The sequence below is a fragment of the Lactuca saligna genome, chromosome 4, assembly GCF_052625555.1.
Source record: "Lactuca saligna cultivar CGN05327 chromosome 4, ASM5262555v1, whole genome shotgun sequence".
In the NCBI taxonomy this organism is placed as follows: Eukaryota; Viridiplantae; Streptophyta; class Magnoliopsida; order Asterales; family Asteraceae; genus Lactuca; species Lactuca saligna.
The window spans coordinates 85324433-85396521 of record NC_136420.1 but is presented as its reverse complement, the minus strand read 5'-3'; the positions used below and the strand labels follow the sequence as shown (position 1 = coordinate 85396521).

The 72089-nt window shown below is 37.3% G+C and overlaps 3 protein-coding genes and 1 long non-coding RNA gene across 4 annotated transcripts; all 4 read right to left on the bottom strand.

The window, feature by feature from the left end:
• Window positions 1-36562: 36562 nt before the first annotated feature.
• LOC145042285 (E3 ubiquitin-protein ligase RMA1H1-like) lies at window positions 36563-38307 on the bottom strand. The gene is made up of 2 exons (XM_078990688.1): window positions 38178-38307; window positions 36563-37351 (listed from the first exon to the last, which is right to left on the bottom strand). Exon 2 carries the CDS (start codon window positions 37325-37327, stop codon window positions 36662-36664), a length of 666 nt encoding a protein of 221 aa, XP_078846814.1. The 5' UTR covers window positions 37328-37351; window positions 38178-38307; the 3' UTR covers window positions 36563-36661.
• A 14106-nt stretch (window positions 38308-52413) lies between these two features.
• On the bottom strand, window positions 52414-53538 carry LOC145038654 (E3 ubiquitin-protein ligase RMA1H1-like). Its single transcript, XM_078986941.1, has 2 exons — window positions 53444-53538; window positions 52414-53060 (listed from the first exon to the last, which is right to left on the bottom strand). Exon 2 carries the CDS (start codon window positions 53038-53040, stop codon window positions 52432-52434), a length of 609 nt encoding a protein of 202 aa, XP_078843067.1. The 5' UTR covers window positions 53041-53060; window positions 53444-53538; the 3' UTR covers window positions 52414-52431.
• A 7083-nt stretch (window positions 53539-60621) lies between these two features.
• LOC145039845 (uncharacterized) lies at window positions 60622-62024 on the bottom strand. The gene is made up of 5 exons (XM_078987849.1): window positions 61871-62024; window positions 61767-61823; window positions 61580-61635; window positions 61032-61501; window positions 60622-60967 (listed from the first exon to the last, which is right to left on the bottom strand). Exons 1-5 carry the CDS (start codon window positions 62022-62024, stop codon window positions 60622-60624), a joined length of 1083 nt encoding a protein of 360 aa, XP_078843975.1.
• A 3761-nt stretch (window positions 62025-65785) lies between these two features.
• LOC145038653 (uncharacterized) lies at window positions 65786-67058 on the bottom strand. Its single transcript, XR_013679484.1, has 2 exons — window positions 66968-67058; window positions 65786-66666 (listed from the first exon to the last, which is right to left on the bottom strand). It is a non-coding gene; the product is annotated as an uncharacterized LOC145038653 (long non-coding RNA).
• Between the last annotated feature and the right edge of the window lie 5031 nt (window positions 67059-72089).

Sequence of the window (72089 nt, the reverse complement as noted above, 5' to 3'; positions counted from 1 at the left end):
GCTAAATATCGCTCTAACGTAAATTCACTTTTTACGTCCTTCAACATCGTATCGGTTTTGTCGCGAAACTTTGATAGGTCATAACTTCTTCGTTATAACTCGGATTTCAACGTTCTTTATATGTACAGAATCCTTGTAACATATACTACAACTAAGATTATTCCTTCAAAATAATCTTCCATCAAAAAGTCATTTTTGACGCTTATTGTCCTTAAATTGACTAGCCCTAATCTACGAGCGTTACATCTTCCTTAGGGTAAAATGACAATTTTACCCTAACCCAACTTGGTCCAACTAAGGCTCATAATCATAATATAAAAAAGGCCCAACACTAGATGGGCTTCCTAAACCCACTAGTGGCCCACTAATGGCCAAATTTGCTAAATTAGGCCCAATCCCTCAAATAGGCCTTACCCTAAGCCCAAAGCATGACCCATATTAACTGACTCCTGATGGCCCACTAAGGTCCAAAGACCCAAAATCCACTACCTGGCCCAAGCTGAGGCCCCAAACTCGACCAGCCCAATGTGATGAGTATGCTCGACATACTCCTATGTACGCCAAGCGTAGAAGCTAAATGGTGTGTACGCTTAGTGTAATCCCCTGTTAAGTTACTTTCTCATGAAGTGCTTAATACCCAAATCTATAAGCTATAATCACAGATCCAAGTCCTCATTAATGTCTTAATCCATAAAGTCGACTACTTGGTGGCTTGCAACCCACCAAAAGAGCCTAAACTTGAAATGCAACAACATACTTCTATGGAAATGGCTAGATATCATGCAGGAACCCATTAAGACATTTAAGATGGAGACTTTACTGTTTATGGGACCCTTTTTTCTCTAAGGGTGGCAACCCTAAGCTCACAAACGAGATTTCATCACAAAGGTCCATTCTTGGGACCAAAATGACTCCAAAACCAAACTACAATAGATCTAAGCACTCTTAAGTAAATTTATGAAATTTATACCTCCAAAGAGTTCCAAATGATGATGCTAGTCCAGATCTATAAGCTCCAACTTCCCAAGTTATTCCTTGCAAATTTCCTATTTTCTTCTTCCAAGCTTACACCACCAAAATGAGCTTCTTGAAGTCAAAATCACCCAAGGATGGAGAGATGAGGCATTCTACAGTTTCTTTAAGGTTGGGGGACAAATAAGGAGGTTAGGGTTTGATCCATTATGTTCTTTATAAAGTGGCTCACCCTAAAAGTTAGGGTTTCTGGACACTGGACCTACGCTGGGCGTACGGCAAAAACACCCGCGACCTTGTGACCTTATACGCTAGGCGTAACCCAGCCTTACCCTGGGCGTACTCTTGCACTGGCTGTTGGAATAGTGTCTAAGCCCATAACTATATTTGGTATGTACTTGACCCGGTTGTGCATGGTCCTTTTGGGTTGCCTTCACCAAAGCAACTTGACAAGGTAATTTAAGGAGAAAGAGAGAACATTATGGTTTACTAATATATCATAAGAATACTATATTAAAGGAGAAATCATATTTATTTAATTAGTATTTGTCATAAATTAATTAGGAATTAATTTGGTGACTAAAAGAGATTAATTAAATAAAGGGGTATAAACTATCAAATATATGATAGTTGAGTTTCGGGAAAAGGAAACCTAATGGACTTAAGGGGGAACGAAATTATGATGGGGATCCATCATATTTTCGTCCAAGGCCTTATTCCAGAAAGGTTCCTTGGACTGCTTGGTGGTTAAGTTGTCCATTAAGGTTTAGACTGAAACCCTAGCAGCCTGCAAGTATAAATAATACCCCTAGGCTATGAAAATTGGCTACACCTGATTCCAAGAGAACCCTAGGGCTGATTTTAGTATATCTCAACCTCTCTTATATTGCCTTCTTGCTTGTGGGGTTTGTGAACCATTAAAGGAGTTACAATTGTGACTCTAAGCTCAAGATCAAGAAGACTACAAGGATTTCAAGCTATTTGATAGAGGTAAACACATAGATATGTTCTTATGATGTTAATTTCGAAATATATATGATAGATATATTGATTTCAAGTCTTGGATTCAAAGCATGTACAATAGAGAAACCTAGATCCAAGCATTAGGGTTTGTACGAGCACATAGGGTTGTTCTTCTGCATAAAACCCATCAGTGGTATTAGAGCCATGATTGGTTTTAATTGTATGTGATGCTTTAACTGTTTTCTTGCTGAAAATCGTTTTTGTTGCATCTGCCCGACTCAACTTGGCTAGTCCAGAGCTGACTCGACGAGTTTGTGCGTCAGATAGAGGATATTTTGGTATTTAGTTGTTGTTTTGTCATGGGATTAATGCCTAAATTGTTTTTTGAAGATAAAATCCGAATTTTATTATATTTTTATGATTATCCCTGCCAAAACAATAGATAATTTCAAATCTTTTGAATATTAGTTGTTTATATGATAAATATGGATTATTTAAAGTTATTTGGTAATTATCTCATGACTAAAATAACATTAGGTCAAATATAGATAATTATGAAATTACTTGTTTAATTTAAATTATTTGTTATTTGATCCCTCGTGTTTTTGAAAAAGTTCAAAACTTTCCCTCAAGTTTTGAAATTTAAATTTTGTGATTAAAAGTTTAATTTTGAATAATTTAAATTTCAAACCCTTAGAGTTTTACAAGTTTAAAATTCAACCCTATATTATTATATTATATTATCACAAGCTTAATATATATATATATATATATATATATATATATATATATATATATATATATATATATATATATATGATTAAAATGCTAGTCTTAATGTTAGTAGACCTCATTTAGGAAGCCGGTCTATAAGGTGGGTATAAGGTTGCTGCCTATAAAATGACGCTTAATGGGTGTACACTCACACCCACCGCTTGCTTGACTGGTGGAAGGGTCGTTAGCCGAATGGGTAGAATAGGGCATTCCTCTCCTCATTAAAATTATAATGTAAGATACAAAGTAAATGCAATGTTTTTTACAAATTCCCAATCTTAGTTACTTTAGGTCAGAATGTGAAAATGTTGCTATTCCATGGAATTACCCTTTGTACCCTTGTCAAACGTTAGTGGAGCGTGCATGGTCAACCGTCACACTAATTTGGGATTAACATTGGTGGTAAAGGGTGACTCGATGTTTGTCATAGATCAATGGAGCGTGTGTGGTTTACCGGCACATTGATTAGGTGATAGAGACATTGAGTGCACCATGTTGATTCGCGTGGTTATTCATAACTTGTTTGCGATCCTCGATATCCCAGTCGCAAATTTGAAGTGCATATCGAGATTTAAACATGCCATTGAAAATTTCAATGAATCTCAAAGATCTAGGAGTTTTCAAATACTTTTAAAACTTAATCTCCTTTTCGTTTTTCATGGTGAGAATTAGTGAATCGTCATTCACTTACCTTCAAATTATTTACTTTTAGAGTACAACATCCCTTTCTAAGTTGTAAATAATGTTGTTGGGTCCTATCCCTAATTTCTCATTTGGGTGTTTAATTAGGGACTCATGTGACAACCATCAAATTTCGGTCAAGTCAAAGTCAACTAAAGTCAGCAAGTCAAACCGTTTGACTCAATTTCCCCGTGAGTACTAAAATTTACACTATGAAACTTCTACATAACTCTCTATTCTAATGAGAAATCATAAAGCAAAAAGTGCGAACACCTATACCTCCTTAACCTAAAAACTGTGGTACGTGGCGAGCCAAACCGATAAAACAATGTTGCATACTCATCGGGAGTGTGTAAGATCCTTAAACAAGGCTTAACAGGGTTTACGAACCATGCATTGCGATGCCGGACACTCACAATTGTCACACATGGAACCTCTCCCAATCGTTTTCACTCTATCTCTCTCTATGTCAAATCTCTCCCAAATCTCTCCAAGTATGTGAAATCTCTCTCAAATATCTCTCTGTATTAGAAATCTCTCCAAGAATGTCAAATCTCTCCCAAATCCCTCTAAGCATGTGAAATCTCTCTCAAATATCTCTCTGTATGAGAAATCTCTCCAAGAATGTCAAATCTCTCCCAAATCTCTCCAAGTATGTGAAATCTCTCTCAAATATCTCTCTGTATGAGAAATCTCTCCAAGAATGTCAAATCTCTCCCAAATCTCTCCAAGTATGTGAAACCTCTCTCAAATATCTCTTTGTATGAGAAATCTCTCCAAGAATGTCAAATCTCTCCCAAATCTCTCGAAGTATGAGAAATCTCTCCCAAATCTCCCTCAAATAGTTCCCGTAACTTTTTAGAATCATTCGGGTCATTCCGGCCCTTAACCGGGTCAAAAACGGCTTAAAACGGGGTAAAAACGAGAAAACGGGACCTTAGGAACCGAAACCCTTCTTAAGGAGCCGAAGCTCCTTAAGGCCGAGACCTAGGACCGAGAGCACAGGACCGAACAGAGCCTCTGTTGGCCGAAACCGGAGGACCGAATCACTATAGCAGAGACCGAGCCTCGGTCTCTGTCGCTTCTCACTCTCTGTTCGCTTCTCACTCTCTGTCGCTTCCCTTCTCTCGCTCGGTCTCTGCCTCTCTCTGTTCCCTTGTCTCGCTCGGTCTCTGCCCCTCTCTGTTCCCTTCTCTCGCTCTGTCTCGCGCCTCTCTGTCCCTTCCCACCTCTCGGTTCCCTCTCTCTCCTTTCTTCCCTCTCGGTTTCCACCCTCCCCCTCTCGGTTCCTCTCCTTTCTCTTCTCTCCTCTCGGTTTCTGGCTCCCTCCTCTCGGTTTCAGCATCAGAAGGCCGAACCTCGGCCAGAATCCGGAAAATTGTCACTTTTAGCCCATTTTTGATATTTTTAACATTTTAAGCCCGTTTTTCGTGATTTTAAAGCGGGATTTTCTCCAGAAATTATATTTTAACATAATAAACCCTAAATATTCATAATTTAAACATATTTTGATGAAAATCATTATTTAAATAATAAAAATCAAATGGGAGAATTATTAAAGGTGGAGTGTTGACTTTGCCTTATCCAATGTCACAAGCAACCACCCCACACCCACTCTTTGACTAACCACACCTCCCCACCTTACCTAGGTAACTTCAATGTCCCTCACACCCAATTTACACTCATTCCCACGTTTTTGAGATGGAACAAACATCCTCTCTCCTCATTTCTCTCATTTTCTCCCATTTCACTAAGTATCAAACACCACTTTTCTCTCAAACCTTTTCTCCACCAAACTCGAGATTCAAGGCTGATTATCAAGTGTTCTTCCATTCTTAGTAAGTATAATTCATCCTCCTTATGATTATCTCACTTATTTCCACTCAAATCATGGATATCTTACACAAACTCCATCATATTAGCGTTAGAGCTTCGAATCTTCAAGTGATTCTTCAAGTGTTCTTGGGTTGAACACTTCTCTTCTTCAACACTTATCTACTGAAATCACTCAAGGAGAGTTCATACCCCTACATTTTCATGTTTTCTCAAGTTTTCAGGGGGGGGGGGGGGGAATACAAGTTAAAACACTAAGAACATAACTAAATTTTTCTAACAGCCTTCATCAGAAAAGTTCAACTCCATTCACGGACTGTTTTGGGCATCTTAAACATTTTTGTTTTCAAAACTGTACAAGGTGAAAATAGTTCCAGTTTTTAGCTTTAAAATGACTACTTGCACATCTCCATACGATTTTTCTACAATTTATGGTGATTTTTACAAAACTGCCTATCATTTCAAACAGCAATCCGGACCAGTCAGTGATTATGGACTTTTTCACCCAAGTTGGAGGTCATTAAAAATTGTGATAAAAATTATGAGTAAACTAGACACATTTTGTGAACTCTCAGAATTTACGGATCTAGTTTTCGACTTCGTATGAGTTTTCTATGATTTTTCCAACAACAGGGCAGAATGGCTAATGTTAGCCAACAGCATGTAAATATCATAACACTTTGTATTATGTTGAGCAAAGTGTATACTCATAAGTTCTAATATTTGAATGTGTTTCCTTGTTAGTTTATCATTATGAACTGAAACTAAGTCATTCATATTAAATATTATTCATTCATTTTAGAACACGTATTATTTAACTATAAAAAGTATAGTTTGATAAATTCACAACACTAATACATTTCCATAAAAGAATTCATACATATTACATACATTTTAGATAAACTATAATAGGTATAGTTTATGATACATCACTCAATGCACTCGTACAAAAAGGGTACATTCATACAGGAAAGATTTATATTCACACACATTTCACGTAAACTTGTTAACCTATATTGTGAGACTCTCTCTCTCTCTCCCCGTACATCCGAGTGCGGGATATAATTCCTGGTAGTTATAATCAGAATCTCCTTGAGGGAGAACGTGATACTTGTATATAGATCTATATGGTCAGTCTTGGGAGTGGCATAGCCTGATCAACTATGCTGGTCCGAGGAGTGATTAGCACACGCCCAAGAATAGTTGTGATATGGCAACAAGTCTAAAAACTTACCAACACTACCACAATGAGAACATTAGAACAGAACATGAGTTTAAAATACTATAGGAGTATTTTGTAATATCATAACTTATATGAAAACTAAATAGATCCTTAATAATAGGTCTATAGTCCCTAAGTGGATACTTAAGGTTATATATAACTTAGAAATTATAGACTTAGAATTTGTGGTCATTACTTTACTTCCTTTTCCTTGTTTGGATGTGGACCTAGAGTGGGATCACTTATTCAAAGGTCTATCGTATCTTGTTATATGTAATTAGTATGCACAATGTCATTATAGAAGTAACTAATAAGGATTACCCCCTATAAGTAATTGAGGATAGGGTTAGACGCATAGTACTTATCTCCTCCACTTCTATTCTCGCGAATACGGCATAGCAAAATCCTACTTACCGGACGACCCTTACCTTCCTAATCCGAACTCGAGGAATGGTGAATGATTAAGAGAAGAATCATAAGCGGGACCGGAGGTAATCAATCCTCAATGCATAGCAAGGGTTCCGTGAACCGTTTCGACTATATCGAACCTGTACCCCTTTGGACAATCGTAATCGAGGGTTGAATGTCGACAACAATGAAAACAACCACCATGTGGAGACCCACGAGGGTGCTATGACCTCAACCACGGGGGACTGACGGACAGAGCCCTCCCGGCAAAGACCCGACGGATCGCGATCATCGGGGATTAAAACAAGAAGACTACAATCTGAGTTCAGAAAACTGCGCACTACTATAGACCCCACCATCTCATGTACCGGTGACTCAGAGTTATACTACTATTCCTGAGACCAACTCTCTTTTTAGGACCTTATCGCCACTCGTGAAGAGGAAAGAGAGTAACAGGGTAGGACACACATCATTCAAAGAAAGGATGATTGTAGCCAAGCATTGATTGATAAAGCTACAAAATTGCATCGACCTTGCCTCAGGCATCACAAGGGATGGATCATCGTAAGTAGAGTTCATGCCGCTCACCAGACCTGGTAAATTAGCTTCATAAGTGTGCGTTGGTGCTACTCTATTGTAAGTAAAATCACGACACTACAAACTAAATGGTCATACTAATCAAGAAATCTATCTACTATCAGAGCCCGCCCATGCTCAAATGTGAAGTAGACCTGCATCGAGGTCAAAATTTTCACTGAAACCATGATTTCTAGAGTCATATTAACAAGATGGGTTTAGGATGTACCTAACAGACTTGAAGGACTATCTAGCCTTAATTATATAACTAAGCATACATCAATAGGTCCTGATAAGGACCTAGCTTGGGTCAAGTATAAGGTTTCACTTGGATACAGAATTACTAAAATACATGAGTTTATTATACAAAGAATCTCGTTATAAATTGTTTTCAGAACACCCTAAACAACCGAACATTGATACAAATCGATATGAGATAAACTTAGTTAGAAAACTCGCGACATATAGCCATCCTAGAAACTCATTATCGTCTCACCTTTAAGCATTTGTTGAGAAGTTTCCTCTTCATAGACCTATGGGTGCGATCATACCAGCACTAATGCACCGGATCCCCTCAAAATTCCTCAGCCAAGATTGTTCGGACAAACATGATTCTAAGAGGAGTAAGATTTAACGTCCGTATGAAACCCACTCCTACCTACTGCCATAACTCCATCTCGGGAGCGTTAGTAGAAACACTAAGGATAGTACAATAATGTGCAAAAATTTATATGCGTAAATATAAATTGTAAGGATGCACTTAAGACAATCATTTCCACTAACGAAGTCGTTTTTCGTCATGAAACAGAGCTATGTCTTCACCAAGAGGCAACAAACCAACTAGCAAGGCGCCAACACTTCAGATAGACGCTGCTACATTTCAAGCTGCAGTCACGGCAGCCGTGGTAGCCGTCATGGTGCATTTCAATACTAACAACATCAACAAGGGTGGAAGCGATACTTACAATACAAATTGTGGTAACAATCAGGGACACCAATGGGTACCTACCAGCAAAAATTCCTCTGGCCACGAACCTTCGAACAAGAAGAGAAAGTTTTGGGACATGAAAAAGCACCACCAATCTAAGGGATACACTAAAAGACAACAACCTAGGGCCGCCCCTACCATTACAATAGCAGTCATGACAGATGCCTCGACACTAGCCTCGGGGTCTGCCACCCAAATGCCTGCCAGACCATATGAGGGATCACTCCCAAAGTGCAACAAATGTGGCTTTCATCACCATGGGGATTACCGGGTGATGCACTATAAAAACTGCAACAGGAAAGGGCATACCGTTCGTTTCTGTAGGGCCTCGGCCCATCACCTCCCTTCAATTAACTGCACCAAGGTAGGCCCAGTATGCTACCTATGCGGTGAAACGGGACACTTCAAGAGAGAATGTCCAACTCAGAAGAACGACGAAGGAACAGGAGGAATGTGATGAACACACCAACAGGAGCAGCAAGGGAACCATGTTAGGACTTTTGTAATGTTCCCAATGACAATACGTTTAAGTACTATATGTTTGTAATAAATTTAGTACGCTTACTAAAGTAACCTTCCTTCTAAAAAGTAGCTGAAATATTTTCTCTCTCATACAAATCAAACCAAAGACATTCATATGTGACCTTAGGAGCATTACCTGTAAGTTGTAATGACCTTGTCCATACATCGGGGTTAATTTAAAATCAAAATACTTAAGTCTTGAAATAGATAATTCCATCCTGACTCCGATTCCATGTCTAGTATTAGGGGTTGAGTGGGGTCACCCACTCGACAAATTTCACGATGTCAATTTACATACGACAATCATATATCGCTCGATTGTAAGGAGACCTGTCAGGAGTCATGATATCAAGTATCATTACTGGCTATCGAAAACACACCCACTACCAGTGCTAGACACTGTGGTAGGAATCATCTACAATAATCATAACATCAAACAAAACGAAACACACAGAAAAGAAATACAGGACACTCTATCAATCTAGTGATCTCTTCCTTCGAATACAACTTATCTCATGTTATCTAAAAAGATAGTGTTGTCATATTCCAATTTTGACTGATATTGCCCTCGTCTTCCTGATTAAACGACTATAAAAGGGGCCTTTCGCCTAACCCCTGAATATCGAAACTATCGTCTCTCATAAACACCCAGCACGGACCTTTGGGTCGTCTCTCGCTGTGGAACTCCAAAACACGCACCAGAGGAGTGTCATACTTCCCGAAGCCTTATCACATGTATATACAGGAGACCTTCGGGAATGTCGCGCATGTAGCAGACAAGGTTCAAGCATAGAAGCTTGGGACAGATAGGGTACGAGTCCTGCCATGAGCTTCGGGCTAAGGTTGCCCAGAAGGACGAGTAAATTCCCTACCATTCAAAAAGTCATAGTCGTGTGGACCAAACCCACATACTTCCTACCGAGCTACAAGAGCTGTCAGGTCAAACCTGTCGAACTACTCAACAATGAAATTGAAGAACCAAGTTTCTCACCCTGAAAAGCTCTCATCTTATTCTTCAAATTAGAAAGACAAATTGCTCACAATTCCATCGATTTCAGAGGCCCCGACAACATCTCTAATAGAAACCTTTACTATCTGCCTCGCATTGACGAATAGGCCGGCCAACCTCAAGAGACGAGGTACCCTTCAGGAATTGGACCTGAGATCTGAATATCACCAGTCACGAGTATTGAAGAAGGATATCTGAGAACAATCCTCCAATTTCGATGAGAACGCTGAAAGTTCGTAGTGATAACCCTCAGATAGGACCAAACCACTCGTTGGAGTCATGAACGTAATAAATAGGATGTACCCATCTTACTAGGATCAGTTCATCATCGTCATTACAAATGACTTACTTATCTACCCTCGTAGTAAGAAGGAAACCAATGAGAGCAGCTACAACAAACCACGGAAGAAATACGATCGGAGAAGTATTACCCGAAGTTCTCTAGATACGAGCTTTGGGAATTGAGGAGTTCAATTCGCAAGACACATCGTTACCCAGGGTGGAAATTCGTAAGGACCCTTTCAATTGATCAAAATCGTTGAGAAACAGTCAGCACCGAAGGCGTTAGCAGAAATACGCCAAGATTCGGGGTCTCACTGACCTACCATCTTAATTCCTTCGAAACTTCTCGAAAAATACGAACCCCCCTCCCAACTTTGACCCTAAGGGGAGCAAACCTTGACAGGAAGAGAAACAAGAAGAAGAAACCTTTAGAACTCCGGTATAACCGACCAAATTCCTCTAGAAACACTCACTCTGGGAAGGCTTAGTACGCTTCGGAAAGCATGGAAAGCCAATACCCCAAATAATTGTATCTTTCGAGATTCTTGTCAGAATCAGCCCTGTAACTCGCTCCTTCAATCTACTCCTGCGAGTTTGGTAAAGTACACTCTACCCAACACGTCCCAAATTTACAAGAAGTATCTATCCGACGAGACTCTTGCAACTCCCCTCGACGAGATCGAGTTCCACAAGAGCCTCACCTTCTTAGAAGAACCATGGTGACCATGGAACGAGGTCAAGCGGATGAAACAACGCTACTTCCCATTAGTGAAAGTTCGCTGGAATATTAACCACGGACCTAGAGTCACATGGGAGCGCGTGAGTCAGTCGATTAAGAAGTATCCTCACTTCTCGGCTTGATTATTCATGCCTACTCCTTTCCTAAATTCAAATTTCGGGACGAAATTCCCTCTAACGGGGGGATGATGTGACAACCGTCAAATTTCGGTCAAGTCAAAGTCAACTAAAGTCAGCAAGTCAAACCGTTTGACTCAATTTCCCCGTGAGTACTAAAATTTACACTATGAAACTTCTACATAACTCTCTATTCTAATGAGAAATCATAAAGCAAAAAGTGCGAACACCTATACCTCCTTAACCTAAAAACTGTGGTACGTGGCGAGCCAAACCGATAAAACAATGTTGCATACTCATCGGGAGTGTGTAAGATCCTTAAACAAGGCTTAACAGGGTTTACGAACCATGCATTGCGATGCCGGACACTCACAATTGTCACACATGGAACCTCTCCCAATCGTTTTCACTCTATCTCTCTCTATGTCAAATCTCTCCCAAATCTCTCCAAGTATGTGAAATCTCTCTCAAATATCTCTCTGTATTAGAAATCTCTCCAAGAATGTCAAATCTCTCCCAAATCCCTCTAAGCATGTGAAATCTCTCTCAAATATCTCTCTGTATGAGAAATCTCTCCAAGAATGTCAAATCTCTCCCAAATCTCTCCAAGTATGTGAAATCTCTCTCAAATATCTCTCTGTATGAGAAATCTCTCCAAGAATGTCAAATCTCTCCCAAATCTCTCCAAGTATGTGAAACCTCTCTCAAATATCTCTTTGTATGAGAAATCTCTCCAAGAATGTCAAATCTCTCCCAAATCTCTCGAAGTATGAGAAATCTCTCCCAAATCTCCCTCAAATAGTTCCCGTAACTTTTTAGAATCATTCGGGTCATTCCGGCCCTTAACCGGGTCAAAAACGGCTTAAAACGGGGTAAAAACGAGAAAACGGGACCTTAGGAACCGAAACCCTTCTTAAGGAGCCGAAGCTCCTTAAGGCCGAGACCTAGGACCGAGAGCACAGGACCGAACAGAGCCTCTGTTGGCCGAAACCGGAGGACCGAATCACTATAGCAGAGACCGAGCCTCGGTCTCTGTCGCTTCTCACTCTCTGTTCGCTTCTCACTCTCTGTCGCTTCCCTTCTCTCGCTCGGTCTCTGCCTCTCTCTGTTCCCTTGTCTCGCTCGGTCTCTGCCCCTCTCTGTTCCCTTCTCTCGCTCTGTCTCGCGCCTCTCTGTCCCTTCCCACCTCTCGGTTCCCTCTCTCTCCTTTCTTCCCTCTCGGTTTCCACCCTCCCCCTCTCGGTTCCTCTCCTTTCTCTTCTCTCCTCTCGGTTTCTGGCTCCCTCCTCTCGGTTTCAGCATCAGAAGGCCGAACCTCGGCCAGAATCCGGAAAATTGTCACTTTTAGCCCATTTTTGATATTTTTAACATTTTAAGCCCGTTTTTCGTGATTTTAAAGCGGGATTTTCTCCAGAAATTATATTTTAACATAATAAACCCTAAATATTCATAATTTAAACATATTTTGATGAAAATCATTATTTAAATAATAAAAATCAAATGGGAGAATTATTAAAGGTGGAGTGTTGACTTTGCCTTATCCAATGTCACAAGCAACCACCCCACACCCACTCTTTGACTAACCACACCTCCCCACCTTACCTAGGTAACTTCAATGTCCCTCACACCCAATTTACACTCATTCCCACGTTTTTGAGATGGAACAAACATCCTCTCTCCTCATTTCTCTCATTTTCTCCCATTTCACTAAGTATCAAACACCACTTTTCTCTCAAACCTTTTCTCCACCAAACTCGAGATTCAAGGCTGATTATCAAGTGTTCTTCCATTCTTAGTAAGTATAATTCATCCTCCTTATGATTATCTCACTTATTTCCACTCAAATCATGGATATCTTACACAAACTCCATCATATTAGCGTTAGAGCTTCGAATCTTCAAGTGATTCTTCAAGTGTTCTTGGGTTGAACACTTCTCTTCTTCAACACTTATCTACTGAAATCACTCAAGGAGAGTTCATACCCCTACATTTTCATGTTTTCTCAAGTTTTCAGGGGGGGGGGGGGGGGGAATACAAGTTAAAACACTAAGAACATAACTAAATTTTTCTAACAGCCTTCATCAGAAAAGTTCAACTCCATTCACGGACTGTTTTGGGCATCTTAAACATTTTTGTTTTCAAAACTGTACAAGGTGAAAATAGTTCCAGTTTTTAGCTTTAAAATGACTACTTGCACATCTCCATACGATTTTTCTACAATTTATGGTGATTTTTACAAAACTGCCTATCATTTCAAACAGCAATCCGGACCAGTCAGTGATTATGGACTTTTTCACCCAAGTTGGAGGTCATTAAAAATTGTGATAAAAATTATGAGTAAACTAGACACATTTTGTGAACTCTCAGAATTTACGGATCTAGTTTTCGACTTCGTATGAGTTTTCTATGATTTTTCCAACAACAGGGCAGAATGGCTAATGTTAGCCAACAGCATGTAAATATCATAACACTTTGTATTATGTTGAGCAAAGTGTATACTCATAAGTTCTAATATTTGAATGTGTTTCCTTGTTAGTTTATCATTATGAACTGAAACTAAGTCATTCATATTAAATATTATTCATTCATTTTAGAACACGTATTATTTAACTATAAAAAGTATAGTTTGATAAATTCACAACACTAATACATTTCCATAAAAGAATTCATACATATTACATACATTTTAGATAAACTATAATAGGTATAGTTTATGATACATCACTCAATGCACTCGTACAAAAAGGGTACATTCATACAGGAAAGATTTATATTCACACACATTTCACGTAAACTTGTTAACCTATATTGTGAGACTCTCTCTCTCTCTCCCCGTACATCCGAGTGCGGGATATAATTCCTGGTAGTTATAATCAGAATCTCCTTGAGGGAGAACGTGATACTTGTATATAGATCTATATTGGGATTGACACCCCACACCTTGCTGCTAGCTACAGTTGGACCTACAGGTCTACGGGTGATAAATGTCATTTTATTTTTCGCGACACTGAGAACGTCGTGGCAGGTTCACATAGTCATGGTATGATTATAGCGACTCACATAGGGATATAACATTCCATAAGTTTACGGGATTTTATTTTTAAAACCTAAATGAGTTTTATGTCGATTTAAAATCACCTTTTTATCTCTATGAGTACAGGTATTACTGTACACTTTTGGTTTTGGTAGTTACGACTACACATCGTTTGAAACCACATTTATACTTTTAAGTATGGTCAATACTTGTTATTACTCGGTCCTCTAATTTAGGACTACATATATATAATGTATTAACAAACATGAGAACATACAGAAATTTCATTTAGTTCAAACGTGTCCATGTCCATTTAAATACATAACATTTTCTATTAATAAGAAAGATTACTTATACATTTTGGTCTTCAGTCATAAGACTACCTCACACAGATTTTAAAGAAAATATCGGATTTCCTGGATACATATTCTAACGCTTTTACAAGGAAAACGATTTACTTTTCTAACGAAATCTCTTATGAACTCACCAACCTTTGTGTTGACACGTTTCAAAACTACTTGTATTCTCAGGAATTCAGTGAAAACAAGAAATCAACAACGTTTTGAGGATGGGACGATAAATCGTCAAACAGTTCATTTTGTATTATAATGTAATTGATGTGAATCATGTAAACATGTGCTTTGATGTAACGTTTTCAATTATATTTGTGTTGGTTGTATTTACTTTGAGCACTATTATACTCATTGTTGTGATACTCTACATGAAGTCCTCCACCCCCGGACGTTTCCACCATCCTTGGTTTGGGGGTGTGACAACTCATTTCTAATCAAACGTTGTTCCTCTCTTTTTCAGATGTCTGCGAACAACAACAACGCTTCTGGGTTATTCTTGTTGATGAACCTATGTCAAAAGGTGACATTTGATGGGTTAAATTTCAACGAGTGGATGAGGTATATTCGCATGATCACACGCTATGAGGACAAAGAATATGTCCTCAATGAAAAGCTTGAGAAGATCATCCCAAATGTTGCTTCTCCTGAAGAGTTGGCCGCCTTTGAGGCCCACGAGCATGATGGTACGAAAGTTCATTGCATCATGCTGGCCACCATGAACCTCGAACTCCAAAATTCCTATGAGGACATGTATCCGTATGAAATGCATCAGGATTTGTTGGACCGGTACCACCAAAGCGCGAGGCAAGAGCGCTATGAGATCATTACTAACATGATCACCGCTAAGATGGGGTATGGAGAATCCCTAACCTCTCATTTACAGAAAATGCAGAGGTATGTTGATCGTCTTCTCAAACTTAATGTTAAGTTTGATGAGGATTTAGTATCGACATAATTCTCCACTCCTTGCCCTCCTGTTAGAACCAGTTCAGAATGACCTACCACATGAACAAGGAAGAGGTCTCCTTGAGCAAGCTACAAGGATTGCTGAGGACTGCTGAAAGCAACCTCAAAGACAAATCTGTTGCACCATCCCCTGCTGTGGCTGCTCCCGTGTTGGCAATTGGTCAAGGAAAGGGAAAGAAGAGAAAGGCTCCATGTAAGGGCCACCATAAGGGTAAGACCCAAGATGGTTCCTCCTCTAGTGGAACCAAAGTTGGTTCGGTCAAACCCTCTTCCGACCCCAAAGAAGCAGAGTGCTATTACTACCACAAGAAGGGCCACTGAAAACGAAGCTGCCCTCAGTATCTGCAAGACATAAAGGATGGGAAGATTAAGCCCACCTTCACATGTATGTATTCTATTAAATCTAATAACTCATTATTTGCTACTTCATGGGTTCTTGATACAGGGTGTGGTTATCACATTTGTTCTGATTTGTAGGGCCTAAGAAGAAGTAGGAAGATGGAACATGGGAAAATAAACTTGATTATGGGAAACAGAAGATCGTCGCCTGTGACCAGAGTCAAAGTTTATTCTTTAGTGCTGAGTAATGGGTTAGGGTTAGATTTAGAAATATGTTGTTATTCGCTAGATATGGCAAGAAACATTATTTCATTTCATGGATTGTTTAGACAAGGTTTCAGATATTCTTTTGATAATAGTAATGGTTCTATTAATGTTTATTTGAATGTTGTCTTTTATTTCAATGCATTACCTTGTAATGGGATTTATGAATCTTTGATAGTTGTTGATAATTTAGGAAATGATGTATTGAATATTGATTCGTCTACTAGTCTAGACAAAGCATGCTTGTGGCATTGTCGCCTTGGCCATATCAACAAGAAACGCATAGCCCAACTCCAAAAGGATGGAGTGCTGGAGTCATTCGACCTTAGGGACGATGACACGTGTGAATCTTGTTTACTTGGGAAGATGACCAAGTCACCCTTTACTGGCACTTGTGAAATGGGTGAGGGTCCATTGGATCTCATACACACCGATGTGTGTGGGCCCTTTAGATCCACCACAAGGGATGCTTGCCGCTTCTACGTGACTTTTACGGATGATTATAGCAAATATGGATATATCTACTTGATCAAGCAAAAGTCGAAAACCTTTGAAAAGTTCAAAGAGTTTAAGAATGAAGTGGAGAATCAGCTGGGCAGGAAAATCAAGATGCTTCAGTCAGACCGAGGTGGAGAGTACCTAAGTCTTGAGTTTCACGACTATCTAAAACAATGCGGAATTGTTTCTCAATTGATGCCTCCGAGAACACCACAATTGAATGGTGTGGCTGAGAGACCTAATCGAACCTTGTTGGACATGGTTCGTTCTATGATGAGTCGGACTTCGTTACCAATATATTTCTGGGGGTATGCCTTAAAGACTGCCGCCCACATCCTTTACTTAGTTCCCACCAAGAAGGTTACCAAGACTCCTCGCGAGATGTGGACAGGGAAAGCTCCCTCGTTAGCACATATTAAGGTTTAGGGTTGCGAGGCTTTCGTAAGACGAGAGACTCACGACAAGCTCGAACCTCATAGTGAGAAGTGTTGTTTCATCGGCTATCCATAAAAGTCTTTTGGCTATCTTTTCTATAGACCGAATGACAATGTTGTCTTCATTCTTAGAAGATGAGTTTTCCGAGAAAGGGAATTGATAAGCCAAGAAGACAGTGGGAGGAAAATTGATCTTGAAGAGATTCAAGAACAAAGCGATGAAGGAACCTCTAACACTGGCGCTCAACCCGAGGAGAAAACTCCTGTTGAAACGGTTGACGAGTCCTTACCTCTTTGACGTTCAAATAGGGTTAGTGTCAACCCCAGTTTTATGGTTTTCATATTACTACTGAAGGGGATATGTTTATTAGTGATGAAACACTAATGAATTTAGACGAACCTAGCAGCTACAAAGAAGCCATGGCAGGCCCGGAGTCTGCTAAATGGAAAGAGGCGATGGACAGTGAGATTCAGTCCATGTACGACAACCAAGTTTGGAACTTAATTGATAATGTACCGACTCGTAAGACAGTCGGGTGCAAGTGGATCTTCAAGAAGAAGACGGAAATGGATGAGAATGTGCACAATTATAAAGCGTGATTGGTTGCGAAGGGCTTTACTCAAACTTCCAGAGTTGACTATGATGAGACCTTCTCACCAGTTGCGAAGATAAAGTCTATTAGGGTAATGCTGGAAATAGCTGCATTTCATGATTATGAAATATGGCCGATGGACGTGAAAACCGCTTTCCTTAATGGGAAGTTGGTTGAGGATGTGTATATGAATCAGCCAAAGGGTTTTGTCGATGCAAAGCGTCCAAATAAAGTGTGTAAGCTTGAGAAATCCATTTATGGGTTGAAACAAGCATCTCGCAGATGGAATCTTTGTTTTGACGAGAAAGTTAAAGGGTTTGGCCTTTTGCGAAGCAAAGATGAATCTTGTGTATATTTCAAAGCCAGTGGGAGTATAGTGGGCTTCCTCGTATTGTATGTTGATAACATACTACTCATAGGAAATGATGTCCCAACCTTGCAGGAGGTCAAGTCTGGGCTTGGGAAATGTTTCGCTATGAAGGATCTCGGAGAGGCTGCTTATATTCTTGGGATAAGGATAGTAAGAAACAGGGAAAAGAGATTGATAGGACTCAGTCAGGATACATACTTGGATAAGGTACTAAAGCGTTTTAGTATGAAAAATTCCAAGAAAGGGGAGTTGCCAATCTAAAGCAATACAAAGTTGAGTAAGACTCAAAGCCCGAGTATAGAGGCAAAGATAGCTGATATGAGCCGAGTACCTTATGCTTCCGTAGTAGGCTCTATCATGTACGCTATGACTTGTACTCACCCTGATGTAGCTTTTGATTTGAGCATGGTCAGTATATATCAAGGGAATCCTGGTAGTGCTCATTGGATTAAGAATATTCTTAAGTACCTACGAAGGACCAAGGAATGGTTCTTAGTCCTCAGTGGGAGTGATGACTTAAGGGTACAAGGGTATAGTGATGCTAGTTTTCAGACGGATCGGGATAGTTACCGATCACATTCAGGCTGGATTTTTACCCTAAATGGAGGAACAGTGACTTGGAAAAGTTCCAAGCAGGAGACTGTAGCTGATTCGAAGTGTGAATCAGAGTACATTGCAGCAAGTGAAGCGTCAAAAGAGGCTATATGGTTGAAGAAATTCATTGGAGACCTTGGAGTTATGCCATCCATAAAGGAGCCGATGGAAATTTTCTGTGATAATGAAGGAGCGGTTGCCTTAACCAAGGAACCAAGAGATCATCGTAGATCTCGACATATTGACAGAAAATACCATTTTATCAGACATCAGGTAGAAGAGGGACTCCTCGTTGTGAAGAGGGTATCATCAGAAGAAAACCCAGCGAATCCCCTTACAAAGGGACTGAGTAGGGTCAAACATTTGCAGCACGCTAGGAGCATTGGGCTGAAGGATGATATAAGTTTGGATTAGATAGATAAGAAACGTGTAATAGATATTTTGTACTTGGCATTTTGATGAATAAATAAAGTTGTGTTATTTATGAGTAAAGATACTATCTTGCGTTGGTTATTTATCTATTGTTTCTATTTTGCATGTTTTGACTTCCTGAATAATGAGATTATTCAAGCGGTCCACAATCATTCATATTTTGGAAGTAGGTATGAATGAAGATTGTCATGAATTGTTTGTAGAGTGTCTAAAAGGTTTTGGGCATAGCAAAGGTCTGCTGCAAAGTTCATGAGTGCTTATGAATTTGATTTGAGCATTGGAATAAACCCGCGTTTGCTGGTATCACTTCATGGTGCTTTACTTAAAGTGATCGCAAAGCGATAATATTATATAGTATTAAAACTTAGAGATATGGTTGTTGTTTGCTGGTTGGTGTAACGCCCGTAGATCCGGGCTAGTCAATTTAGAGACGATAGACGTCAAAAATGAATTTTTGACGAAAGATTATTTAGAATGAATAATCTTAACTAAGTTATAGTATATGTTACAAGGTTTCCGTGCATATAAAGAGTGCCGAATTCCGAGTTATAACGAAGAAATTATGACCTGTCGAAGTTTCGCGACGGAACCGTCACGACGCTGAATGACGTAAAAAGTGAATTTACGTTAGAGCGATATTTAGCCTTATCAATCTAAATGAATGTCGTAGAATACATTAAACCATGAGCGTGCATAAAAAGAACGCCCAAATCTGACTTCGTATGAGGAAGTTATAATTTTTCGAAGTTTCGACTTAGCGGTATGCAGCCCGAATGCTCGATTTGAGACCGAGCGGTTTTTAGTCGAAACAATCTAAATGAGAATCGAAGGTCTCGTTAATAGGAGTAAAACGATAAAAAGATAGGCGAAAACGGACGTCGGATAAAGAAGTTATGACTTTATAACGGAGTTTTCCTGTCCCGGCCTACTAAAAATAAATAATAAAAATAAAGTCAAAATTAGCCGATGGAGTCTAAACGAAAGTTGTAGAGCGTAGTCTCACCTACGCGGGGATATAAAGAACGTTGAAAACGGAGCTCGTATGAGGAAGATATGAATTTTTGAAATTTATTAAATAATTAAAGTATTTAAATTAAAAAAAAAATTCGGATATTATCCAAAGGGGGGGAGTCACCGGGCTTATCCACATTACGCCCAGCGTAATGTAGATTTACGCCCAGCGTAAATTAGCTTCCAGCCCCCTATAAACGGGTGTCGAGGGCAATCGACTTCTTTGCTCATTTCTTCCCGTTTTCTCGCGTTTTTGCATCGTTTTTCGTGCAAGAAATATCCCGAAGCCCCGGTATCATTACCGAGCCCCGAAGCAAGTCCCGAGGCCCCGAAGATCCCGAGAAGTGTGATTCCCGAGCCGAAGCTCTGCCCGCGAGGAGCCCGGTTTTTGTGAAGATTTTCCAGATCTACCGAAGAATACTACTTCTACAAGTCGTAGTGCTGTCGGATCATCTTCTAATCAAGTGAGTATGTGGTTACTTTCTTCTAACACATAATTATTAAGTATTTAATATAAAATACGTGTTATGTGTATATTTTGTTGTTATATGCGTGAATGTATATTCAATTTCTTCTATCTCATAGATCTGATTTATTATCTATGAAATACGTGTTATGTGGGTGTGCCTCAACTGTTATGTGGAATAGGTATTGAATGAGAATGGTATACAGATTTTAAACTATGTATAAAAATATATTTTTTTATCTACTAATATGTTGGGTAGAACATGGGTAGATAGTTGATGTGTGATAAACAGATGAGAGGCCCCGATGTTGTTGTTGTTGATCTAGTTATTCAGCGAAGTATGGATTAGACCAAGAGGTTAGTTTTAGATTCGAGAGTATAGATCAGGTAAAGAGATAAAAACTTGTTATTAGTCCGAAAGTATGGATTAAGACTAAGTTAATTGTCCCTAGTTCGGGAGTATGGATTGGGCACAATTATTGATCCGGGAGTATGGATCAGATCAGGATTAGGGTATAGTTAATTGTCCTTATTCCGGGAGTATGGATTGGGTACAATTATTGATCCGGGAGTATGGATCAGATCAGGATGTTAGCTTTAGATCCGTGAGAATGGATCAGGGGAAAAGGTTAGTTTTAGATCCGTGAGTATGGATCATGTGAAAAGGTTAGTTTTAGATCCGTGAGTATGGATCGGGTGAAGATAATAGTTTTAGATCCGTGAGTAGGGATCGGGTAAAGAGGAAAATTTTAGATACGAGAGTTTAGATTGTGTCGTTGTGAGGATCGATGGGGGTGGGATAAGAGTTGATTTTATATGGTGAAATTGTACAAGTTTGAATGTTCTATATTTATAAATATATGATATAACATTATGGGATGAAAACCCTATATGTTCACCAGGCTTCCAAGCCTGACCCACTCAGTTTTCTTTGTATCACAAGTATTAATACGAAGACATATTTCACAGAGAGATTTAAAGGAGATATAAATCAATTGTGTAATTAAATGTAAGTTCTGTTTATGCTTATATGTCTGTATCAGAACATGACATCCCGAGGTTTTATTATTAAATGAAAATACATTCTCTTCGAGAAATGTTTTGAAAAGTTATTATCATATCTTGTTTTGGTAACAAATTCCGCAACTGTTTTCTTTAAAAGAGTACTATGATTTTAAAAACAAGCATAAACAAATCGGTCTTTTCTGGCCGTGAAAATGGGGATGTCACAGTTGGTTATGAATTGATGATGTGTAAACGCATTAGTAACTTGATGTTATAAAACACATTATTGTGCATGATTCAATTAGTAAATAATAGATGCATATGAGTCAAAGTTGATCTGTTCCTTTTATTCTATGAGAATAAAGGATCTGATATCTTGGCCACTTGCTGATTTGGTTTGACTTATGTGCCAGGCCCGGCCATAATGAAGTTGATGTGTTCAATTAAATTCTATGTTGAACAAATCATAGATCAAGAAACAAGTGCTAGACAATAAGTATTGCCAACATGATATCTAGAACAGAGGATTATACGATCCCTTATCTGAAGGACAAGTTGTAGGTCAGAGTTGACATCAAAGTATAAGAGCTATGATTGTTAATCGGATTCTGAAGTCATATAGATATAGTTACTAGACTTATCCAAGTGGGAGACTGTTGGAATAGTGACTAAGTCTGTAACTATACTTGGTATCTACTTGACCCGGTTGTGCATGGTCCTTTTGGATTGCCTTCACCAAAGCAATTTGACAAGGTAATTTAAGGAGAAAGAGAGAACATTATGGTTTATTAATATATTATAAGAATAATATATTAAAAGGGAAATCATATTTATTTAATTAGTATTTGTCATAAATTAATTAGCAATTAATTTGGTGACTAAAAGAGATTAATTAAATAAAGGGGTATAAACTGTCAAATATATGATAGTTGAGTTTTGGGCTAAGGAAACCTAATGGACTTAAGGGGGAACAAAATGGGGATCCATCATATTTTCGTCCAAGGCCTTATTCCAGAAAGGTTCCTTGGACTGCTTAGTGGTTAAGCTGTCCATTAGGGTTTAGACTGAAACCCTAGCAGCCTGCAAGTATAAATAAGACCCCTAGGCTATGAAAATCGGCTACACCTGATTCCAAGAGAACCCTAGGGCCGATTTTAGCATCTTTCAACCTCTCTCATATTGCCTTATTGCTTGTGGGGTTTGTGAACCATTAGAGGAGTTACATTTGTGACTCTAAGCTCAAGATCAAGAAGACTACAAGGATTTCAAGCTATTTGATAGAGGTAAACACTTAGATCTGTTCTTATGATGTTAATTTCGAAATATATATGATAGATCTAGGATTTCAAGTCTTGGCTTCAAAGCATGTACAATAGAGAAACCTAGATCCACGCATTAGGGTTTGTATGAGCACTTAAGGTTGTTCTTATGCATAAAACCCATCACTGGCCACCTTGCAGGCATGGTCCCTTCTTCCCATCTTTCTCCTTTAAGGACCAATGTTGCCAATAACTTCAAAGTGCTATAACTGCTTCGTTCTATGTCCGTTTCCGATGAACTTTATATCCACGAAAAGGTGGCAAGAAGCCCTACGCTTCTATCAACATACCCTGACCCCAAAACTTTCGAATAAAAACTTCAAGACCCATAAAAACCAAAATGCCCCTTGCCTAGGCCTCTACAATCCATAAACAAACATTTTCATAATCGGGTGTTACAAGTTTCTTGTGAGTAACTTTATGGGTTACAAGATGATTGACTCCAGGCCTGTTATAGAACAACTCCATGAAATGTTAAGGATTATGGAACAGTTTGCACAACACAATCTAAAAATGGATGAAGCCATTTATGTGGCTATGATCATTGACAAACTGCCCCCTTCCTGGAAGGATTTTAAACACAATCTGAAACATAACATAGAGGAATTGACTTTGCCTCAACTTGGAAGCCATTTACGGATTAAAGAGTCCTTAACGAATCAAGAGCTTGATAATAATCCCAAAGGAAAGAACCAAGTTGATTCCTCTTCTGTGAACATGGTGGATGGAGAAGGATCAAAGAATCAAAAGAAGTCTAATGGAAAAAGGAAGTTTAAAGGAAAGGATGACAAGTCTTCCAACAAGAAGGCTAAAGTGGTGTGTTGGAATTGTAACAAACCGGGTCACTTCAAGAAAGATTGTCGCCTTCGCAAAGTGAAGAAGGATGGTGTTGGATCAAGTGGATCCAAGGATCCAGAAAAGCAACAAGGTCATATTTCTGTTTCCATGCAGAATTCTAAATATGTTAAGAATTATATTTATGTGATTTCTGAAGCATTTTATGTATGTGCATGATGATAATGTTGCATGGTGGGTTGATTCGGGAGCAACAAGTCATGTTTTCAAAGATCTATATTGGTTCAAGGACTTTCAACCAATTGATGATGGATATGTGGTGAAGATGGGAAATGTTGCAACTGAACCAATCAACGGGCTAGGATCTGTTTTACTTACCTTTACTTCTGGGAATTTTTAGTGTTTGAACAATGTTTTCTATGTTCCACAGATTCGTAAGAGTATTGTGTCTAAAATTGTATTAAATAATTGTGGTTACAAATAAGTATTAGAAAGTGACAGGTATATCTTGCCAAGACATGGTTTTTTATGGGATTTGGATATGTATGTAATGGAATGATTAGGCTAAATATTAATTATCCTATTATTGATAATTCTATTTGCATGACTTCTATTAGTACTAGCGATAATTTTAATAAATATGAATTATGGCATGCTAGACTAGGACACATTCATTATAAGAGATTAAAAGACATGTCTAAAATGAGTTTAATTCCTGCTTTTGATATGCAAAATAATGGAAAATGTAAAACATGCATGCTAACTAAAATCACTAGACAACCTTTCAAAGATGTTATTAGGGAAAACAAGGTGTTGGATCTTATACATAGTGATTTATGTGATTTCCATGAAACACCTTCCCTTGGAAACAAAAAGTATGGTGTTACTTTTATTGATGATGCATCTAGATATTGTTATGTCTATTTGCTACATTCTAAGGATGAAGCACTTGATAAATTAAAAATTTATAAACAACAAGTTGAGCTTCATAAAAATGAATTAGTAAAAGTCTTGTGTACTGATAGAGGTGGTGAGTATTATGATCCAGTTTATTTTGAATCAACTGGAATAATACATCAAACCACAACTTATACACCACAACAAAATGATGTAGCTGAAATGAAGAATAGGATTTTTAAAGAAATGGTTAATTCCATTTTGTCCTATTCTGGATTAAGTGAAGGGTTTTGGGGTAAGGCAATGTTAACTGCATGTTACATTTTGATAGAACTCCAAATAAAAGGAGTAAGAATACTCCTTATGAACTTTGGTGTAAAAAGGTACCAGATTTGAGTTATGTCAAAGTTTAGGGTTGTAGAGCAGTTGTAAGGCTCACTGAATCCAAAAGGAAAACATTAGGTGAGAGAGGTGTAGATTGTATCTTTATTGGATATGTTGAGCATTCCAAAGCATATAGATTCTATGTTATAGAATCTAATGACTCTGTGTATTTAAACACTGTGATAGATTCAAGAGATGTTATCTTTGATGAAGAAAGATTTACATCTATACCTAGACTAAAGGACATGATTCAACAATCTTTTGGCAAGAACGCAACTTAAGCTGAAGATGCTTCTGGTGGTACAAGTTCTGTGTCTGGACTTAGAAAGAATGCTAGAGATAGAAAAGCTAAATCTTTTGGATCTGATTTTCAACTATATTTAGTTGAAAGAACAAGAAATGAGACTATGTCTCAACATCAATAGTGTTTTAATATTGAGGAGGATCCAAAGACTTTCAATGAAGCTCTGGCTTCTAGGGATGTTCATTTATGGAAAGAGGCAATTCAGGATAAGATTGATTCTATCATGCATAACAATACTTGGGTATTGTCCGATTTACCTCCTGGTCGCAAGACATTATGCTGTAAATGGATCCTCATAATAAAAATGAAGGTGGATGGAACAATTGATAAGTATAAATCCAAATTGGTTATCCAAGGCTTTAGACAAAAGGAAGAAATTGATTTCTTTGATACTTATGCTCATGTTGCTAGAATTTCTAGTATTAGGTTATTATTAACTCTTGCAGCTATACATAATCTTGTGATTCACCAAATGGATGTGAAAACTACATTTTTGAATGGTGACTTGGATGAGGAAATATACATGAAACAACCTGAAGGGTTTGTGATGCCTGGAAATGAACACAAAGTGTGCAAGTTAAAGAAATCATTATATGGTTTGAAACAAAATGGCATCAAAAGTTTGATGATGTTGTCTTGTCTAATGGTTTTGCATTAAACCAAGCTAAAAAGTGTGTGTATACAGCAAATTTGATACGTCTAGTAAAGGAGTCATGATTTGTTTATGTGTGGATGATATGTTGATTTTTGGTACTTATTTAGAAGAAGTTAATAAAACCACGAAATTCTTATCATCTAGTTTTGAAATGAAAGACCTGGGGGAGGCTGAGGTAATTCTTGGTATAAGAATTAAACAAGGAAACAATGTGATTTCAATTCTCAATCTCATCACATTGGGAAGATATTGAAAAAGTTAACCTTTTAGAATTGTTCTCCTATTAGCACTCCTATAAATCCTAGTCTCAAGCTTCTACCAAATAAAGGATCTCTAGTGTCTCAACTTGAATATTCTAGGGCTATTGGTTGTCTATGTATGCCATGATTAGTACTAGGCCTGATATAACATATGTTGTGGGAAGGCTTAGTAGATATACTAGTAATCCTAGTTCACATCATTAGCAAGCTGTGAGTAAAGTATTCAAGTACTTGAAAGGGACCATGAATTATGGTTTAACTTATAGTGGATATCCTTATGTTTTGGAAGGTTATTCAGATGCTAGCTAGATTAAAAACTTAGAGGATCACTCCTCTACAAGTGGTTGGGTGTTTCTTCTTGGAGGAGACGCCATTTCTTGGGAATATAAGAAACAAACTTGTATTACTAACTCAACCATGGAGTATGAGTTTTTTGCATTGCCTGCTGTTGGTAAAGAAGCTGAGTAGTTAAAGAATTTGATTTATAAAATTCCATTATGGCCCAAACCGATATCTATCATTTCTATTAGATGTGATAGTTCTGCAACCTTGGCTAAGGCTTATAGTCAAGTGTATAGTAGAAATACTATACATTTAGGTGTTCGACATAACATGATTCATGAGCTCATCATGATTGGTGTGATATTTGTCGAGTTTGTAAGAACTCAGTTGAATTTAGCTGATTATCTAACCAAAGGGTTAGCAAGAGATCTTGTGCACAAGGCGGCTGTATGGATGGGTTTAAATTCCAATTAAAATCTTTTATATTGAGATACCCAATTCCCATCTAATGCAATATTAAATGTTGAATTCAATGTGGAAAGCTTGATATTTGAAGATTGGAACACATTTTTATGATCATCCCAAGGTATGTGTTCAGTACTGCAAGTTAAGGCGGTTGAAAATTTATTTCTAAATAGTTCTTTGAAAAATTGCATTTGCAAATGCAAGAATAAAAGAACTACCTATATAAGCATGAAGTTTAGCTGCTTCAAGAAAGTTAGGACTTGGCTTTGATATGTTTATTGAAGGATGGGACACAAGCTAGTAAAATATAGTGCTAAGTTAGAAATTATGAGAATGTAAACTAGTGTATGTATTATCTTCATATATTCACTTTGAATAGAAAGGGTTCAATCCTTAGTGACACCCTGATATTCGAATATTTAGATTGATTAATATACTAATGTGAAATTCAATCGCCACGACATTTCATTTATGCATCAGTTTATTGTTGTTTATGTTTTGCTTTAAGTTTAATCAGGATTACACTTAAATGGGGGAGGTTTGTTGGTGATTTTATATCATGAATATTATTTAAGTGTAATAGGATTCAATTTGTTGACCAAAAGTGATCTTGTTGAATATTGAACAAGTTAGGATGGTGTAGGAGTGCACACTAGTTCAAGTTTTTCAAGATTTAAAGTACATTGTTATTTAGGGGCGAAACCCCTAAACGAACAGGGGTCTGGGGGCAGCACCCTTGGGAGCGGGGTCCTAGGGGCGGAAACCCCTGGCGGGGTCCAAGGGTCAGAGCCCCTGGCTGGGACTATGTTGCTATATTAAAAAATGCATCAAAAATCCAATTTTAGAATGTTGACCCTTTTTTCCTTGAGGTTCGTTTAATGACATGCTTGGTAGTTTTTTATGATAGTTTGTAACTATCTAGTGATAGTTTTCAGACATGAATCATATAGCCATTTTTTATCAATTTTCTGGTACATCTTGAAGACCATTTTCAGATACATTCTCTGCTTTCGTATCTCTGAATTTCATCCAATTGAGTGTTCGATCTGTACCATCAAAATACTTCAATTTGATAGTGAATCACGACTTTAAGAGAATCCAAACAATCTGTTCATCCACTATTTCTAACAATTATGTAAGTTAAATGGTTTATGTGTATGATCCACAAACAATTACGATTTTTTTTCAAGTGAATTGATCCTCCACTAAGAAATGTATACTACAAAAGAGACATTTTTTTTATGAAATGCATGAGTTAAAGAATAAGAAGCTTATGTAAAAGGAATTGGTGAAAATGAAAACAATAATGGCGTTTTTGCATATGTTCTACCTTTAAGTAAAAAACTCTAACAACCTTAAGTTTGAGAAAACATACCTAATGACTATGGTTCTCCCAAATCGATCATTTGCACATTTGTGACTACCTAACTATACTTTATTCATGTAAGTTTGTAAAAACACGATAACCGACTTAATTGTAACAGCCCGGAATTTCAGGTATTTCTTTAAAATTATTTTTGGGGCATATTTAGGAGGGGACTCGGCGAGTTGGTGCCTGACTCGCCGAGTAGGACCACGGTCTTGGTCACAGATTCGCGACTGGACTCGACGAGTCCATTAGGGACTCGGCGAGTCGACGCTGTTCAGCTGAAACCCTAGCCGTTTTGATTCTGGATCGTATATAATGCCTTTAGGGCCGTCATGTCTCGTCTTTTGGCCGATTGAAGATAACCAAAAAGTCTGTGGGCGTCTGGAACAAGGGTGAAGGCTAGTGGAAGCTTGAAGAGGTTGTTAGGCAAGGAGAGGCAAGGTGGTGATCAAAGGAGGATCAAGGGGTCGAGCTCTGAAGGTTGGGGACACAGGGAACACGTTTTCCAGGTAATCCTCGGATCATTTCTGTAGTTTTGGTGTTGTACACGAATCTAGGGTTTAGGAAACCCATTTAAGGATTTGATAGATTATAGTGTTGTTATAAGTGTTTAAATCCCAGTAATAGAATGTGTAAAGGTCCAGGAAGCCCCATATTTATATATTACGGAATCATGCGAATTACAGGAGGCAGTTGTTTGACTGCATGGCGAGGACTCGCCGAGTCCAATGATCAGACTCGGCGAGTAGATTGAAGATTCACTAGGACTCGCCGAGTTGTTCTTCGGACTCGGCGAGTAGCTTGAAGACTTACTGGGACTCGTCGAGTCGTTCTTTAGACTCGGCGAGTGGAGTCGGGGTGTCTAGACTCGCCGAGTTGCCTTTGCACTCGACGAGTCCGGTCAAGTTGACCGTTGACCTGTATGTAATTTAGTAGGGTCAGTTGTCTTGTTTGATAAGATCATTAATAAAGGTATGTGGTATTATAGGGAGCCTGCAGATTAGCGGATCGAGTGCGAGTGGCTCGAAGGGTTTATAGCTTGCATACTACGAGGTGAGTCTTCTCACTATACTTCACCCGGAAGGGTTTGACTGCGTGACCGGAAGGTCGTATGTGTTATTTTTATGCTATGTCTAGAGAGGTAGATGCTTTATATGTGATGTATGCTTATACGGGCCGGAAGGCGAGACCTTATGTGATAGAAAGAACGGTATGATGTATGACTTATGTGTTATGTGTGATATGTTATATGTGTTATGTTTTATACTATTATGGGCCGGAAGGCAAAATACTATGGGCCGGAAGGCGATATGTTATGGGCCGGAAGGCGATTATGTTACGGGCCGGAAGGCAATGTTATGTGGACCGAAAGGTCCGGGCCGGAAGGCGTATGTGGGGAAGTTGTATACTGGGGAACTCACTAAGCATTTATGCTTACTAGTTGTGTTATGTTTTTCAGGTACTAGTGATGACCGTGGGAAGGCGCCGGCGTGACACGTACACACTGCCATTGTTGAAGATCTTGAGGATTCGTTATTCATATTTTTGCAATAAACTTGGAATAAACTCTTTTGTCGAATAATGATGTTTTATTTTAAATGAAAAATTTAATTGAAAATTTGAGTTGTTTCAATTGGTATCAGAGCCTTGGTTTGAGGGATTCGGGTGTACTTTCGGGTGCAACTGAACTCAGACCGGGGATTTGAGGAAAAACCTTTTAAAAATAATAAGGACACAACATTTCATAAATGGTAAGGCGGTAAAACAAGAATGGAGCAGTGTGTACGATCAGCCAGCGCCTGAACGGTAAAGATCCCCAGAATACCTCACAATGTTATGTTATGCACTGAATTATGAATTGTTATGCATGCTAGAAGACTAGGTATACATGATAGGACTAGTATTGCCTGTTTTGTGATGCCTTAGTCTAGAGAGATTGTTTATATGAGATATTTGGTAGCGTGCAAGTAGATAGTGCATACTAGAGGTAGAGTACTCATTATTCGGGATTTGGGGAGGAAGATTTGGGACGAATACTGATGCGGTGTGGTCGGTAGTATTGGGCCCGTACTACCGAAGACACTGGATCGGTGGAAGACCCAAGTAAGAATCCTTGGAAATCGGAGACTGAGTAGGGCGTGTATCGAGTACAATTGTACTTGGTGGAGTCTCTGATGATTTTATGTTGTATTTCAGAAACATCATGGTCATCACACGCAATGGGGCGAGTTCGAGCGGTGCGAGTGACGAGGAGATTCGTCAGATTATTCAGGAAGAGGTAGCTGTGGCGGTCCGGGCTGAGATCCCGGAGATGTTTGGGTCTATTAAGACCACCCTGATGGAGGAGTTTGAGGAGCGGTACGCCGCACTTACTGAAGCTGCAGTCGCTGCCGCTACCGCAGCTGTGGCTGCTGCTAGGCCGCAAGGGGGTGATTCGTTGTTATTCAGGGAATTCAGCAACACGAAACCCCCTGAGTTCGATGGGACGCAGGATCCGATTGCGGCTATGAGGTGGATCGCCGACATTGAGGGGTGTTTCTATACTTGCTCATGCCCGGAGCACTTGAGGGTACGGTTCGCCTTGAACCAGCTCCGTCTGGGAGCAAAGGATTGGTGGAAGTTCGTGACGGCGAACTTCACCCAGGCGGAGATTTCAGCGGTAACATGGGAGAGGTTTACGGAGATGTTCAGGGACGAGTACGTTCCCCCGGTGGAGAGGGAGCGATTGATTCAGGAGTTCTTGACCCTTAAGCAGGGTACTGATTCCGTGGCGGTGATCACGCGGAAGTTTCATGAGAGGGCAATGTTCTGCCCCGAGCTGGTATCTACGGAGCAGTCACGGATGAGCCGGTATTTGGGCGTTTTAAAGAGGGAGATCCGGGAGTTTGTGTCAAACTCCACCTATCGTACTTTCACTGAGCTTCAGGCGAACGCCAGGAAGCGCGAGATCGAGTTGGAGACTCAGGCGAGGGAGGATGCTGAGTCTCGGCAGGTGGATCGGCGGCCGGCTCAGTCTCAGCCGGCAGCCAAGCGAACTAAGTTCGCTGATTCGAGGATGGGAGGTCCGAAGGGTCGCACCTGCGCGAAGTGCGGCAAGAGTCACAAGGGGGTGTGTCGAGCTAGTGGTTGCTACAAGTGTGGCAAGGAGGGACATATTGCCAGGGATTGCCCTAAGGGGTTTATGGTTTGCTTTCACTGCAACCAGACAGGCCATCGGAAGGCCGAGTGTCCGCAGCTTCGTCAGGGAGCTACACCTACTACCAGGACTACTGAGACCCGACCGGCGAAGGTCGAGGCCCCGAGGGCTCGCGGAAGAGCCTTTCAGCTGACTGCGGAGGAGGTCCGCGCTGCACCCGACGTTGTGGCAGGTATGTTATCATTCACGTATTTACTTAAAGGTCGAAATGTTATGCTTATGTTAATGTATGTGTAGGTACTTTCCTTGTGAACTCTATGCCTGCTCTAGTGTTATTTGATTCGGGTGCGAGTAGATCGTTTGTATCGTTAGCCTTTAGTCAGCATATCAGCACTAGTCGTGAGCCGTTAAGTCGACCTTTGAGTGTTTCTATTGCGGCCGAGAGGGTGGCTTGTGCTACGGAGGTTCTTCGGGGATGTGTGCTAGAGATCTTCGGGATCGCGTTCCCGATTGACCTAGTTCCTATTGCGATGGGGGACGTCTGTGTCATCGTAGGCATGGACTGGTTGAGCCGATTCAGCGCTGTCATCGACTGCGAGCGTCAGCTGGTGACTATACGAGACCCTAGTGGGGGAGTTCTTACGGTATACGGCGAGGGTACCCGTTCGGGATCAGCTTTTTGTTCGGCCGCTAGGGCAAGGCAATGTATACAGTAGGGATGTAACGATTTTGTGGCGTATGTGACGGATACGCGGGAGACTGCCGAGAGGCCGAAGACAGTGGAGGAGGTGCCAGTGGTGCGCGAGTTTTCAGATGTTTTTCCCGAGGATTTGCCGGGAGTACCTCCTGCGAGGCAAGTAGAGTTTGGTATCGATCTAGTTCCGGGGGCTGCGCCTATTGCGAAGGTGCCTTACCGTCTTGCACCTCCAGAGATGCAAGAGTTGTCCTCGCAACTTCAGGAATTGTTGGGGAAGGGATTTATTCGGCCGAGTAGCTCGCCGTGGGGAGCACCGATTCTGTTCGTCAAGAAGAAGGATGGTTCACACCGGATGTGTATCGATTACCGGGAGCTGAACAAGGTGACGGTCAAGAACCGCTATCCGTTACCGAGGATCGATGATCTATTCGATCAGTTGCAAGGGGCATCTTGGTTTTCCAAGATTGATTTGAGATCAGGGTACCATCAGGTAAGAGTGCGGGATGAGGACGTCCAGAAGACAGCATTTAGGACGCGGTATGGGCATTACGAGTTCGTGGTGATGCCTTTTGGTCTCACCAACGCTCCAACAGTGTTCATGGACCTCATGAACAGGGTGTGCAGGCCGATGCTGGATCGGTCTGTGATTGTATTTATCGACGATATTATGGTGTATTCGCGGTCTAGAGAGCAGCATGAGGGGCATTTGAGGGAGGTTCTTGAGGTACTGAGGTCGGAGAAGCTTTATGCAAAATTCTCCAAATGTGACTTCTGGTTACGGGAGGTCCAATTTCTGGGGCACGTTGTAAATCAGGTAGGGATATTGGTTGATCCGGCCAAGGTGGAAGCAGTGATGAGTTGGGGGGCACCGAAGTCACCTTCTGAGATCAGGAGTTTCCTTGGGTTGGCGGGGTACTATCGGAGGTTCATTAGGGACTTCTCCAAGATCGCGGTGCCGCTCACCAGATTGACCCGGAAGGGTGTTACATTTTCATGGGGACCCGAGCAGCAGACTTCCTTCGAGACACTTCGTCAGAGACTGTGCGAAGCCCCAGTATTAGCTCTCCCGGAAGGGATGGAGGACTTTGTCGTATATTGCGACGCATCGATTTCGGGGCTGGGTGCAGTGTTGATGCAGAGGGGCCATGTGATAGCCTATGCATCGAGGCAGCTGAAGCCTCACGAGGCGAGGTATCCCACGCATGACTTAGAGTTGGGGGCGGTAGTGTTCGCCCTCAAAATTTGGCGTCACTACCTGTACGGGGTTCGTTGTACCATATACACGGACCATAAGAGTTTAAAGTATTTGATGGATCAACCTAACCTAAATATGCGTCAGAGGAGATGGTTAGATGTGGTTAAGGATTATGACTGTGAGATCCTGTACCACCCAGGCAAGGCTAATGTGGTAGCCGACGCATTGAGTCGTAGGACGGAGAGCACTCCATTGCGGGACGTATGTTTGAGATTGACGGTGATGACTCCGATATTAGATGCTATTCGTGGGGCACAGGCCGAGGTTGTGAAATCTGGGATGCAGAAACAGGAGCGGGTCGTCGGGTTGATTTCAGAGTTCGTTATGGATGGACGGAGACTTCTGACGTTTCAAGGTCGGATCTGGGTACCATTCGTGGGCGGTACGCGTGTTACTTTGATGGAAGAGGCACACAGATCGAAATTCTCGATCCATCCCGGTGCTACGAAAATGTATTTGGATTTGAGAAAGGAGTATTGGCGGCCTTGCATGAAGAGAGACGTCGCCTGGTTCGTTGAGAGGTGTTTGACCTGCCGTAGGGTTAAGGCCGAACACCAGAGACCGCACGGTAAGTTGCAACCCTTGGAGATTCCTGAGTGGAAGTAGGAACAGATCATGATGGATTTCATCACCAAATTGCCGAGAACTGCCAGGGGAGTCGATGCGATTTGGGTGATTGTGGATAGGCTAACAAAGAGTGCACACTTCCTTGCCATTAGCGAAAGTTCGTCAGCAGAGAAGTTGGCAGAGTTATACGTGAGAGAGATAGTATCTCGGCATGGAGTGCCGACCTCGATTGTTTCGGACCGCGATGTACGTTTCACTTCCAGGTTCTGGAAGAAATTCCATGAGGAGTTGGGTACTAAACTGCATTTTAGTACCGCATACCATCCCCAGACCGACGGTCAGAGCGAGCGGACGATTCAGACATTGGAAGACATGCTTAGAGCGTGTGTGCTAGACTTCGGGGGTAGCTGGGATGCGCATCTGCCGTTGGCTGAGTTTTCCTACAACAACAGCCATCATTCGAGCATTGGTATGCCACCTTTTGAGTTGTTGTATGGTAGGAGGTGTCGGACTCCCATTTGCTGGGGAGAAGTGGGACAGAGAGTGATGGGCAGTACAGAGATCGTACTTCAGACGACCGAACAGATTCAACAGGTGAGGCAGAGGTTATTGACCGCCCAGAGCCGACAGAAGAGTTATGCGGACAGGCGCCGGTCCGAGCTCGAATTCCAGGTTGGCGACTTCGTTCTCCTAAAGGTTTCTCCTTGGAAAGGAGTGATTCGGTTCAGAAAGAGGGGCAAATTGGGGCCTCGGTTCATAGGTCCATTTCGGGTAATTGCAAGGGTAGGTCGGGTAGCTTATCGGTTGGAGTTGCCAGCGGAGCTGAGTCAGATTCACAATACCTTTCACGTATCACAGTTGAGGAAGTGTATAGCCGATGAAGCGGCAGTGGTTCCGTTAGAGGATATTCAGGTGGATGCAAGCCTGAATTACGCCGAGAGACCAGTAGCTATCAGGGATCGGAAGATCAAGGTTCTACGGAACAAGGAGATACCTCTGGTGTTGGTTCAGTGGCAACATCGGAAGGGATCGGATATGACTTGGGAGCCGGAGAGTGAAATGCGGGAGCAACATCCGGAGTTATTCACAGAGTGAGACTTCGAGGGCGAAGTCTAGTTCTAGTGGGGGAGAGTTGTAACAGCCCGGAATTTCAGGTATTTCTTTAAAATTATTTTTGGGGCATATTTAGGAGGGGACTCGGCGAGTTGGTGCCTGACTCGCCGAGTAGGACCACGGTCTTGGTCACAGATTCGCGACTGGACTCGACGAGTCCATTAGGGACTCGGCGAGTCGACGCTGTTCAGCTGAAACCCTAGCCGTTTTGATTCTGGATCGTATATAATGCCTTTAGGGCCGTCATGTCTCGTCTTTTGGCCGATTGAAGATAACCAAAAAGTCTGTGGGCGTCTGGAACAAGGGTGAAGGCTAGTGGAAGCTTGAAGAGGTTGTTAGGCAAGGAGAGGCAAGGTGGTGATCAAAGGAGGATCAAGGGGTCGAGCTCTGAAGGTTGGGGACACAGGGAACACGTTTTCCAGGTAATCCTCGGATCATTTCTGTAGTTTTGGTGTTGTACACGAATCTAGGGTTTAGGAAACCCATTTAAGGATTTGATAGATTATAGTGTTGTTATAAGTGTTTAAATCCCAGTAATAGAATGTGTAAAGGTCCAGGAAGCCCCATATTTATATATTACGGAATCATGCGAATTACAGGAGGCAGTTGTTTGACTGCATGGCGAGGACTCGCCGAGTCCAATGATCAGACTCGGCGAGTAGATTGAAGATTCACTAGGACTCGCCGAGTTGTTCTTCGGACTCGGCGAGTAGCTTGAAGACTTACTGGGACTCGTCGAGTCGTTCTTTAGACTCGGCGAGTGGAGTCGGGGTGTCTAGACTCGCCGAGTTGCCTTTGCACTCGACGAGTCCGGTCAAGTTGACCGTTGACCTGTATGTAATTTAGTAGGGTCAGTTGTCTTGTTTGATAAGATCATTAATAAAGGTATGTGGTATTATAGGGAGCCTGCAGATTAGCGAATCGAGTGCGAGTGGCTCGAAGGGTTTATAGCTTGCATACTACGAGGTGAGTCTTCTCACTATACTTCACCCGGAAGGGTTTGACTGCGTGACCGGAAGGTCGTATGTGTTATTTTTATGCTATGTCTAGAGAGGTAGATGCTTTATATGTGATGTATGCTTATACGGGCCGGAAGGCGAGACCTTATGTGATAGAAAGAACGGTATGATGTATGACTTATGTGTTATGTGTGATATGTTATATGTGTTATGTTTTATACTATTATGGGCCGGAAGGCAAAATACTATGGGCCGGAAGGCGATATGTTATGGGCCGGAAGGCGATTATGTTACGGGCCGGAAGGCAATGTTATGTGGACCGAAAGGTCCGGGCCGGAAGGCGTATGTGGGGAAGTTGTATACTGGGGAACTCACTAAGCATTTATGCTTACTAGTTGTGTTATGTTTTTCAGGTACTAGTGATGACCGTGGGAAGGCGCCGGCGTGACACGTACACACTGCCATTGTTGAAGATCTTGAGGATTCGTTATTCATATTTTTGCAATAAACTTGGAATAAACTCTTTTGTCGAATAATGATGTTTTATTTTAAATGAAAAATTTAATTGAAAATTTGAGTTGTTTCATTAATCCTATTAAAAATTTGCATAATTTTGTCACAAATTTGGGAGAACGATGGTCACAAATGTGCAAATGACCTATAATTGAGAATCACATATATGGTATTAAGGTGTATATCGTGAATGAGCACATAACAAAATTTTAACTTTCTAGATACAATATTTCATGTAATGAAATAATCAAAATAAGAGAAGACACAACATTACACAACATAACAAGAAAAAACAAATTCGGCCAAGCGACCTCTCATCTCGAGCTATTTGCCTTCTTGCCCGTCTTGTACTAAGCCCGGCTAAACCATACGAATCTCCATACCCAAACAAAAGATCTCTCGAATTCCCAAAACCCCCATCGTACACAATTTCCCCAAACATTCCGGATATCGGGCCTGTTGGTAAAGTTACATCGGGTGCTTCTTGTTGAAAGCCATGAAAATTATGTTGTTGACATGGCATGACATGGACCCCACAACTAGGCATAGAAGGCCTACGTGGGATCTGGACTATGTTTTCTTGAGAATTAGGTTTTGCGGTTGAGGTAGGGACGTATAATGGAATTAAGGTTTTTTCAGATATTTCAGTTTTACATATGGGGCATAATGGATTTACTTTGTGTGAAAGATCAATCCATTTGTAGATACATGGCCAACAATAGAGATGTACACAAAGTGTGACCACCGGATCTTGAACCGTGTCTAAACAAATATTACAATCGAAATGATCTGACAATGCATTTTGTGATTTATCGGTGGAATTAGATGAGTGATTCCATTTCTCAAGAGAGAATTCGTCATTGTTTTTGTTAATGTTGTCTTGAAGCACGGTTTCATGGAGATACGATGCCATGGATATAAGGTTACGTTGAGGTGCCTGAAATAGATATAAAGATAACTTAGATTTATAATTTCTAGTCCTACTTGTTTCTTATCATCTTATACAATATAGGGTTTAAAGATCAAATATAACTTGATGTGTTTTCAGCAAGAAAAACTATTTGAACTTGTAAAATATAACTTGGGAAAAAGCATCCGATAAAAAGTAGGGTTTAAAAATCAAATTTTATCTCGGATTCTGAAGCCTCAAAAGATAGCTTTTGCTTTGTATACATGATAGAAACTTGCATAAAGGGGGAACTCATGCTTGGCCCACATATTTTATCTCCCACTTTTGTGGTCAAACTTCTATCAAGTTATAATGAGTTTGTCTTATTACTTTTAGATGTTTAAAGAATGTGTTCAAACAGATAAGGACTTGATCTCGAAGAAATAATTGGTTTAGGAGGATCATCAAAGGTAAACAACAGACAAATGGTGATTCTATATTATATGATTACGTGAATTTAAATAAATCCAAAAGCACTCTTTAAAATTAGTGAGAAAATCTTCAAAGCGGTGAAGAAGAGAAACTCTAGATAAAAACATCAACAGACAATATCTCCTTTGTTTCTTCAGTGGACCGAAGTAAAAAAAATCAGAAACAAAATACTAAAACAGAAATAATACAAGTATTTATACATACTTTTCTAAGAATTTCCAAGACTACAAGTGATTATTGTAACTCGGAAAATAGGAGTCAAAAACAGAAATGCAGCAGCGATATATATTTCAACTTCATTTCAATTCCAATCTCTAATATATATATATATAACATGCATGCCTATATATTTGAATTGCTATGAGCTGAATCCAATACGTACCGAAAACTGGAGATCTGAGGGTCGTCTTTTAGATTGTAAACCTCTGAGAGATTCGAAGTGGCCGAGTGAAGCGGTGGAATGGCAGCTCCGTTGGAAGAGAGAGATGGAGATAGAGATAGAGAGAAGACTTTGGTTAATTAGTTATATATATAGACTTAGACAATGAACACTATGTACGCGTATTTTAATAAGTATGTTATTTTATCCCAAAAAAAATAAATGAAAACTAAAAAAATTAAGTCCACCAAAAACAGTATTTTATTTATTACATTATTTAAAAATCAATTCAACTGTACCTCTATTATTTGATTTATATAATCAATCAATCAAGGACTTTTATAAACGATATGTTTTAGTTATTTTAATATTTAGGGGTATTTAGAAGTGTTTTTTGAACTCTAACAATGTTTTTAGATAAAAATGTTTATTTGGTTATAGTGGTGGTAAAAAGTGTTTGAATAAACTTTTATATATATATATATATATATATATATATATATATATATATATATATATATATATATATATATATATATATATATATATATATATATATATATTTCTCCATAAAATGAATATAATAATAAATAGTTTGTTTTTTACCATTAAAACATTTGTTATGATTTTTTTGTTACATAAATTAAAATAATAAAATATTATAAAACAATATTGTCAAAATTGAGAAATATAATGAAATATATTGTTAAACTTTGAGATGAAGTAGACATTAAAAATATTTAATGTTTACACTTTGATATAAAACTTTTAACTTTAATAAACTCATGTAATACACAGGGCTTACACCTAATTATTAATAAAAAAACTATTCTTTTTCCACCCTCTGAAATATTTTAAGGATATTAAGTAAACTAACATCATAGACAGACATATTAAAAAAACAATATATTTTTAGCTTTTGAATAAAATTTTTCTCTATGATGCTCAATTCCAAACTTGTTTTAGAGATTCTAACTCTTTTTTTTAATAACTCTTTTTAGTAATGTTTAAAATTTCATTATGAACTATCTAATATCATTATTTTTCAATAAAATATTTAATTTTAAATCATTGTATCGCATATTCTTTCCATGTTGCTATGTTTCTTTAACTTTATGTTATATTTTAGTAAAAACGAAGTATTTTTTCTCGAAAGTTCCAGAGTTTTACATCGGATTTCGAAAGTTATGTGATACAGAATGTCAGTCCGAAATGTATTTTTTGTGAGAAAAAAAATACCTTTTGGTCCTCGCGGAATAACCAATTCCGGTCTTGTTGTTTATTTTTCAAAAAAATGTATTTTTGAGTTATTTCCTTTAATATTAATTCAAAATATGGTTAATTTGTTAATATCCCAATGTCTAATTGACATTAATAATAATTAAATATTTTGATTAAGCTCTAGAATATGTTTGACATGCGAATTTTAGACTTTTTTTTTAGTTTAAACTTAAAGTTTAGTTTTTGAAAAATAAGATATCATTAGGAAAAAACTTCGTTTCCGCAACAGAGATAGTTTGATTATTAATCAAATCAATTTGAAAAGATAAATCTTTTACATAGACATAGTAGTTAACAGACAACAAATTGCGTTGTTATTATTTCGGAAGTCTAGACTTAAGAAACATTTTTTTATTGTATTATTGATAATTCCTTATGTTGGTTTGTGTTTAGAAGCTCTAAGGTCGGAATGCATCATGTAGATTCGATGCAAAACCCAATAATGCCTTAAATTGTACTTTTGGTTTTGGTTAGCTTCTAGCTAGTCTTTATTTTTTATATTTTTTTTTATAAATATTACTATTGTTAAAAAAAGTCCGTTTTAGATGGAAAAGTTTTGATTTGCTTGGGATAAATGGATTTATAAATAAACCAATTTGAGTTGTTTTTATTAAAAAACGGTAATCCATATTCTAATAAAAGAATAAGTTTAATCTCCTATTGACAAGTGTCACATAACTAGAGCTCCTAATTAATGTTATATATCACTAATTATTCTATTTACCAACCTATTAATTATTCAATTTAAATTTTAAATTTTAAATTTCCACTATAATTACACTAATTAAATTGATTATCCATTTTAAATTTTTAATTTTTCAATTTTCTACTTGAATTATATTAAATTCATAACACTTGATTGAAAAATAAGATAAAATAAATACAGATTATAAGGTGATATAACTTCAAGTATTTATTTAAATCAACAATTATAACTTTATATAACAAAAAAAATATATCTTAAGTAATAGTTTTTTTAAAATAATTGATTAATAATTTATTTTTTTTAATATGAAATTTTAATTAATTTTATAACCGTGTTTCTCACGGGTTATAAACTAGTTGATAATATAATCTCTTACTAGTTGTATCACCTCAAATTTTGAAGATGTAACGATACACAATGTTTTAAAAAAAAGTCGATAAGAGTTGAATTAGAACATAAGAAGACTATATATATATATATATATATATATATATATATATATATATATATATATATATATATATATATATATATATATATAGTTCAAATAAAAACTATAAATTGTATGAAAATATAAAAACAACATTTTTATATTATTACTCTGCAATAAATTGTGCATCCATAACTTTATATCATTATTTTCTAATGAATAAATGAATAATCACTGGTTAAAACAAAAATTAGAATTTACTATAAAATGTACATACATAAATTAATTAATAGAATAATAACATTCTAATGAATATATGAATAATCAAATATTAATATTTATATTAGAATTACTTTAAAAATACGAATATACAACATTCATCGCAAAATAATAATATAAATATAGTGTTTTTACGTTCTTACATTATTTACTGTTTTTATTTAAACTTATTGAAAAAAAATATATATATACATTACTGAAATTATTTTTAAAGACATTTCGAGCTATCCGAGTAACCACCTAAATCCACCTATATTAGTGAATCAGTCATGTAAAAACAAATACTTAAGTTATATAATAATAATAATAATAATAATAATAATAAATACCTAAGTTATATAATAATAATAATAATAATAATAATAATAATAAATAGCACATGCTTTAAATATGAATGATCAGGTAGACGATAATTATGCAAACTACGTGAAGTCAACATACATACCCACGACTCACCGGCGTTTGCTTTCTTTATTCTAAACGCCATTCACACGGTCTTTTGGTCAAACACCACACTTCGTTTTCTCATCACCTTTTCTAATTACATGTGATTAATGATTACTAAAAAAGCGAACAAATTAATAAATATGTAAATGTAGGCCAAACAAATCCACACATAATGTCTTTCACATGTAACACATAATTTGTTTATATCTTTTCTTAATTAATACAAAGTGAATTTGATTGTCATTAAAATATAATGTGCTTTTCATACCATACATGAGGAGGAGGAGGAGGAATGTTCATTGGATCTAAAGTCTAAAAGCAACTATATGTTCATCCTTTAGTGAAGATATTAACATATTAGTAAGCACTAAGGACATGAAAAACCTGAATACATCCAAGAGTGACCTTATCATAGACAAATTATATGTACATTTCAATATGTTTTGTGCGTTGATGTTGAACCGGATTGCTGAAAAGGTAGCCTACAAAAATGTTATCAAAATAAATGAAGTAGAAGTCTTTTAACGGTGTGTGAAGTTCAAGAAGCAAATTTTTGCAACCAACAGGCTTTAGCAATCACGTTAGCAACACCATGATATTCTACTTCGACACTCGAGCGAGATAGAGTAGGTTGTCGCTTGGCAGACCAAATGTATAACGTCTAAAATTTTAACCCAAAGTTTTCATTTTAAAATTTAAAGGAAAACCGTATTAATTTTATTCTAAAGAGAGTAATTAACCATTGGCTTCAAGCATCATTAAATTAGAGTTATAAAATCAAGAGTGCAGAAAATCTCTAAAACATAAAAACAGATGCAGTGAATCACGCCGCATCCTTTCCATTGCAACCAGAAACACCTGAAACAATTTAAAACCATAAGCACAAAGTTCAACGAATTTCCAAAGATACCACATACTATATCATAACGAGCCTAACACAACAAGCATGTAAGCGGGTCCAATCCAAAGGGTCCAACCCAACATACATATAAGTAGGCCTAGCACAACGAGCCTAACCCAACAAACATATATGTCGGCCCTACCCAACAAGCATGTCATCATACTAGTAAGAGTCACGAAGACAACAAACATACAATGACAACTAGTGTCTTATGATATAGTGAGAAGACTCACCTAAATCCCATAGTTGAACCAATCAAAAGCTAAACATCAGTTTATAGTTCAGATTCTTTAGTTTGACCCAAAAGTCAAACTGGTCAAAAAGTCAAAAGTCAACGGTTAAAGTCAAAGGTCAAATGGTCAACCACGCCGTGAACCTTGACGATTCGTTCCGTGAAATACTAAATGAAAAAATAGTCGGGAATTCACCTATAATCATACCGTGACCATCAACAAGTTGCATCGTGATTTTCTTCCGGACAACTCAACTTATTAAGCTCTTAATCCTTTACTTAAGTTCTAATTCTCAAATATGATACTCCACAACGAATTAATGGATGAAGTTTCCAACTTTATCCATCCCAAGTGCTTATTAACTCTAAATCTCAAGCCCTAATTCCAATCGTCCACTTATAAAGCCAAAACTTAATATGTGGTCTAAGAATAAGCATGTACTACCATTTGCCAATACTAAACAAGTCCATAAGTTGTTTAATCCGCTCATATGGTTATAAAGTTCTCCAAGCTCCAAGAACACCATTAAAAGGATAAGGATGACACTACAAAACAATCCAAAACCTATATCTAGCATAAAATAAACAAATGTGGGAGCTTTGCATCATACCAAGGTTTATAAGTTGTTTGGATGAAAAAGAACTCCATGGAAGACAACTCTCTAGCAACAAGTGATTCTTCATCTTCTTCAATCTTCAAAACAAATCTCCAAGATCATCAAAACTTGCAAGAAATGGAGGATGGACAATATGGAAGGTAGGTTAAACTCTACGGAGGCTCTCTGATGTGATAGTGGCTACAAATGACATAAATCTTGGAGATAATGCCTTTAAATACAGGATAACCCCTAAAATCATGGGTTTGGGATGCACCACCATTTTCTTCGTGACACCACTCGTGTCACGTTGCAAATGGCGTGATCCAACAAGTCCCAAACTGTTGGATTGGGTGTCTAAGCCCATAACTATAATTGGTATAAACTTGAATTGATGGTAGCACAGTTTTTTTCGGTTGCCTTCAAACATGGTAATTGAATATAATAACTTTTAGAGAGAGAGAGAGAGAGAGAGAGACTGATTTACTAATTTATTATATGATAATAAATTAATTAGAAATCAAAATAGTAATATTTAATTAATAATTAATTAGAAATTAACTGGAATTAATTTTGAGATTAATTGGATTAATTAAAAGTAGAACCATTAGATTAACTGGAATCTCTCTCTCTCTTTAAGTTCCTTGGTTGCAAGGGTCTGAGTGAGAACCATTAGAGGCACGACACTTGTGGTGTTTGCTTCCAAGAGATCTTCAAGAAGTTTACAATAACTAAAAGGTATGTAAACCCTAAATTGTTTGTGATTTTTCTAAATTAGCATAGGGTTCATATGGCTCTTTTTGTTCAATAGAATGTTACATCAATAGTGTTATGACATAGATCTTTAGATTGCATGTACCCTTAAGAGTTTAAGGATTTATCTGCGTTAATACATGTAAAATTCATTAGTGGTATCAGAGCGTAGATTGTCTAATAATTGATTGTACATTGCTTGAACTTGAACAAGGAGGGAAATAAAATCATCATTCGGTTCCGACACCACGACGTGGTGATCTGCAAATTTGTGTTCTTTCCGTTCGACCACGGCGTGGTAATTGCTTACCACGACGTGGTGGACGATCAGATCCATAAAAAAAAATTGGTTTTTGATTAATCTCATGAATTGGTTAGGACAAGTACCTTAAATAATATTTTAATTATGCAAAACTAAACAATTATCTAAGTAATTAGATATCCTTATCTTGGTTTTGCCACCCGGAAAGGACTAGTGGCGCAACTTGTTGCCCGATTACCTTCCCTTGATATGTATTGACCTTTGTATTTTTCTAAAGATATGATCTAACATTAAAAATTAATCAATAAATCCATAAAATGGTTTAAATTTAATTAAATTTAAAAGTTTAATCTTCTAAACCTTGCAATGTTTTAAAAATATACCTTATATAATATATATATATATATATATATATATATATATATATATATATATATATATATATATATATATATATATATATATAAGCTCCAATAAGAAGCCATTCCTTATGAAATTAGCTTTAATGATTGTGTGTGACCTCTGAAACCTACATTTAGACAAAAATGAAAGATTAAATATATTTAGAGTTGATCAATTATGTAACTTGTAGGAAAGAAATGAATATTTATGACGGTAGTTGTTATCTTAGATGCATATATAACACTTGATATGCAAAACACATAAACACACACAAACAAATTTTGTATATATGCATCTTATCATTATACTTCAACTTCTTTCTATTATAACATTACACTTCCAGTTTGTTCCTAATAATTAAGGCATTGTACTTTGAAAAATATACTTGAAAAATTAAAACAGCATGGTACTTTCAATTTTTTCTTACTACGACATTATACTTTCATACATTTAACCGATTATAGCAATGCAAATTGCTATTATAAAGGAATGTAGGATATTTTAATAAACAAATCAATGAATATACATTGTTATTTATGATATTTTATTAGATACCCTTCAGTATTACAACATCGTAATAAACTCCCTGGAATCTCTGACATATTTCATTGCTGCCAACCAAGGCTCACGTGCTGACAACATGATAAAGGGAAAAAATGAACAAATCTCAAAAATCATCAAAGACATCATGTACACTCACTGATGACTTATCCCATTTCTTTTATTGACCCAATAAATTAACAAGAAATGACAAAACAAGTTAAATGTAACTTAGTAAAATGATACAAAAATTATAAATCTCCATAGTCAAAAGTTTGAACTTTTTAATTTTAAACATGGAGTTTAAGAAGGAAAACAAAGTGGACAAAGTGGTGGTATGGTGGACAACCAACACAGAAAGATACAACAATGTGTTAGTTGGGATTAATGACACAGTGGATAATCTTTTATAACGTTGACCTTTTTCTTGCTGAAAATCTTGGATGCAAATGTTTCAAACTGTAACTTACAAGTTACAAGTACAACAATTATGTTTTCATCTAAATCCTGCTATATTATATAAGATGGATTTGTTGAAGATGATGCAAGAATTCATGACAAATCAAGTTTAATTATTAAGCGTAAGCATTTAAGTCATCAACATATCACAAACTATGACAATGAAAACGATTTATTTAGTTTCCAAATAATTACTTTCAGGCAATAGATTAAGCAATGCCTGTATTGCATATTATTGTATCATTTCTCATATTTGTAAATAAAAAAAATCAAAATGAATTGATTAGATAGTATTACTAGCTAGCAATTGTGACAAACTTACCAATACATGCATGTAGTACTCCTGTTTGATATTATCTTACTCCAGTTTGGTAGGCTAAAGTTTTATAGTTTGATGCATCTTGTAGTTAATTTAGAGATATTAACAGAGAATGGTTTACATACATGTATTCATTTGTCAAACTAATTATATAGGTTTTGATGAGGATTAGGACAAAATTCTTGATTTGGCACATTCATCTTCAAACACTAAGAAGCAAATAAACCTAGGATGGATGAATCATAGATCACTTGAGATATCTTGCCCTTATGTATCCTCCGACTTTTAGGAAAATAGGAAATTATCAAAGGAGTGAGGTTAAAACAAACTCAATACAAATCTAAGTAACTGAAAATTTTCATTGTTCTTTATGTGGCCATTCTAATTAGGGTATGTCCTATTAAGTTGAAACTACAAAGAAAACAAAGCAAAATCAGAAACTATTATAACAAAACAAGGAATGCATTCATCTCAAAAGCTATTGTTTATAAATCAGAAATCAGAAGCAAATAATCCAATGATATTATTCTAAAACTAGGGTTTATAAAAGGTTTTAATGTTAAAGAATAAAGGTTAGAGATGTTACTTCTCAAGATATAACAGATTAGCGACAAAGTGATCAATGTTAGAAATGGCGATGAAGAAGAATCATATCACAAATTGGTGGCAGAAAGGACAATGGCGTGACTGGTGGGGGAATGGCAAGTGGTGAAATGAGGACGAAAATGGCGAGGCAGGGAGTTGATTTCTTGAGCGGAGCAACCCTATTCGATCGACGTTTGCTTTGATTTCTCGTGTGTTGATGATTTTGAATGGTAGTGTGAGAGATTTGAGGGTATCAATAGTACTAAAGGCGTGTTTGAGATTGTTTTTAAAATCCTTATTGCCTTTTTGGAAACGTCAAAAATTCTTTTTTTTTTTGGAAAAACTATTTTTTAACTAAAAAGTTAGTGAAACACCTTTATAACTTATTGACTTTTTGAAAAGTCAAATAAGTCAATAAGTCATTTTAAAAAGCACTCCCAAACACCCACTAAGGCTTTGATGGCATTGTTAAAGAGACAAATCCTATAACTTGACATTATTTTAGATAGATAGTCATTTTATGCAGATGATGACACTCATGACATTTTCTCTAGCCAATCAAGGTAGTCAATGACAACCTTATCTAATCATTATAAAATATCCTTTGGAAATGAAATTTAAATGCCATTTTAATATATTTAGACAACTTTTTTTTTTAATTTTTTTATTAACTTTTAACGCCTTTGTCATTTTTTTTAACTAGTATAAAAATTCTTTGGAAATGAAATTTGTTTTTAAAAAGATAAAATAATCATTTGGTATTTCCTTAATGTAAAAATATGTAACAATCGTCACTTGAGGTAATAATTATTAAAAATTTCTTAATTAATTGTTAAGCTAAGTATTTATAGAAGGATTAATTGAGTGAACTTTTAGCAAGTGGGCCGAGGACTTGGGTCGCCCATAAGACGTACGATGGGCGTAACCTTGGTGTACGCGGGGCGTAGAGAAGCATTAGATGTGGGGGACGCATGTACGTACGTACATCATACGTGAGCAGATCCCAAACCCTAATTTTTAGGGTTTAAGCCATATAAATACAACATTATCACAGAAACCCTAGCCTCCTTACCAACCCCTCATCATCAGAAATCCTAGCTAGACTCCCTTTCTTATTATTGTGTGTGTTTTGGTCTTTTGAAGCTTATTTGGAGATTTGAAGCTTGAAATAAGGAAGGAGAAGATAGTGAAGAGGAACTTGAGTATCTTGAGCTCATAGATCCAGGATAACATCAGCTTTTGGGACTCATTGGAGGTATAAAGCTTGCAACTTTCTCTTTGAATACTTAGATGTAGTTTAGTGTTGTTTTGGAGTCTTTTTAGTTCCAAGAATGGGCCTTTATGACTCAAGTTCATTTCTAGGCCAATAGGTGCCACTCTCAGTGATATTCATGTCCCATAAGCAGTAAAGTCTCGACCTTTAAGGTCCTTATATGTCCATACATGAGTTTGGAGTCAATCCATGGAAGTTAGTTTCTATATTACAAGTTTGGTCTTACTTGGTGGGTTGCAAGCCATCAAATAATTGGCTTTATGGGTTAGGACGAATTTTTGGACTCAGATACTATAATTTGGACTTAGTGTCTTAAGGGATTAAGCAGTTTTGAAGTAAAATGGCGTAACAGAGTAGTCCGTTGGGCGTACACGCCAGTACGCGCAACGTACAAGCCATGCAAGATGTACGCGTAGCGTACAGAGGAGTACGCTCAACGTACTCTCATATTTTGGGCTTTGCGACAATTGGGCCTCGGTTTGGGCCAATCTTTAGGCTTAGCTGAGGTTCGACTAAAATGGGCCATCAGAAGTCAGATAATGGACCAAGGAAATGTTTGGGCTTGGGGGACGGCCTATTTGAGGAGTTGGGCCTAATTTAGCAAAATTGGGCCATTAGTGGGCCATTAGAGAGTTTAGGAAGGTTAGAATGAATTGGGCCTAGGTCATGGTCCAAATTAGATCAGGAGGGGGGGGGGGTAAAATGGTCATTTTACCCTTAGAAGGATTCTCAGTTTTTTACTAAGTATTTATTTTGATAATGATAGTCGGGAGTCGTTGGAGCAGCCATCAGAGATTCCCTCACACAAGTTTTCAACAGTCAGCTTGAGAGGTGAATTTTCCTTTAGTAGGAACGGGTCGAAGGCACCAATGTCAGCCTGTTTATGTATGTTAGCTTATGTCAAACTTAGGTCTGATGTTGGGGACATACTGATGTAGCTTATATGTTCTGGACTACGGTCCGATGTCGGGGCAAGACCGAGGAATGTTCGTATGCTTGATGTCTTTGTGATTCTTGCATGTATTTTGTTTATTTGTTCCCGACTTCGGTCTGATGTTAGGGAAGCCCGATGAAGTTTTAGTTTATATGGTATGTGTTATGTGTTTTGGACTTCGATTCGATGCTGGGGCAAGCCCGAGGAACGTTTATATGCTTATGTTATATGTTTATGTGTTATATGCATGTTATTATGTAACAATGTGAATTTCCAAAACAATTTTTTTTTATTAAAACATAATTTCATTCATAAGAAATATCACAATCCAATGTAACACATGTCCACCAAATAAACAATCCCAAGATCTCAAGTACATAAAAATCCATCAATGTGTAAAGATCATGCCGACGACTTCCCGCGATCCTCGCTGGTACCTAAAACACATATCACATAAACGGTAAGAATAAATGCTTAGTAAGTTTCCCAAAATACCACATACGCACATACGCCACACAAGGATATAGCTCTACAAGACCTTCCGGTCCATGTGTCTTAGGGAACTTTTGTCCCATAGTCCTGGTAGACCTTTCGGTCCTACTTCTCTGACCTTTCGGTCCGTATCAACCTTCCGGCCCGTACACAGTTGACCTTCCGGTCCATATCATAATACTCATAACATAACATAGCACATACATATCATATAACAACATGAATCATATACTCATCATAGCACATAAGACCTTTCGGTCACACATAATTACCACTCTAGGTAAAGTATAGTGAGAAGACTCACCTCGTACGATGTCGATAACCTCTCGTGCTCGATAACCCGACCTAGCCTCCTCTTATCAACATAATAACATCTCTAATCAATAATTTCTCTTGTCCTCATTCTAAAGAATGGGTAGAAGACCATTCTACCCCCTACCTGACCTCTCTTGAACCAGCTTGACCAAAACCCTAAGGTCAACTGAAGTCAACCCTAGTCAATGGTCAAACTTTGACCAAACTCATCGAGTGCACTCGTGTGACTCGGTGAGTCCATGCGTGTCCTCTTAATCCTCATAATTTCTCACTCGACTCGTCAAGTTAACCTTTCACTCGACATGTTACTAGTGGTCACGAATCGTGGGGCAACCCGACTCGACTCGTCGAGTCCCCTTATGGACTCGACGAGTTCCCTCCATGGCAACACTCAAAAAACCTTCTAAGGTCATATCTGCTTCTCTAACCTATAGATCCGACTTTTGCAATACACAATAATCACGTAAAGGTCCAACCTTTACACTCATGAAACACTCATAGGGCTTCTTTTGGTGAAATAGCTTCTAAAATGGCAACCTAGGTTCATATCTCCAAAGGAATAGCATAAAGCAAGATAGATAGGACTCTCTGGACCTCTTAAGGTCCAGATCTAAGAAGAATTCCACCTTGGGACCTCATATGCTTCGAATCCAAGCTAAAGAAGGCATAAGAAAACCCTAGATTCAAGTAGATCACCATATACACGAGAATGAGCATAGATTTATACCTCTAGCAGCCTCTTCTGATCAAATGGTAGTAGACCTGAGCTCCTCAATCTGCCTAGCTTGCCCTCCTTGCTTCTTTCTTGCAAAATCACACAAGAAATGAAGAAAATGGCTTCTTTTCTCACTCACAATGCTCTCAGATTCTCTGGTGCTCTCAAGGGTGAAGGTGGCTGCAAATAAGGGCCATAAGATCCCTTAAATAGGGCACATGCCCGAGGATTTAGGGTTTCTGTCCACAACGCGGACTCATCGAGTCCATTCATTAAATCCAGTCAGCAATCGCGATCCTACTCGACGAGTATAGGCGTTAACTCGTCGAGTCCCTCTTCTTGACACAAACTAAATAAATAAAATGATACCTGGAATTCCGGATGTTACATATTATGTTATGTGTATACCAGACTTCGGTCCGATGTTAGGCGGGGCCCGATTCCGAATTCGTCTGATACTGGGCGGGGCCCGATGCAGTGGGCAAGGCCCAATATATGATATTATGTGTTTATTTGTATGGTACGTAGGGGTGTCAATTTATGACACGACACGATAAAAACACACGAAATCGAGATGAAATCGAGACGAAATCAAAATTTGAAATCATGTGCGTGTCGTGTTCGTGTCAAGATTAAAAAACACGATGTCGTGTCGTGTCGTGTTCAAAAATTGATACAAAGTTGACACGATTAAGCATGTGGTTGTCGTGTTTGTCGTGTTATATATATTTTAAGTATGAATGAAATACACTAATATTTATGTAATATTATATTTGTCGTGTCGTGTCGTGTTGTTGTGTTTTAATTTGTTCGTTTTCGTGTTAATGAAAAAAAGCACAACATCGTGTCGTGTCGTGTTTGTGTTGTAGAAAACCTTGTCATGTCGTTTCGTGTCAGACAAAAACCCGACACAACTACCCAATTTGACAGCCCTAATGGTATGTGGTAGCTTGGGGGGCCTCACTAAGATTCTTGCTTACAGTTTTCAGTTTTGGTTTTAGGTACTTCCGGTAGCAAGGGAAAAAGTTCGGGTTGACTGCATGGCACACACCACCGTTTTCAGTCTGAGATATTTTAGACTCTGATATTTTGATACAATATTTTGATATGATGTTTAACATACACGATTTGAGATATTTATTATGTTGTTTATGAATTATGAGTTTTCTTTAATGATTTAAAACGAAAATTTTGGATTATATTTTTTGGATGTTAAAAAATATGTTTATATAGTATAAGTAATAAGTTGAAATATCACTATACAAACCGTTAAGAAATTCACTTTATTGTTTTTTTTTATTGTTATCATTATTATTATAAAAAACATACTACTTTTTCGCATAAATATAAAACAGCAACCCTATATTTAAAGTTATCAATTTCAAATTTACATTTCAAAAAAAAATGTATAGTGATTTCTTTTCTTCCTTACGTATTGAACAAATAACGGCTTTATATAGCTTCTAACAAACTTTATCAAATATATCCTATATTTAAAATTATCCATATAATCCAAAATTATTCTATACTATCTTAGAAACTTTAATTCTTGCTAGATTTCTTTAGATTGAATTTTAATTTTCAAAAACCTTTCTTTATCTTATAATTAAATTACATCATACATCTTTTAATTTCAACACTTTCTTATAGTATTAACGGATAAAAAAAACAATTTAAAAATACAACATAAACTTACGACAGACATCTTTTGTCTCTCGTAAATCATTGATATTTTATTATATATGACATAGTTTTTATGACATAATCTTACGCGTGTCATAAACCTGATGTTTGTCATGATATCATTAGGATTTTTTTTAGTGTATCTAGATGTTATGAAAGTAAAGTGACTGTATAAAATGCTAAGTTGATAACTTTAATGATGTGTATAAGTGAAAGGTGAAAGATATATTTCTCATTTGTAAATCTCTCATATTTTATATAGATAAAAGAAAATGTTTTTTTAAACAACAGACATAACAACACCATCTCGAATAATCATTACACATTAGTCTTAACTTGTTTTTTTCGTCATATTTCGTACGTTTGACCTGCTATAACATAATTTTTTAGGATACCTAACTTTTTTATGGCGCCCGAAGACCCTTTTAACCTTTTTACATATAAGAAGTGTTATTCAAGATTTTGTTGTTTTGAAAAAGTTCAATATAATAAAGCATGCTTTTGTCTCAAATTTTGGGCGCCGCCAACAAAGAAAGATGGTCACAAATATGCAAATGGTTTATAAGTTTGAATCCTATATATGGTGTATTCCATCAATGGACACATAACAAAATTTAATATTTTTAGATACAATATATCATGGAATCAGATATTCAGAATAATACGAGGCACACCATTACACAACATAACAAGAAAAAGCAAATCCGACCAAGCGACCTCTCATCTCGAACCGCTTTCCTTCTCGCCCGTTGTGTACTCATCCCCGCAAAACTATATGAATCTCCATTACCGAACAACAAATCTTCCGAATTCCCAAAAATCCCCATGTACACCATTTCACCTAATATCCCAGATATCGGTAAAATTATATTCGGTACTTCTTGTCGAATGTCAGGTAAAGTATGTTGTTGAGATGGCATGGTGTGGACAACACATGGCCTACGTGGGATCGAGACAATTTTTTCTTGAGAATTTGGTTTTGCATTTGAGGTAGGGACGTATAATGGAATTAGGGTTTTTTCAGATATTTCGGTTTTGCAAACAGGGCATTGTGGATTTACGCTGTGTGAAAGATCAATCCATTTGTAAATACATGGCCAACAATACAGATGTCCACAAAGTGTGACCACTGGATCTTGGACTGTGTCTAGACAAATATTACAATCGAAATTATCTGAAACTATGTTGTTAGATTCATCAACGGTTTTAGATAATGATTTCCACTTCGCATGAGACATGGTTTCTTGGAGATACCCCGCCATGATTATAAAGTTAGCGGTGTCTGAAATAGAGATAAAGATAGCTTAGGTTTACAATTTCTAGTAAAGGATATTGCAACTAAGTCAGTATGATTACAGAAATTCCAATAAATTGAGGAGACATAAATACATACATGCATAGATGAAAATCTATCAATAGTAATTATAAGTAAATAAGTGAGTCGTTGATTGTTATTCAGTCATAAATTCAGTGCCATATGTATAGATGATAGAAAACAATCTTTCAACCAGTATATAAACTGAATTAACGAAGTGATATCCAAAATATGAGAATCAAACATGGATAGATATGCAGCAGTGAAAGATATACTTCATTTTCAATCTCTGATATAACATGCTAATTAATTTGAATTGCTATGTATTGGAATCCAATAGAAATACATACCGAAAACCGGAGATTTGAGTGTTGTCTTTTAGATTGAAAATCTATGAGAGATTCACCGAATGAATTAATCGCTTCGTGAAGTCGCCGAGTGAAAGAGATAGAGATCGAGGAGTGAAGACGTTGCTTTGGTGGTATATATAGGCACCACCTATGCGCATACGTATTTTAATAATTATGTTATTTTAATCCAGAAAAATAAAATAAAAACTAATAAAAAAAGATTTAGTCAACCAAAACAAACATATTTTACTTATCAAATAATTTAAAAATCAATTCAACGGTACCTCTATTATTTCATTATCAATCAAATACTTTTATAAACGATATGTTTTAGTTATTTTATTATTGGTCAAAGACTTTTAAAACAATATATTTTAGTTATATTGCTATTAGTCATATACGACTTTACAGTACAATATTGTTTTTAGTTATATTGCTATCAAATGTAATACGATAAACTGTTTTTACACTTTAATATATTATTAGTTGTGAGATACATATATTACATGAGTTAATTTAAAAAATAAATAAATATAAATGTCAAAATATTTGAAAACTTTGAATTTATAAGAAAAAATAAAATAAATAATAAATTATTATAACATAAATGTTTTTAGTCTTTTAAATTTTAATAGATAAACAAAAGAAATTAATAAATTTTAATTTTGGAAAATTTGAAATTAAAAGGTAAGTTGATTAATGAAATTGATATTTATTTATTACTATATTTATTGTAATTATTACATTAAAATATAATGTGAAATTTATTAGAATAGAAAAACCATAAAATGATATGGGGGAAAAACAATTAATTCAAAATATTCATAAAATGATATTTAACAAATTGAATGAGAGTGTAACATGTGGAAAAAAAAAAAAAAAACCATTCATTTATTATAGCAGATGTTTTATTTTAGATTGTTGCAAAAAATATGATACTTTTTTTGCTAAGTTTTCAACTCTGTTTACTTTTCTGTTTACATGTATAGTAAATTTGGCTTTGTTCCAAAATTTTCGCTCTCTTTCTTCTGATTACAAGACATTTTATATACACTAACTATGTGCCACCTCACGTGTGGTAGTGATTGGACACTAGGATCGGACGAGTTTAGGTTTCCTACGGAATATCATAAAAAGATAGTGTTTGCGCTTTTGTAAATGATTTTTTACAAATATAATCATATTCTTGTAGCATGTAACTCTTCATTTATTAATTTAATCCCGAAAAAAGGTAATCCCATTTTGTGAAAGATTAAAGACGGATTAGCTTATAGGAATGCAATACACGATTGTTGCAAAACTCGTAGCTAACTGGTTAGCTCAAATTATTGACGATCTTGTGAGTTTGTAGCAGTCGACATTTGTTAAAGGTTGACAAATCTAAGACTGGCCTCTCATGGTTAGTGAAATCATATAATGATACAAGGAAAAGAAGATTAAGGTGTTGTTTGTTTTTTTGAAGCCAAAATGCCTGCAGTCTGCGGATCATATCTGCAAGCCTCTGCGGCAAAAGAGGTGGACCGAATGTCTGCAGTCTGCAATAAGAAGACTGTTTGTTTTTAACGTCTGCAGCTGTTGAAATAAATTAATTTTTCAAACTCAATTTCATGTCATAAAGATTAAAAATGCATTTTTCAGCAAAAAGAGAAAGAAAAAAAAACGGTGGTCTTTTTTTTTTTTTTTGTTAAAATGAGGTCTGAAGATCTTTGAAGACAGTGACTCATGTCTGTGCCAGGAAGACCTCGCGCAGACGTTTTTTGGTCTGCGCACTTCCAAAAAAACAAACACTCTGCAAGGGCATATGTCTGCGCGTTGTCTGCGCGGCGCAGACAAAAGTGGTTGCGCAACTCTTCACGAAAAAACAAACAGCCCCTAAGTTAATGGTGTTTAAAGTCGATTTTGAAAAGACGTGTGTCTCGATAAGTTCGGAATACTTATTGACACTTATGAGATTTATGAGGTTTGGAGGTAGATGGATTAATTGGATCGGTGGATGCCTTACATCATCATTTTCCTTAATCACTGTTAATGAAAGCCCTACCAATGAGTTTCAACTATAGGGAGGCCTTAGGCAAGGTGACCCTCTTTCTCCATGTTTGTGTATATGATCTATGGAACGTTTTCATGTTGTCATGAAAGATGCTCTAGTCCAAAGGTTATTTCGTTGAGCTAAGGTTGGGGTAAAAGGAATAAGCATGTCTCAAATGGATCAAATTTTGATTACGAAAGAGAATGATGGATTGGGTGTGGGGAGCCCTATTGGGTTAATTGGATATTAAAGCAAGGGTATTTTAGGAAAAAAATTATTAAGTTTTTGTGTTTGTTTAGGATTCAGTCATAATTAGTATAAATAGGGACTACGTTTAGGCTAACTTGAATTAAGATTTTCCAGCAATAAAAGTTTTTGTTTACCAAGTAATCTCAAATTTGTTGTCGTTCTTTTATTCCACTGTTCTTGGTTTGCTTGTGATTAAAGCAGGCCCTACACTTGCAAACCTACACTTCTAAACTTACACTTCGTATCAAAGCGAAGGTTAAAGAGGGTTGGTTCGAGTAAGGGGTGTAGGCTTCATCCTTTGACCAGAGGCTTGTTCGGATGAAAGAGACTAATCGGGGAGGTGCGGAATAAACGAACGGAAGAGATCTGTCAAAGCAGGTGGCTTTGGATTTGGTTCGTTTTGCAGGTGCAAGAAGATGGTAGAGCGGGTTGCTTGTTTTCTTGATCGGTGGAATAGATCTCTTTAAACAAGTTTGATCGGAATAGGGTTGAAGCTATAAAAAGGAAGAATGGCGATGAAAGAAGGTTCGATGACATATCAAGTTCCGGTTTTGACTCAAATGAATTATCCGGTGTGGGCGGTCAAAGTCAAGTTGATTATGGATGCACATGGCATATGGGAGACGATCGAACCAAAGGCGTTAGGTGAAGCATCGGATCAAAAGAAGTCAATAAAAGCTCTTGCCTTTTTGTTTCAAGCGATACCCGAAGATATGGTGTTGCAAATGTCGAGTTACACTGAACCAAAGATAGTGTGGGATGGGCTAAGAACAGGGTATTTGGTAGTGGATCGGGTGAGAACGACTCGACTTGCAACCTTAAAAAGGGAGCTTGAAAGTTTACGCATGAAGGAGGATGAAACGGTTGATGATTTTGTGAAAAAATTATCCGGTTTAGCTTCAAAAGCAAGGAGTCTTGGATATGAACTTGAAGAAGGTGATTTGGTAAAAAGGTTACTAGATTAGATGTCTAAGTCGTTTCTTCAAATCGTGGTTTCAATAGAACAATGTTTTGAGTTGGATTCAATGTTATTCAATGAAGCGGTTGGTAGATTGAAGGTGTACGAGGAGCGTGTAAAAGGAACTGAGAAAGTGGAGGACACTCAAGGTGGGTTGTTGTTGGCTAGTGAAGAATAATCACATGTTTTTAAGCATTGTGGCAATCGAGGTTCAAATTGGGAAGGCTTTGGACGTGGCCGAGGAAGAGGTCGGGGGTCCGGGAAAAGTTGAGATGGTGAACGTTTCCAACGGAATAAAAGTCACATTAAATGTTACAAATGTGGTGAGCTTGGTCACTATAGCAACGAGTGTCCTAAATGGGAAAAAGAAGAGGCGGGCCTAATCGAAGAGGAATTGGTGTTGTTTTGAACGAGTGGCTTGTATGACAAATTCGATTAAGGGGGTGATTATTGGGTTAATCAAATATTAAAGGAAGGGTATTTTAGGAAAAAAAAATTATTAAGTTTTTGTGTTTGTTTAGGATTCAATCATAAGTTTTATAAATAGGGACTACGTTTTGGCTAACTTGAATTAAGATTTTCCAGCAATCAAAGTTTTTGTTTACCAAGTAATCTCAAATTTGTTATCGTTCTTTTATTCCACTGTTCTTGGTTTGCTTGTGATTAAAGCAGGCCCTGCACTTGCAAACCTACACTTCTAAACTTACAAGCCCTTCGGCTTTTAATAATTCTCTTTTTATATAAATGGAGATGTAGATTTCATATGGAAGCTAATTCTTTATGGGAAAAAGTCATAAAAAACATTCATAGGTCGTGTGGGTGTTTGGGATTAGAGGAATAGAAATCGAGAATAGGAAGAGTGTGTGTAGCGATTGTGGCATCTATGCATCGTCTTAATGAAAAATAGATTACTCGTACCAACACATTGTGAAGGAGAAATGGAAATGGGAACTCTATTCATTTTTGGCTTGAACCATGGATGGGGAAATGATGTTCGTACAAAGATTATATGAATTGGAACTGTAAAAAGATTGTTTCATAAGTGATCGTTGGCAAAATAGAACTTGGGAATGGAACTGAGAAGACTAGTTAGGGGAAAGGGAAATTGATTCAACTCGTGGCTTTGGATGAAATGGTGGCTGCCTTTTGTTCCTAGTTCGAACTTATATAGTTGGATATGGGAGTTGAGTCCCACGAATGATTATATGGTTACTTGTACGAGGGCTTATATTGGGAAATGGAATTTTTACAACTCACTAGAACAAAAAAAGTGTTATGATATAAATAAGTGGTTTGTTGTTGCAGGTTGTGCTTAATAGAAGTCACACGAAAACAAACTTGGAGGCTGGAGGAATCGACCCCTTCGACGATGTGCTAGGTTTGGGGAGAAATAATGGAAGGTTTCGATAATTTATGCATGAAATGTGAAGTTGTTAATCATGTCTGGTTATTTTTTTCTGGTAGCTTAATTACCCTTTCCGTTTGTTGAGAATACTATCGTGTTTAATTGGTTGGATAATGTGGTGATGGCAGGATAGAAAAGGAATATTTTGGAGACTAGAATCATGACCGTTATATGGTTGTTGTGGACGTATGAGGATACTCTCGTGTTTGACTCACGAAAGTTACCCAAGAATTATGTTGTCGATAGAATAAGGGTTATTGTCACTTTGGCCCAAATATCTTTCATATATTTGTTTAAATGGTCCCTCGTGACTATTTTTTGCTTTTAAAGGGCTTATACTTGTAAATGACCGGTTAATATGGGACTTTAACCCACCATCGAAGGTAAAATAACTTTTTGACTTGCCAACTAAGCAGCTTACTTAGCGTTGATCTGGACTCGTGTACTCATCCTCCACCTAAGCGTCCAACAAACCTTCATTAATTAGCCATTATGTCTACCAACCATCCAACAACCCGTAGAGGACAAGGAAGTGTCGGTGGTGGGGGCATAAAGTCTTCTTCACAAATCATTGGTGCTTAATGTAGTAGAAATCGATGCCTTTTTATCCTAATAAGCCAAACATGATTCCAACCAACACCCTAAAATCTATCAATGTCGGCTCCACCACCTCCCTCACCTGACTCGATAAATTCTGAAGAGTTTGTTAACCTCAGCGACCTGCATTCGATTTTTTGCGACTGTGGAGACAAGATTACTGCCAACCAGATCGAGATGTAGACGCTCAAAGATCAAGTGGGTAAAGATTTCATTGTGTGCCGTGTTGATCACATCAGTCTGCATCACAAGTTGGAAGATCGTGAGGGGAATTTAAAAGCGATTGCTCTGGTGATGGGCGGCTTCATGGTGGTAATGCTTGGGATGATGATGGTTGGGGTTAAAGTCCTTATGAAGCTTGGATAAGATGCTTTGGGTACATTATGAAGCTAGGATAGTTATGGATTTTCTGTTCTTAGTTTTTTTTTTTTTTTTTTTTTTTTGTGTTTCATATATAACGATCATGCTAAAAGACTTGTGTTAATGACAGGCATATTGTTCGTATGTTAAGTTTTTTAATGGAAAAGGACCTGAGTAGTTCTCAGGCGTTTTGTATCAAGTACATTTGATCATTTTTAGTTTGGTTGTAAGATCATGCAAGAACAAGAATGATAACATATGTTGGGTTGTTGTACCCCACGTTCGTTGCACAGTGAGGGTATTTTTGTCATTTGATGCTTCTAACGGCTGTAAATAACCCTGGAAGACCATTTTGTTTTCTTTTTTTCAAAGCAACTGTGATCCTTCATTTTGTTTTCTCTTTTTCAAAGGAACCATGGAGTGAGATTCAAAAATTCGCACATGAAGATTGTGTGTGGGTGTGGAAGTCCAACAATACTTCGCATATCGAAGACTGTCAATAACCCTGGAAGACCATTTTATGCATGTCCAAACCAGGTAATTGTATTCATATGTTTAGAACCCTAGTTTGATGATCGGTTTTTTAATGTTACCTTAATTTCTGTTTTAGGGACCACGATCAGGTTTCATTTCTTGGGTGGATAAAATAAAAAGCAACAATGAAGACATAATTTGAAGTGTACTCCTGAGGTCGAAGAAAAACCTGCATGCAGAGGTGTTGAAGTTGAAGCTGCTTTTACTTTGTATTTGGGTGTTTTTTTTGGGTTTAATCATTTATAAGTTGTAATCAAATGTACTTTAATCATTTATAAGTTATGTACTTGGATTGGTGAATTAAGAACACTATGTAGTTATGTGATGGTTCATTGATATATTGTTGTGTCATTACCCTTAATCTAGTCAAATGAAAGCAATTGTTAATGTTCTTGGGTTGCTTAATGTCATTACATATAATGTCTTGTGCCAATACCCGTACTTACAAGGACCACATTTTTGTCCATTAAGCACACAAATATCACATGAAAATAATGGGAATTAACTGCATGCTAGGTGAAAAGTAACAGGAATCCGAAAGTCTTAAAAAACCAAAGCATGATAATATTACAAACCATTGTCAATGTAAACATACTAACTTCACACAAACAAGTAAATGTCAAACCAAACAAACAAGTACAACATAAAACCATTGTCAAACATACCCATAGGAAACCATCAAATTATACCTACTCATTAAGGTCTACCGGGTTTGCACTAGTTTCACCTTTCCCATCCTTGGTCTTAAACTTCTTTGCAAGTTTCTTTTTTATGATCCTCTCATTTTTTTCCTTTTACCACCAATTTTTGGTCCACTCCTTCCTTCATAACCTGTAGTTGGTCCACTCCTTCCTTCACCACCTCTAGTTGGTCCACTACTTCCTTCACCATCTTTACCCTTGTCAAATGTTTTCCTTTTCTTGACCTTTAGTTTCATGCTCCTTTGCACCCTTGACCTTTCTACATGTGGCCTTTCAACTTTGGGACAAGTAACCTTGTTATGACCTGATTTTCTACACACCCTACACAAGATTATTTTCCCTGCCTTATGCATCTCTTCTTCTATTTACCTTTGGTCTACCTAGCATTCTTCTTTTCAATGGTGGTAAGGGTGGTATGAACTCAGTAACTAGCCACATGTTGCTGCCATTCATCCCATGTATTTGGTATTTGTAATTGTTCTTGTAGAAGGCATGATACAACATTGGATCAACATAAGTGGCTACATCTCTATTCAAATATGATATAGTAGCTACTGAGTGCACACAACCATACCCATTAAGTTTCCATACTCTACAAGTACAAGTCTTCTTGTCAAGGTCAACAACATATGATTTTGCCAGGTTTCTAGTTTTAAATTGGTTAAGACCACTTCGTAAAACCTGCCAATACCTATTAAACCCACCTTATTAGTTAGTATGTCACTTATATTAAAAGTGTAAAGACTAGAAAGTACCTTTGATCTCTTTTCAATTTATTTAGTAGGACTGATATTGATGGGCAGGGTTTGTAATCAGGCCATGAACAACCTTTCATCTTCAAATTGTATAGCCTCTCCATAACATATAGTCTAATCTCCTCTAACATGGTGATGATTGGCTTTTTCCTTGCATCCCTGATGACACTGTTAAAGCTCTCAGACAATCCATTTTCCACTGCATCACACATCTTTCCTTCTTGAATGAATGCTCTACTCCAAGATTTTGGGTTTGTTTCCATAAGGTAATCATAGGCTGCAGGATTAAGTATTTGAATCTCCTTCACGACAGCATTGAATAAAGGCTCAGTGGATGATTTACTTGCCTTCCAAAACATGTTCTTATAGTGTACACCACTAAATCTTTTCCTAAAGTTGGCTACAATATGCCTTGCACATTGTCTATGTTCAGCAATAGGAAGCACTTCCTTAACAGCCTCTAACAACCCCTACATAATAATAGTCATATTTTAAACATCATGTAACTTAATTGTGAAATATATAAAAGTTGTAAGTATATGACATACCTTGTGTTGATCTGACATCAATGATATGCTAAAACTATCCTCTAGATGAATGTCATCTTTTAGATTTTCCAAGAACCATTTCCAATTTGCTTTTTTTTTTCTACACATACAACTGCCCATGCAATTAGGAATTTGTGATTATTAGTATCCCTTCCTACAACAACAATTAGCTCTCCTGAACATAAACCTTTAAGAAACACCCATCCAAATTTATAATTCTTCTGCAGCTCCCTCTCCACCCTTGCTTTATGGCATCAAAACAAATGTAAAACTTGCAAAAATAAGTCTTACCATCTAGCATAGCATTGACATCCATTTTGACTATTGATCCAGGATTTGATCTTCTTATCTCCTCACCATATGACCATAGCTTTGCATAGTGATCCACTAATGTTCCCTTAATCAACTCATTTGCATACTTCTTAGCTCTTCTACACTGTCCCATACTTACATCTATCCCAAATTTCTCTTTAACCTCATCCCTAAGGAGCCTAACACTAACTTTTTGTTTCTGTAAGAATTGGGTGGTGTAATGGGTACCTATCCAAGCATAATTGACAATTGAACCTAATTTGAAGTTTATTGCGTAGTTATGCTCATTTATGAGACTCTTAATTTGGAAAGATTTTTCCTCACTCATCCAAGATGCCCACAATCTAAACTTGCAAGCACCGGAACAACATTTCACTAAAAGTCTACTGCTATCATTGTCTTGTAGCATAACTAATAACCATTTGCAACAGCATAGTTACACAACATGTGTTTCAGTTGTTAAGGATTCACAGATCTCATACCTAATACATGCTTCTATTTTTTCCAATGAACATTGTCATTATAAATAGCTTGCTCATTTGATATTACTTCATCATCGACTACATGCTCATATAGCTCTTCATGAGGAGGACTGTTAGGGGTAACTTGGTCATTTGGGCACAGTTTGCTCAAAAACTCATCATCTTTTGTCTTATTCATAGGAATACATTCATCAGGTTCATTGTCAGCTTCCAAGTCAATGTCATCATCTTCCTTACCTTTCCAATCCTCCGTACTACCTTGCAGATCCTCCATATCAGCTTGATCATTCTCAACTTCAATGTCAATGTCATCACCTTCCCCATCTTGAAACTCTTCCCTAGTGCCTTGCAAATCCTCCGTAGCAGCTTGCCAACTATGACCCAACAGATCCTCAATTTCAATTCCATCATCCATATCCATACCACCTTGCACTTCTTCACCAACTTCAATTCTATCAGACACTTCATCTAATGAACTGTATATTTCGCCTTGCTCCTCAAGGATCCGTTGATGTACATTAACACCAAGATGGTCCATGTATACATTAATAACACTACCAGAAGCATATCCTACTTCGATGAAGTCCATATAGTCTATATCAGTAGCTATTAACCTCAATCCATCAGGGAACACCACATCGGGCATGCAAAAGTAAACATTGATGCATACCTCATTAGCGAATCTTTGAATGAACCCCACAAACTCGTTCTTCTCCATTCCAGCAAAATCGACATCATCGAACCTTTGTTCTGCACCATCTAAGTAACAAATAGCAGGGTACCTCGAAAAAATTCCGGCAAAATGGAGATCTATCTTCATGTAGACATCCATAGGATTGATTATGTTGGCTGATTTCAGGGAGGAAGAGTTTAAGAAACGGATTTGTGTCAATCACGGTCTGAAAAAAGTATACGAATGCAAATGGTAGCAGAATAAATGAAAGAGACAGTTGAGAGGGTTTAAACGGATATAAGTTTCATTTGGTGACATAACACGTGGCAATGACCTGGCATATTTAATCTACTTGGCATTGAGGTGGAATAAGAAAACGTCTTAGTCAGATGGGTGTGACCGGTTGCACCTTTCAAATCTAGAAATGTGATCCTTTTTAAACCATAAAATGACAAGTATAAGCCCTTTAAAAGCAAAAAATAGTCACGAAGGATCATTTAAACCAATATACGAAAGATAGTTGGGCCATAGTGACAATAACCCATAGAATAATGCTTCATTCCTTTGAATGGTTTCGGAATAGAAATAAGAAAAATAATGTTACTCAGAACGACCAGTTACAAAACCTCATCATGAATATTTATGTGTAATTGACATTTTTTTGCTATATATTGGCTAACTTTAATATTATGAAGCTGTTAAAAGAAGTTATCTACCACCTAAAAGCTATGTCACTTCTACATTCATCTTTCATTTAATTTAATCCATATTATTCACTTCTTTCACTTATCAAAAGCATTGTAGAAGCTATTAAATTACATTGTACAAGAAAAAGAACGAGAATGAAGTGAGATAGGAGAGAATGGGACGAGTCCAAGATGATACTGGCAGAGGCGGTTAATAAAAAGTGTTGTGGATGGACCCCACTTGAAAGTGGGTCCCATACCATATATATTGCAAAATATGCCTTTAAAAATCTATTTTTAGATAGAGCACATTTCTTGGCCTCCATTATTGCATAAAACACTATTTGATAAAAAAATTGTTGAAAAGAATCCCTCAAAATTACATAAAATTTGAAAATTTTATACTTTTATATGTTATATATATATATATATATATATATATATATATATATATATATATATATATATATATATATATATATATATATATATAAGGACCCCATTAACATTCATCCTAAATAGGCCACTGTCAGGGCCGACTCTACCTTTTGCAAAACTAAGCAAGAGTTTAGGGCCCTAAATTTTAAAACTTATTGTGTTATATATGTATATATACGTATTTCTTGGGATACAAAGATAAGTTGAAGCTTGGTTTGATGGTAAAAGAACTGGTTTATGAATCTAAAAGCTTCAAGTTCGAAACTATTTGCTTACTTGAAGGGCCCATTTTTTTTTATTTACTTAGAGCTTCTAAATTGGTTTAGTCGTCACTGACCACTGCATGTCTGGTGGGGCCCACCAAGGGCCAACATTGTGTTCCCAATAGTGCCCAAAGCTTCATCATGCAACTTCCCTTGGGGGTATGATATGTATAAAGAATAACCTTATTAGTTGTCAGTTGTCAAACCTCAAGTTTTGAAGATGTTGTAAAATGCAATATTTTGGAAAAAGTAAGTCAAGAAGTGTTGAAAATAAACATAAGAATATATAATACATATTACTTTATTGTGATAGTTTGATTAAATTTTAAACCACCATATGGCAATCAAATTAATAAAAAAACAGCACTTGCCTTAAATACGAACAGAAAGATTAGAATTATGCAAACTACGTGAAGTCAACACACCCACGACTCGCAGGCATTTGCTTTCTTTATTCTAAACAGCCACCGCATTGTCTTATCATCTTATTGTCAAACACCTCACTTTGTTTTTTCATCACCAATAATTAAAAGGTTTTTGTAATTACATTTGATTGATCGCTAATTATACATGAATTTTAAAGAAATTGTGAACATATATGCATTTGTAGGTCAACACAATCCAACATGATTTCTTCAACATGTATAACAAATGATTTTTTTTCCTCCTTCCACATAAGCGGATTGCTCAACATCAACGACCCAAGAGATTAGTTTCTTTCTTTCTTTTTTTTTTTTAAGTATTTTGGACAAATGTTTTGAGATCGCCTTAATAAAACAACCAATTAGGCTAATGTGCCGGTAATCATTCAAGATGGAAGGGTCTCTAGTATACTTTTAGTAATAAAAGAGATAATGCTTCTAGTTACCCCAAAGTGTCTAATAGAATAAGTGAAATCCGACTTTATGAATGCTCAAAACTCTTTTAAAAATTTTAAAGTGCAACCCACTGGGGCCCAACCGCCCGAGGCTTTCTGGGTTATGTAAAAATTCAAGCCAAACCAAAGTCCCTTTCGGGTTATGCATCACACTTTTCAACATCATTTGATTATTTTTTAGGCGTCATGAATGCAAAATGATAGTATAAAATACTCTGTTGATAATTGTATGATTTGTAAAACCAAAAATTAGATGATATAAAACAAGAAAGATATTCTTTTTTTTGAAACAACGAACATAACAACACCTCCAATTCAAATAATCAGTACACATTATCCTTGAAGATTTTTACTTTTAAAGTTCACCATGATAAGCCATAATTTTGTCTCAAATTTTGGGTACCGGCAACCAAGGTAGTTTCTGAAAAATTAAATATTCTCAAATACTTATGACGAATAAGAAAAAAATGGGTCATTATCTTTATTATAATTTTTTATTAAAAATAAAATATATAATTGAAAAAATTTGCCTATCTGCAGATTGCCTACTTTGCCCTCCCTCAATGCCCCATGATGGCAACAAAGAAAGATGGTCGCAAATGTGTAAATGGTCTATAAATTTGAATCCTATATATATATGTCGTATTCCATCTATGGATACATATCAAAATTTCTATCTTTTTAGTTTTTAGGTACAATATATCATGGAATCGGATATTCAAAATAAAACGAGACACAACATTACACAACATAACAAGAAAAAACAAATTCGTCCAAGAGACCTCTCATCTCGAATTGCTTGTCTTCTCGCCCTTTGCGTACTCATCCCTGCTAAACTATACGAATCTCCATAACCAGACAACAAATCTTCCGAATTTCCAAAAAGCCCCTTGCACACCATTTCACCAAACATCCCAGATATCGGGCTTGCCCGTAAAATTACATTCGGTACTTCTTGTCGAATGTCACGTAAACTATGTTGTTGATGTGGCATAGTGTGGACCCTACATGGCCTACGTGGGATTGAGACTATTTTTTCTTGAGAATTTGGTTTTACGGTTAAGGTAGGGATGTATAATGAAATTAAAGTGTTTTCAGATATTTTGGTTTTGCATACAGGGCATAGAGTATTTACTTTGTGTGAAAGATTAATCCATTTGTAAACACATGGCCAACAATAGAGATGTCCACAAAGTGTGACCACCGGATCTTGGACTGTGTCTAGACAAATATTACAATCGAAATTATCTGAAACTACGTTGTTAGATTCATCAACAGTTTCAGATAATGATTTCCACTTCGCATGAGACATGGATTCGTGGAGGTACCCTTCCATGATTATAAAGTTATCGGTGTCTGAAATAGAGATAAAGATAGCATAGGTTTAGAATTTCTAGCAAAGGATATTGTAACTAAGTTTATATGATTACAAAATTTCAGTCATAGATTTATTATTCTGTCAATGTGTAGATGATAGAAAACAATCTATTAAGCAGTAAACTGAATTAACAAAGTGATCGAGACAGTTTAACATCCAAATTAAATATGAGAATTAACCATATATATGCAGCAATAGATATACTTCATTTTCAATGTCAGATATAACATGCCGATTAATTTGAATTGCTATGAATTGGAATCAAATAGAAATACGTACCAAAAAATTGGAGATTTGAGTGTTGTCTTTTTAGATTGAAAATCTGTGACAGATTCAAAGAATCGATTAATTGCGTCGTGAAGTCGTCGAGTGAAAGAGATAGAGAGAGAAGTCTTTGCTCTGGTTAGTATATATAGGCACCGAACTATGCGTATTCGTATACGTATTTTAATAATTGTGTTATTTTATCCCAGAAAAATAAAAATGAAAACTAAAAAAAAAGATTAAGTCAATCAAAAAAAACAGTATTTTATTTAACAGATTATTTTAAAGTCAATTCAACGGTACCTCTATTATTTCATTATCAATCAAACACTTTTATAAACGATATGTTTTAGTTATCCTTACTATTAGTCAACTACGATTTACATTTTTTTTTTCTTCAGTTTTGTACATTTCCCTAAACTATTTCTTAAAGGTCTGTTTTAGTTACTCAATTATGGATTAAATTATTGTTAAAAACTTCAAATGCGTATCAACTCTAATATTACGACGAATTCAATATACATGTTTTATTTTAAATTGTTGATAAAATATTTTCGTTTGCTACCGTTTCTAATCTAATTTATTTTTCCTGTTTAATTACATGAATAGTAAATTTAGTGTTGGTCCAAAACTTCCCTTCTCCTTCTTCTGATTATGAAATATTTTATATACATTAATTATGATTTAATATTTTTATTAAACTCTATAGATATGTTGGACATGCAAAATTTAGTAGTTTCTGAGGTTTAAAGTTTTACTTGTGGAAAAATTAAGTCTTCATTGGGCAAAAGCTTTGTTTGAATAACAAAGCTTTAGGTGATTTAGTTTTTACTAAAAGCTCTTCGTATTTTTTTTTTTTTGGTAGAGTTTTTGTTTTTTGAAAGAACCACAAACCAGAAAAAGTCTTTACGTCCTCTTTATCCAATAGAAACGACACATGTTTTTCCAAAACTTGCAGATGTTTGTTAAATTTAAACTTTTTCAAACATTCAAAAATCATTATTTAATACAAATTGTTTTCAAAATAGTTTCATATCAGAGTATCCCAGAAACAAGATTATAAAAATGCGAGTAGGTGCATGATCATGCATTCGTCTTTCCGCAATCATCCAAAATACCTAGAAAAAAAAATCGAAAACTGTAAGACCAAAGTTTAGTGAGTTCCCCCAAAATACCAACGTCATACAAATCATAACCATATCATAGGAAATAAACAAACATCATGCATACTAAGCCATTAGCCTGACTGGACCCCCTCGCAGGGCCACCAACCTATCTGGACCGCTCTCCGAGCCATCGACACGTCTGGACCACCTCACGAGCCTTCAGCCTATTCGGACCGCTCGCTGGGCCTCCGGCTTGACTAGTGCGCCCTTACCGGGTTTGTAGTCTATCCGGGCCGCCTTGGGTATATTGACCTAGAGCACAAAGCAGAGACCACCTTAACCTATTCCCCAATCACACAATCAACACATAAATATCAAATGCTAGTATGTACAACAGTTAGATCGATCTAACATATCACTAATCATAGCATCATCCTATGTACCAGGATATTAACCTAACATGTCACTAATATAACATCATCCTATATACCAGAATACCGACCTAACAGGTCACTAAGCATATCAATATGCAATAAACCTGGATACAAATCCAAAAAGGGTCGGCATTGGTACCTTTGACCCTGTTAGTATAGTGAGGACAACTTACCGAACAATGTCGAACTCTAGTGAACTGAAAAGATCAAACTCCCGAAACACGGCTCCAAACACCAACACCTACAACCACCAATAGTGTAACGTCCGCAGATCCGGGCTAGTCAATTTTGAGGCAATAAGTGTCGAAAATGACTTTTAGACAAAAGATTATTTAGAATAAATAATCTTAACCAAGTTGTAGAATATTTCGCAAGGTTTCCGTACATATAAAGAACGCCAAAATCCGAGTTATAACGAAGAAGTTATGGCGCCGAAGTTTTACGGCAAAACCGGCACGAAACCAGGAGACGTAAATACTAAATTTACGATGGAGGAATTTTTAGTCTTAGTGATCTAAAATAAAGTCGTAGAATATGTTAAACCGAGAAAACCCATAAAAAGAACGCCCAAATCTGACTTCGTATGAAGAAGTTATGATTTTTCTAAGATTCGTCTTAGCATTGCACGGCCCAAAACTCGAAATTTAGTTCGAGTGGTTTTTGGCTTACGTGACCTAAATGAGAGTTGAATATATCATTAATAGGAATTTAACAGTCAAAAGACAGGCGAAAACGGAGTCCGTATGAAGGAGTTACGAATTATTCGCGGTCATTTAACAGTCTAAACGCCTCCTACTGTTAAATTTGAGATCGGTCGAGAATTAGCCGAAGAGTCTAAATGAAAGTTGTAGATCTTGATTTTACCTAGGTATGGATATAAAGAACATCGAAAACGGAGCTTGTATGCGAGAGTTATCATTTTTCTAAGTTTGAAGGCTGATACGCGATAGGGGGTGACGTGGCACCACCAGAGGAGGACACGTGGCACCACCAGAAGGGTGCCACATGCACCAACTCGGCTAGTCATGACTCAGACTCGGCGAGTCCACCAGTCAGACCTCCTATAAATAGAGGTGTCGGGCATTCACTTCTCTTCACACCTCAACCCTCTTCTTTCTCTCTCTATACTCTCTCTCTAAGCTCCCAAACCCTCCCTAAAGCCTAGGTAAACCCCCTAGCACCCGAAGGAAGCCCCGAGGCTCCCGAAGTCCCGAGAAAAAGGGTCTTTCGGCTCGAAAACGCTACTCCAGCGAAGCCCGATTTTCGAGAAAACCCGTTGTAAGTGAGCTACGCCTACCCTATCTTTAGTGTAGCTTATGTTTCGATATAGTAATGTTATTAGGACTTTAAAATAATTATTTGGGCTATTATTATGAGTTATATTGAGTGTTATTTAACGCTTATATAATAATAATAATAATAATAGCTACACTATTAATTAGTCGCGGTTATCGTTAGACTAAACCCTAGTGGTGTTGATACTAGGTTTTATCGAAGGAAATTGTTTTGAGAGTATCGAAGCGTTGTCCGAGTGCTAAGTCACCACCTTTCAGGTGAGTGCATAGTCCATTTCATCTTACACATAGATATGAAGTATTTTATATAAACTACGTGCTATATGTGCATATTATCTGAATACTTGCTGTCTATGTTGGATGAATGTTTTATACATGTTTTAAATGATTTAAACTGTATACGTATTTTATATATACGAATATGTTGGGTATGAAATGGGTAGATGAATGATGAGAGATAAAAGATGATGTGAGTAAACATTAGCAGCTATAGACTTAGTGCCTAATAAACATCGGCAACTATGGACTTAGTGCCTATTGGACAAACACTGGTAGCTATGGACTTAGTACCTGTTAGGAACTGGTAGCTATGGACTTAGTACCTGTTAGGAATTGGTAGCTATGGACGTAGTACCTATTAGATAAACACTGGTAGCTATGGATTTAGTACCAGATGAATAGACTATAGCAGCTATGGAATTAGTGCTTTATGAACGAACATTGGCAACTATGGATTTAGTGCCAGTCCTATAACCATGGAAGTAAGGGACTTCAGAATAAACGAATGCAAGATAGATGACTCTTAGGATAAATCCTTAAGAGTAAAGAAGATAATGGGGATGGGTAATTGGGTTGATTTTTTGATTGTTTAAACATAATGATTATATTATTGTGGGTTGGAAACCCTATGTAGTCACCCGGTTTCCCAACCTGACCCACTCAGTTTATTTATATCACAGGTGTTGATATAAAGTCACATTATACTGAGAGATTTAAAGAGATGTAGATCACTAGTGTAAATAAATGTAAGTTCTGTTTATGCTTATGTTTATGTATTAACGATGACATCCCAAACGTTTTGAAATGAATAAAATATGTTTCTTCGAAAATGTTTTAATAACGTATTTATCATATTTTTCTGGGAACAAATTCCGCAACATTTTTATTAAAAGAAGAACTCTGATTTTTATAAAGCATAAACAAAATCGATCTTTTCTGGCCGTGAAAATGGGGATGTCACAGTTGGTATCAGAGCATTAGTTTAAGCGAACTAGGAATATGGATTTATTTCTAGACTTAAACTTAGAATGCTAAGCGATGATTGTGAGGTGTGAGCACTAGCTTAATTTAGGAATGATGCCTGCTTTTATATGCTAAATGATTTGTTATGCTATAGTTTGATCGGATCTATGGTCTATTGCCGACCGGATCTGGAAACCTTATGTGTTTAGGATTCTAAGCGTTTAACTACGATATTAGAACTAGCATATAAACGTTTCGGAGTGATTAGGATGATTTAAACATCAATCCTAAGTCAAGGTCTAGATTCACCCTATTCGGTGTATAGATCAAGATGGAAAGGACCCGTAGCGGAAACGTGAATGCAAATGAGAGTAGGAACCAACCCCCAGTGGTTCAGCAAATACATGTTGTAAAAGAATTTTCACCTGAGCCAGTCACCCTGGCTGGAGTTCAAGCCATGATTCTGGCTATACTAGCTGAACAAAGGGAAGAAATGAGGCGGATGTGAAATGGGGACGAACCTACTATGCCCACTGAGCAACCCGAGTTGATTCTCGAGCAATCAGAGGAAGGGAACTATAGCCGCCAAGTGAGTCAAGTGGGGACTCAAGGTGATCAAAGGGATGTCCCAGAGAGGAGAAACGACAAGGATGGGCGAATGTACAAGAATTTCTTGGGTGCGAAACCACCAAGCCTCTCAGGAAGCCCAAAGCCTGTTGAGATTATGGATTGGATCTCCGAGATGGAAATGGTGTTTGAGAGCTGCGACTGTAGCGAGAAACAGAAGACCGTCTTCGCTGTAAGACAACTGAAAACTAGATTTTTTAGCTGGTGGAAGCTATTGGCAGATATGATGCCACGAGGAGAAGCCTTAAGGATGTCATGGGAAGAGTTCTTGGAACAGTTGAAAATGCAGTACTGCTCGGAGACAGATATGATAGACCTGAACAACGAGTTTCAGAACCTGAAGAAAGGGAAGATGAGTGTTGATGAGTATGCCACTGCATTCACCGAGAGGATGAAGCTATTCCCCTACTTGGTGCCTACTGAACTCTCCAAG

Coding starts and splice junctions, on each gene's coding strand:
- LOC145038654 (XM_078986941.1), bottom strand. CDS start 53,040: ATGGCGGGGTATCTCCAAGAAACCATGTCTCATGCGAAGTGGAAATCA.
- LOC145039845 (XM_078987849.1), bottom strand. CDS start 62,024: ATGGGACAGTGTAGAAGAGCTAAGAAGTATGCAAATGAGTTGATTAAG. Junction 61,824..61,870: donor TGTCAATGCTATGCTAGATG/GTAAGACTTATT, acceptor GATGCCATAAAG/CAAGGGTGGAGAGGGAGCTG. Junction 61,636..61,766: donor TGGATGGGTGTTTCTTAAAG/GTTTATGTTCAG, acceptor AAAATCTAAAAG/ATGACATTCATCTAGAGGAT.
- LOC145042285 (XM_078990688.1), bottom strand. CDS start 37,327: ATGGCATCGTATCTCCATGAAACCGTGCTTCAAGACAACATTAACAAA.